The sequence below is a fragment of the Canis lupus genome, chromosome 3 (genome assembly GCF_011100685.1).
Source record: "Canis lupus familiaris isolate Mischka breed German Shepherd chromosome 3, alternate assembly UU_Cfam_GSD_1.0, whole genome shotgun sequence".
Lineage (NCBI taxonomy): Eukaryota > Metazoa > Chordata > Mammalia > Carnivora > Canidae > Canis > Canis lupus.
Genome location: NC_049224.1, coordinates 10,978,992 through 11,051,080, shown reverse-complemented (window position 1 = coordinate 11,051,080; position 72,089 = coordinate 10,978,992). Strand labels below are relative to the sequence as shown.

At 35.1% G+C, this 72,089-nt stretch overlaps 1 long non-coding RNA gene across 1 annotated transcript; it reads left to right on the top strand.

Moving 5' to 3' along the window:
• Positions 1–19,358: 19,358 nt before the first annotated feature.
• Positions 19,359–53,965, top strand: LOC119871165. The gene is made up of 4 exons (XR_005356617.1): positions 19,359–19,447; positions 20,764–20,992; positions 39,937–40,056; positions 53,729–53,965. It is a non-coding gene; the product is annotated as an uncharacterized LOC119871165 (long non-coding RNA).
• Positions 53,966–72,089: the final 18,124 nt, after the last annotated feature.

Here is a 72,089-nt window from a genome sequence, read left to right as displayed (position 1 = left end):
TTCATCTCAAAGTTGTAGAACAAATATAATGAAATAAAAATCAGATAATTTCATGTCTATGATAAAAAAAATAACAGACATCATCCTCAAAATATATCTTGTCTGAGATGTTATTCAAGTGGTATTTGGAAAAGGATCTTTTACCACTTACCAAATGTTACTGCTAAGAAAAAAATTAGAAAGTGGATAAGCAATAGAAAGAAAATAAAAATCACTGACAATACCATCATTTGGATATTAAAACATATGTAAGAATGTATGAGAGGGTTTTTTTTCCCCTCAGGAATATATTTTGATTTTTCCTTTAAACCATGAATTACAAATGTCTTTTCTTGTGATGGTATATCCTTCCATAATCCTATTTAATAGTTGCATAATATTTCACTGAATATATATACTATGATTTGTTACTAAATTTTCATTACAGTGTTTGCTGTTTTTTTTTTTTTCTACAATGATTATCAATGCTGTGATGGACATTATTAGAGTTAAACTGTGAACATTTTAAATTATTTTTTATGGTAAAAGTTGAGAAATTAAGTTGCTAGGGAAAAGCATGCATATATGAGTAAAGCTTTTGGTAAACAAAATCAAATTTCCTTCCAGAACAGATATACATGTAGTAAGATAATAGTTATATATTAACTGAAGATTTCCCTTAACTTTTTGTTCATTTTTTTTGCCCCTTATCTCATTTTTCAATAGAATATCTTTCCTCATTAAGAAGGTGCTAAGAAGACAGAAAAATAATTTCTTGTACTGGAGCCTAGGAGTATTAAAAACCTAAGCTCAGGTATTGTCAAAAATCGTTGAAGAATGCATGATTTGTAAATGATTACTATAAACTCCTAGTATAGACTCCAGGTACAGATTCCTTTTTGATGAGATGGTAATTGGTAGGAAAACCACTGTTAAATGTTCATGAGTGTCCCTGAGAGAAGAGCCTTCTTTCTTGCCCTCCATGTATCAATGCTGAATGACCCTTGCTTGGGTAAAGGGATGACAGAAACTTCAGATAGATTGGGGAATCAGGTGCAGAGGCCTGTGTCTCATTCCCATATGGAATCTGAAGTCATGGCTGATCCTCAGATTTTCTTGTAGTGCAGTGTGTCATGGGGCAAGCAGACTAGAAGTGGCTGCAAGATGTGTCTAGGTGAATGGGTCTGCAACAGGTGCCTAGAGCCTCCTTTTTTTACCCCCATGAGTTATAGACGTAAATGCAAATTCTCTGTGGGTCCAAATGGTTGCCTGCTAGCTAAAAAACAGTCTTGGAGTTATCTTGAGTTAGAAAACAGGTGAAAACAGAGTATGATCCTCTGTGGATTAACAGAATGACATTTATGTCAGTATGAATAGGCATGAGTAGCTGCACTTTTGCCCAGAAGTTTTGGTAACAGATACTTTGACACAGCTCTTAGGAAGGAAACAGTCCTGTGTGTTGGAGCTATTTTGGTTTGGACTGTGGCAACTCTTTGCATCTCTTCGTGAAATGAATGTCAAGTTAGACGCTTGTAAGTGGCAGGGTAAGAGTCTTTATGCCATAAAAACTGGGGACTGCTACAAATCAGAGCTTGCTTTGTACTTCCCCCTCCTCCAGAGACAGCTGGTAAAAAATTTACTAGCATGCTAGTGAAAAAAGAGACAACTGTATTTTTACTAATAGAGAGTTTGATTCAGTGCAAATGGGGCTTAAATGATGAAAATTGATCTATGTTACATTTCTCAACACTTGCATTTTTTGGCCTGAAAATTCATATTTGCATCATTCAGTTGATGTATGATGAATACCTATTTGTATCTCAGATGATAGTCATACATCAAGAAGTCGTAGGCCGTATCTGTTGACTAATGTAATCAATTGCTGTTTCTGAAAACTCCATAATAGAGGAGTAGCAAAATGGACAGATAAAAATTAGCAAAGGGAATATATACATTTGTATGCAATTATTAGATAGATACAACCACTAGTATTTTAAAAATTACTGACAAAACATGCTCCTTACTGAGGATTTTTTTCCCCATGGATTAGATTAGTTGGGGCTCTTGAAAAATGTGTTGACCAAAGCTCAAGACTGGAGAAAAAAAATTAACCTAGAAAATTACCCTGTAATAATAATGGACAATCTTCTTTTGTTATTGGCCCTTTGAACTGCACTGAGCTTAATATTGTATGTGTCAAAGTAGTCTGGTTATGACTTACTGCGCATGAAGCCTCGGAATGACCAATGGTGACATGGAGCATTTTTCACAGTGAATTTGTCAGTGATTCTTGGCTTCTTGCTTCATCAAGAGAAGCCATTTCTCTCCTAAAATTCTCTTTTTCTGAAAATTCTTTGATGTTTCTTTAACCTTAATTTGTTCAAATTTCAATATTAGGTTAAAGAGTTTTTTTCTCTTTTTTTTTAATATCTGTAAAAATTTCTCCATTTCTCTTGGTAAAAACATCTGAATGTGTGCTTAGTTGTTATGCAAAGGAACAATAGGTATCTGAAATCATCTCTTGGTTCAAAGATGTATTTACATTTGACCTCGTATTCAGACAATTGAATACTTTTTTGATTTATGATCACCTTAACATTATTTTCTTTAAAAAAAATTTGTTTCTAATTTTAGATAGACTTAAAAGTTACACATATAATAGAAAGAGTTCCCAGGAATCCCTCAGTAAGTTTACCCAAATGTTAGTTCTTGGTGTATTTCTTTCTCTGTATTTGTCTATGTCTTCATTAAATGATCAGAAATAAAATACAGAAATAAAGGAATTAAATAATGTGATTATGTATTTTTATTAGATTTATTTTAAGTGTTTACCCTCAAAATAGTTTCTATACTGTCTATAACATATTTATAAAAATTGGTTATATGCTGAAGTACATGAGAATAATAAAAATAGCCACAAAATTAAAATCTCATTGAAAATATATGGAACTAGAAATTACTAGTAAAGAAATAATAAAACAATGGTTCTTTATTAGTTTGTCAAAGAGAGAAGCAAAACTACAATTACAAAAAACTTACAATGATTGGGAAACTCATTATATTAAAACAAAAAAAGCCTAATAGGAATCGGGGATTAAAACAGAGAAAACAGAAATTAATGAAGTAGAAACTATAACTCTAGAATCTATAAATAAATAGAAAAACAGTTTCAGAGAAAAAGAAAACTGAAACTGATAAATCACTGTCTGGCAGTCCAATTAAAAAAGAAGGCATAGCTGCTCAATATTAACAGATTCAATATCCCAAATTAGATAAAAAAATCACAAGGACATAAGCAAATAGGCCAACTGTTGCCAGGTAATTCTTTTGAAACCTCTAAAGATGAACTCAATTTTCAGAGAAAGTGACTATTAAAATGGAAAAATAATAGAAATTAAGTAATAGACAATAAAGAATGAATAAACCCGACTAGTGTGATTGATATTTGCTATTTTAAGATCCTGATAATGGGGGTGTTTTGGACCATTTAGAAATAAATATCAAAACCCTTACATACCTGTGTGTATTAAACCTAAAAATTTCACTTTAAGAATTTATTCTAAGAAAGCAAATGAATTTGTCAAGAAAACGGCACATGATAGTTTCATGTAGCTATTTTGTCACTTTTGTGGCTCTCCCCTCATCCCGCCCCATTCCCACCATAAGAACCGTTTATCCAATGATAAAGGATTAAGGAATTCACCATATATCCATCCCTGAGTTGTATGGAATCATTGTAAATGTGGGCCTGAATTCATAGACGTGGGAAATGAGTATGTGGTGAATTCATGTGCCTCAATAGCTAGCCAGCCTCCCACTCCCTCTCATCTTCTAAGTCTTCCATTTCTTCTGGCAAATTCTCTTTCATACTTGATGTTTCTCTAAATAGACAGCTCACAAAATCCTTGTTCTACCAGACGCTTGGCTTCACATCTCTTCTGCTTTCTCTGGTGCAGGTGCTCTTGCCACAAACTCACATCATCAGTGGTTTGTGTTCACTCAGCTGGAGGTTTGAAAAATATTTCTTTGAACTAGTTTTACTGTAGCTGTTTTCTATGTTAATGTGCTTTGCTTTTCCATCCTAATTGCTTTCCTATTTTTGTGTAGTGATTTGGAGGAATTTGAAGACTTTTTAGTCTATTACTGCAGCTCTGTGCTAACAACTAGAAATTTCAGATCACAAAAGCCAGAGGGACACTCAATATCACACTAACCTATTTCTCTAGTAGTCTTGCCCACAATCTTAGATTCAGCATTTCCCATGCTCTTGCCTCAAATGTGTCTTGGCCCCTCAGTATATTTGAGATCATTATTTTGATTTATCCTTAACAAAGGTTATCACATGTAAAATCTCTAATTTTTTTCTACTAATAACCTACATTTCCATGCGTGTTTACTTCCTATTAGAGTGGGGGTGTGTCCTTTCTTTCTATCAAAGGTTAATTTCTCCAAGTCTGTTCTGTGCTCTGAAGCATCAGTGCTTTATTTCTTATGTCTTCTTGCTACTGTGTTATTCCGACTTTAGAATGTCCTATTATATTTACCATTATGTATACATTAAAAAGAAAAATCTCCCTTTTCATGCCAACCCCCCACACACACCACCCACTGCCCCTGCCCCTGCCTCTGCTCTCCTTACAACCAATCCACAAAAACATGGCTGATATTTTGTGCTCACTTTGTAATGTCCTTTTCACATACAATTTGGGTTCTGCTCTTAAGACCCACTGTTTCACTCTTGGAAAGGTCATCATTGTTCTTTTGGCTGCTGTGTTTTGCCTTGCACGTGGATGGTTTACTATCTTTATTGCATTTAAATTTTCAATAACATTTGATACAACTGGCTTTCTTTTTTCTTGAAATATTCTCATTTTGCCCACACAGTATTTCAATCTCCTGGTTTCCTTTCCATCACTAGCAACTCCTCCTACGTACATTTTTTGAGTCTTCTCTCTCTTCTTGATCTCAAAGTTATGGAGCACCTCATGGTTCAAACATTGCCTCATTTTCCTCTCCTTTCTGGGCTTGCTTTTTCAGTGATCTCTTCACTTACACAGATTTAGATATGATCTTATGGCCATGAATTCCAAATTCCAAATATGAATCTCCAATCCAAATCTCTGAACTCCAGACTTGGATATCTCGACTTGGATACCTGAGAGACCTCTCAAATTTAGTATATCAAAAACTGAACATATTTCCTATCTCAGAAAACAGTACTACAATCTGGCTAGCTAGTACTTTAAACAAGTTATGTAGGGACGATCTTCAAGGCTGTCTTTCCCTTGCCCACTATATCTAAGTTCCATCAACTTTACCTCAGGAATAAATCCATCTCCAATTCTTTGCATATCCACTGTTGCCAACCTAGGTGCCGTGATCTTTCTCCCAGACTGGTGCAACAAACAGCCTTCTAACTGGTCTCCCTCTTAGTATGCTTGTCCCTTGCTACTGTATTCTCTCCTTCACATCCTTAAGCTTACATTGGATAATGTCCCTCACCTTTGAAAGTAAGGCAGTGCTTTTGTTTACTCATCTAATAGCATTCAATCATTTTTCTATGGCATACTAGATCTTGCATGATTTGGATTCTGGCTACCTTTTAATTCATCTTGTGCCACTCTCCCTCTTGCTCATTGGAATTGCGCCGTACTTCTTCAGCCCTGTGCCCATACCTCCAATGGCTAGATTTGAACCATAGCTCCAATACCAAACAAGAACGAAATGTGTGAAGCAAGTAGTCAGAAAGGCAGGCACGCTCAGGCAGCTGGAGCTGCAGCCTAGAGGTAGAATTTTTTCTTTTAGAAAACTTCACTTCTGTTCTTAAGAACTTTGAATGATTCAATCAAGTCTGTCAAGATTATATAGGGTAATATCCTTTACTTCAAGTCGACTGATTATGAATGTTAACCATGTCAATAAAATACCTTCATAACAACATCTAGATTAGTGTTTGATTGAATAACTGGATACTTTAGCCACGTTGACAAATCACAAGAGCTTTGCAATTGCCAGTCTCTCTGTCTGGGAATGCTCCATATATCAGTCTTCTTCTCATTCTTGAGTCTCAGTTAAAATACTCTTTCATGAGGATTACCAAACTATATAGAGTAGCACCCCTGCATGTAATTCTCTACCTCGGTCCTTTGATACTTTGTTTATAACATTTAAAAAAATTCATTGTTAGTTTTTCTATTTTGATGTTATTTGGTTGCATCCTCCACTAGAAAGGGATATCAAGGCCAACCATATCATTCTTATTTATTTCAAGAGCCCAGCATGGGGCTTAAAAGATGATAGTTACTAAAGGCACATTTACTGAATGGATGTAAGAAGTAATATGCAGTGGAACAATTAAGATGTGAAGAAAGGTGTATATTTGTGCATATGTGTGTGTGTGTGTGTATGCACCTACACATAAAAAGATACTATGTACAAAAAGATAATGGTTATTTTTCATGTATAGTAAGAATATGTATGGTCAGTAATTTTTATTTACTTTTATTATTGCTTATTTGCATTTTCATATTTTTCTATATAGACACAAATTACTTACATTCTTATTTTTAAAATATATTCGTGAAAATATCTATACTAAAGGAAAAGGGCCAATGGACCTTTAACTCCTATTTAGAAAAGACCATTTCTTTCTACCCATGCCATAAGCATTAAATGAGTCTGAAGGAAGGAGCTTCACCAGCTAAAAGTCTTTATGGGTGAAGCAACTCTGAGGAGAGAGATGACAAGTTTAAGAAATTTGAAAGCTGTTAATAGATAATAATATTTGGTAAATAGAGACAAGTGATGGAATGATGGTCTATGTCTCACTTTTGCACTTATTTTTTCTCAGTAAAATTTACAATTGAGAAAGTGCCTATTGTAGAAGTGTCCGTCTACAAAAATAATAGTGAAAACCTCATAAGGAAGGTAACTGTGTTTAAATCTTAGTCATTTTTTAGTTGACTTCTACCCTTTTTTTTTTTTGTAGAGAAATAGACCTGAATGTGTTAAACTGAGAGAAATACACTTGAGTGCCGGGAGACATAATAGTAAAGTGATTAAAAAAAGAGGAGTAGGAAACAGAACGGGCACATGTCTAGGATATATGTGAATGTAAGAATTCCATTCTTTCCTGTGGAATAAGGGTTCTTAATCCTTTTGTCCTTCAGTAGCATTCTAGCCCCACATTTTCTATTTTGGGGGGCTTAGAGAAGACCCTTCCTAAAGTGCATACACACACGTATTATATACATATTTAATGTGGGACTGAAACCCATGATCCTGAAATCAAGACCTGAGGTGAGATCAAGAATCAGATGCTTAACAGACTGAGGCACCCAGGCACCCCTTGAAGCACACATATATTAAATACCTAGAAAACAATAAAAGAAAAATAATTTTGTAGATATATGATTGTAAAAGACCTTGGTAGAGTCTGGGGTACTGAGGTAAGTTTGAATGGGCCCTCAGGGAATATAATAGAACATGTGAGAAGAAGAGAAAGAAGTGGGAAGCTCCAAATAGAGAACTGATGGTGCTGTAGTAAAATTTGGATGGATCAATTTTTTTAAAACAGCTTTATTGAGATATAATCCTCTTACCATAAAGCTAACTAATTTAAAGCATATAGTTCAATGGTTTTTACAACCATCACCTTAGTCTGATTTTAAAAAAAGATGTTTCCATAACTAAATGCACTGAACTCCATTTTTGTTAAGTTTTTAAAAGGTTGAGATAGTCTCCTTTAGGACTTAATAAAAATGAGACTACAGGCCTATACTTTGTCCTGTGAGATGTGTGAAATTAGGTAAAAAGCAATTCAGATGATAGTTGGCTCTGTTAGTAAGTTTACATGATGACAAATGATGACAAACCATCACACATAACTCTCTGAGAAATATGACAGTGGAATTTAATATGACGTATATAAAATAAATAACCCACAAATAATCATATCAGTGAGAGACCTACATGAAACCTGATGATCTACAGCATAGAGCCATGAGCCAAGGAAACATTTATTACCCCCTTGAATCTGTTCATTTAATAAGGCCACCTAGAGTCCTAGCACTTGACCTTTAAAGTGCTCAAGTAGCAAGCTCCATATTTTATTTGTTCCTTTATTTTTCTGTACAAATTCACCCCATATGTGTCTGTACACTCTGTATTCCCAAGGGGAATGTTCAATCATTATAGGTCAATGGCAGCACTTGTACTTCAAACAAGCCCACAGATGGCAGAGTTCTACTCTAATTCCCTAGCACTGCCAATGCCTCGAGTGAAGACCAAACAAGGTTTTCCACTATATTCTTTCTGGTTTAATATTTGATGAGTCTCAGAGCACTGTGCTAACAACTTCCCATGGTCTCTTTAAGGAAACCAGTATTGTAGATTATACTTGTTTCTCGTGTTACTATGCACACAGCTGGCAGCCACAAGAAGGCACAGCTTAGTGAATATTCCTTCTTTATTTAATTCTTTCTGCAGGTGTCATTTCTGTGTTGTGGCCATCTGGTGTTCTGCAGAATAGAATCTCACTAGTGAAAACTTACTTAGATATATAACCTGAGTAAAAATCTCCTCAAAATAAAACTGTTAAAAATGGCTAGCATAACAAATACTATTTTATTTGTTTTGGGGCATTGGAAGAGATCTAGAGCAAAAGTAGTATACTTCTGAGCAGAATTTGGCTGTAAAAGATACATGGGAACTAACGTTTATGGTGGGTTATTTTCCTTATTATGTAATCTCTATGAAAAGTGGTCCATTCCAAAAGAATATCCGATCTGAGTGTCAGGGATAATGCCATTCTTCTGTATTCCTCTGAAAAAGGATTTTGAGTGGGAACAAGAGCTAAAAATTCTTTTCAACCTTTTGAAACAATAGGGTATAATGACATATTGGTTGAAGTAAGTGAGCAGTTTATTTTTTTTTTCCTTTTCTGAAAAAAAATTCATCAAATTGGTTTGTATGGAAGCATGGTAAAGGGAGTAGCAAAGAAATCAGCCAGATGATCAAAGTATGTGAGAAATAAACTGTGTTTTCTGTTTTAAGCCACTTAGTTTTAATATTTTGTTATGCAGCAAAAACTAGAGAATTATTTCTTGATAAGCTTCAATTTCCTGAGTGATAATGATCTTATATCCTATTGTGATTTGGTTAGAATCCCTCAAATTTGTATCTATCCAGAAACTCCCAGTGTGACGTTATTTAGAGATAGTGTTTCCAGGAATAAATAAGGAAAGAATTGAAGTGAAATTTTACTGGCTTAGGATGGGTCCTAAATCCAATGAGAGTTTCTTCTATGAGGGGGAAAAAAGAGAGAGAGACATAGAGACAGGAGGAGAGACAGTGAAAGTGGACAGACTCTGGAGTGATGTACCAACAAGCCAAGGAATGTTGATCAGTGCAAATAGGAAGCAAATAGGAAGACATAAAACTGAATCTTCCTTACAGCCTTCAAGAGGAACCATTCCTGCTAATACTTGGATTTCTGACTTCCGGCCTCTAGAACTGTAGGAGAATACATTTCTGTTGTTGTAGGTCACCAAGTTTGTGGTAATTTGTAAATCCTCAATAAATTTTGTTACTCTTATTATAATGAACATTCTTTTATGAACTCCTTTTTAAAACTCCTAATCCTCTTTGTAAGTTCAAGACCCAGCATTGTGCCTGAAATAAAGATAATTAGTAAAGAGATTTAAAATGAAATGACTTAGAAGTAAGTTTGGGGTACAGCTGAATGTATCAAAGATTTCTGGAAGAGGAAGTCATGGCAGTCTTCTGAGAATGCCATGATCCATGGTAGCTCTATCTAGAAGCAGCTCTTTTGACATTGAGAGCCTCTCCCAGAATTCACTTCTGCTTTACTGTGGATCTGTGGCTGTGCTACATCTCCATATCCCTGATCTCCACCAGGGAGAGTCAGGGAGGAGGCAGCAAGGGAGAACAATGTAGAATGGAGAAACATATGGCAAGAAAAACATCTAGGGAGGTTGCTTTTTAAGACAGTTCATCACCCATTAACCCTTGAGGACAGAGTTATTCAGGTCTGTGCACATGAAATATTCTCGAGATGGATTGACTTCCTATCTTCCCAGAAACAACCTGATTTCTACCTTTCGGAGCATCTGCAAAGATGAGATGAGCCTGGTTCTCATACACGGTGAGAGCCAGAGTATCCAAGGCAGGACTGCCATTTTCTTTAGGATGGGGGCTGATGATTTCACAATCCAATCATGTTAGCTCATAGAAATTCATAGGAGTTATTTTGCCATAGGTCAAAAGTACCAAGTAACATATAGATGATGTATTGGAATGTGGTGTGTGTGTATTTTATCCCCCTCCTTTTTTTTTCCTTTGGCTATGCAACCAATTGGGAGGGGGGTAGCATTTTGTGTCCATCACCTCTTCCTTTTCTAAGCTATTACCAGCAACAGTGAGAAAATGGGAATATATTTGGATTAGCATTTATATAAGATTTTGTATTTGCTAAGCACTTTAGTAAAGTTTGTATTAGTTTTCCTTCTCTTAGCATGGTGTGTAAGCTTATATGACAGTATTTGCATTCTGCAGCTGGGGACACTAAAACAGAGGAAGGTTAAATAAGCGGCCTAAGGTCATGTTGAAAATTAATGGCAGAGCTGAGGTAAATTCTAATTGTACTCTAGGATTGGTTACGGAGCACATAATCAACAAATCAGCTAGACCAATCCTTGCACCACTGAGAGGAAGGGGAGCTTATCAAATTCCTGGAAAATTGAACAGCTTATTTTTTAAACAAGCAGTCAGTGGGCCTAAGATTACAAAAAAAAAAAAAAACCTCAAAACAAAACAAAACCATAGCCACACTTTTCAACAGATAAGTGCAGTCTGGACAAGTATTTAGAGTACTAGATCTTTCTTCTGAGGTTTCGACTCACATTCCTGCTGCCTTCTAGACATCACCATTGGATGTCTGATGGAATTCCTGAGATCACTCTATCCTAAACTATAACTTTTCCCTTTACACCTGACTGTTTTCTTATGTTTCCTATATACATAAAATACTGCTAAAGTATCCCAGTCTAAACTAAAAGCCTGGAGTCATCCTCATGCTACCTTTTGCCCCCATCCTAAAATGTGCTTGGTGACTAGCGCTGACAATTGCACCTCATCGCTGCCTCCTGTCCATCCTCTTCACGTTAACTCCCCTGGTAGGGGCTTAAATTGGGCTCTCTTCACTTGCGCCTTGACCACTGAAATATTTTGCTAACTGATTTTTCTGCCTTTAAGAATCCACATATCCATTCTTCACATTGCCACAAAATGATCATCTAAAACTCAAATCTTACCGAGCTACTCCTTTGCTTATGACACTTCAAAGACGACTATAGGGAGGCCCAATTACTGAACAGGGTGACAAGCACCTTTCAGGGCCTCATCTCCACTTATCTTTTGAAACCACCCACAGCCCATATACAAAATCTACAAAGTTACTGCAGTTTCCTAATGTACCGTGTTCCATAATTCTCTCATGTCCTTGATCTTGCCATTTCTTTCATTTTCTCTATCAACTCATATTTTTGAGACTCAGACAAATATTTCCTCTCTCAAGTCAGACCTCATAGTAAGAATTGATGTTTATTCCCTCTTTGACTAGCCCCTTCCCTGCCAATAATTACATCTTAGCTCTGTAACTTTTTACACACACAGATAGGCATGCATGCACACCACTCCTCTCTTTGTGCTAGATTCCATGCTCTGCAAAGCAAAACTATGCATTATTGATTTTTTTTCTAGAGCCCAGTATAGAAATTGATTTCAGGTTCATTCAATAAATTGTTATCTGAAAAGAAGAATAAATAATCAACAGAAATATTCCAGAAACCTATACTGGAAGTTCTTTTAGAAATTAATCCGTATGGGAATCTAAAGATGTAACTAAGTCTATAAATAAAAATACAAGTGGAACATGGGAATTTGGCTCTACTACTTAATAGCTAAAAAAGTGAAGACAAAGTGTACATACTTGGTGAGCTTTAGTTAAGGCATGTAAACTGAGGAGAGTAGTGACTGCCCTGTAGGATGGCTGTAGCATTTCAATAAGGCCTATTAAACCCTAGCACAAAATAGGCAGTCAAAAGTGAATATGTTTGAGATTTTCTTTTAGGAGGGAAGGCAAAACTTAAACATAGCTGCTCCTTCTGCAACTATCCCATCTTAAAGAGATAACAGGTGCTTGTTACTGCTTTCACTACTATGACTAGGATGTATGATAACATAATAATGTACTGAGGGCAAGGCCTTTGGTCTGCTTTGTTGACTGTTGGGCCTTTAGCAACCAACAACACCAAAAACCACAGAGCTACACAGATTAATTATATAGTTAAGAATGATAGAGAACTTGTGGTATTACTTGTGGTAATACACTATTTTATTAACTAGGTCACATGTGGTTTGCAGTATTTTTTTTTTTTTTTTTTTTGCAAATACTTATCGTCTGGTCTAGGTACTCCTCGTTTCATGTTATCACAAATCCAAAATTAGCAGGATACCAATGATACAACTTTCTTTTCATTTAGGAAAAAAAAATACTTTAACAGGTGATACTGTTTATAAAAGTTCCTGGCCATGGTCACAAATAGATACTGGATATTAAGCTCTAGAAATAAGAGAATATTTTAAAAATTGTAAGCCTTTATTAAAGGAAGAATATTGTTTTTCAATACAACAAATCATTTTAACTGTTAGAACTCAGTAAGGTTCTATGATAAGAAGAGATTTTCATAGCATCTCCAAAATTACTTAATTTCTGTAAAAATAGTATTGAGATTTTATTTCCGGTCTCATGTTGTGACACGGTATAAAAAAAGTTGGTAGAGTGTAATGAAAATAGTTTAGTAGGCAGAATTAGTGTCTATTCTAGTTCAAAGAAATAGTTAAACATGTTACTGAAATTTTGTGTAAATGATTATTGTAAAGGCATTTGTACCATTGCAAATTCTTCCAGAAAAGAAAAAAAAAAGACCAAACAATAAAGAAAACTCAAGCACTTGGTGGTTACTCATCAAAAATTACTATTTATACTTCATACATCCAACATACCATGTCTTACGTGTTAACTTACCTCCTGTGCTAGGTTTTTATTTTAGATACATATGTTAAGTAAGTATTTAGGAACATAAGCCTAAGTTTTATAAGCCGATAAAACTAGGGCACAGATACATCATTAGTAGGATCCAATGTTGAGAAATTTTTAGCCTCAATCAAATATTTGTCCTTCATCTAAATAAAAATCTACAGCTAATTTGTAAAAGTGTGAGGTTCTGGTTATTTCTTGTAAGATATTAGAGAAGGATGAAAATACTTAGTTTACTATTTAGAAACTTTCATATTAGAAAATCTGTTAGAAAACTACATGCTTGATTTTTGACATGGTTTTGGGAGCAGAGAATATATGGTTTGGGAGACAGCCTTTTGTTCACATAAGATATTTTACAGTTAGTAACTGCTGGTTGGGGGGCATTTTCTTATGTTAAGTAAATTGATAAAAATAAGGAAAATGGAGAATATTGAATATTTTCATAAACAATACACAATATTTCTATTGTATACAAGCTAAAAAGTCTTGGACACAGGAGGAAATCCTATCCTTTATTGCACATCGAAAATGTTACACAGAAGAGACAAAATTTCAGAAGACAAGACAAAATATTAAGTAGGGAAAAGAGAAGGGGTTCTTGGCATGTGTTAGCCCTGAAAGGTAATATTCTTTGGTCCATTTTCTGCACATGTATTTATTAACATCTTTGTGTTGGGAATCCTTTAAGGTACTTGAGGTAAAGCAGTAAAGGAGCAGATCACATATCTTAAAAGATCAAGTTATTAAAATATAATGATCACTGGTGAATCAATTCTAACTATCCAAGAATTAGGATAATAATCAAATTAGGATAATAAATTATCAAATTATTTGATAATATATCAAATGATATATAGAACTCCATACATCTAAGATCATAGACCTCAGAAAAGAATATCTGAGTAATTATTTAAATTTATATTAAAGTAGATTAGAGAACTACTACTTGCACTGGCTTAAAACAAAGCATATTTATTAAACATAAGTAAATTCTTCCCAGAACTTATTTGTGGATTTATGGTCAGTTTGAAATGGTATAAATGGAGTCCTGGCAGTGATCTTTGTGGGTGAAATATGTCTTTGATAAAAGCTCTTGTGGGAAAGCTGAGAAGTCTGCACCTCTTAGCTCACAAAACTGTGTTCATATGAGGATGACTGCTTCGAACCCAGTACCGTGATATGCGTGTTCTCACTGGGAGATTCTGTTCACTTCATCAAGAGACATTCTATATCTTGACAGTTTTTCTGATACTTTTATAGTTTAACCTTGACCTATGACTTGTAAATAACCAGTTGTAGAAGTGGGAGTCTATGTCTTCTTGAAAAACTGTTTTGGTCTGATTTTCTCCCTCTTTTTTCTAAAATTTTATTTAGCTCTTACAGTGTGCCCCGAATCTGGGATAGGTGTTTTCACAAATAAGCCATTTACACAATGCGTAATACTGTGTGCATGTGTTCCGTATTTAACTTACACATGAAAAGAGTGAATGTTTCAGTAATTTATACAAGTTAATGAAGGTAGTAAGAACTGATCATTTATTTGCAAGCCTCAGATGCTAATATCCATGGCTCATCCTGGATACTCCGGTAACACGTTCTCTAACATTTATTAACGACTTTATTAGCAACTCCAATATTGTTCCGGTGAATGGTTTAATACAAAATTATTTGTTTTATTCTTTGTATATCTCATTTTCTCCTGTCAGACTGGGAGCTCCTGAAAGATAAGAATTGTGTTACATATTAATGTGTTCAAAGTCTAAATCTATGTCTATAGATGTCAATAGGATATATTGCTTTGATTGATCAAATACCAGTTATATCCTACATCATAAGTCTAATGAACAAATTTATTTTCATAATTATCCGGAAAAGAGGTCTTTGATGATTTAACTTGCCCAATTCCTTCTTTGGCAATAAGACAGTAGGAAACCTCCATCTGAAACTGCGATCAGCTTATTGGCTCACTTAAGCTGAGAAAGAGAAATAAGTGGCCAACATTTCCACATATGTGTAGAGAAAGACACTGAGAAAATTCTTAGGGTTCATCCAGTAAGGCAAATAAAAGATAAAACATAACTAGATAATAGTATCTCTAACTCAACTATCAATAAATATAGATCACCCTAGGTCACTATACTTTTCTCTGGTAGGACTAATTCAATAGTTTTATTTACATATTTCAATTCATTTATTTTTGAAATATATTTAATATATAACACAGTTAAATGGGTGTGTGTTGATTTGATACATAAATATATTGCAATGTGATTACCACCATAGTGTTAGGTAACACATCCCTCATATCACATAAGCTCATATGTCAATGAGCTCACTCATTGTTAAGGAGCTAATACCCAAATTATACAAAAAATTCATACAACAAATAATATTAAAAATGGGAAGAGGAACTGAGTGGACATTTTTCAAAGAAGACATGGAAATGGCCAAGAGGTACATAAAGGTGCTGAACACCAGTAATCATCAGGGAAATGCAAATCAAAACCACAAAAATGTATCAACTTGGATCTTTTAACACAGTTACTACCAAAAAGATAAGAAATGAGAGTTGACAAGGATGTGGAGGAAAGGGAAACCTTTGTACACTGTTGGTAGGATCGTAAATTGGTACAGACACCATGGAAAGCAGTATGGAGTTTGCTTTAAAAAATAAAAAAACAGAACCACAGTACTACTTAGTAATCCTGCTTCTGGATAGACATACAAAGGAAATGAAAACAGTATTGAAAAAAATGTGAGCACTCATATATTTATTGCAGCATTATTCATAATAGCCAGGATAGTTTGTTTCTCTAATGTCTGTCAAGGGAGATGAATAGATAAAAGATGTGATAAATACATATATATGATTGTGTGTGTGTGTGTGTATATCAAGTATGTGAATATATATATATATATATATAATGATGGAATAATCCTTGGCCATGGGGAAGAAGGAATTCCTGCCTTTTGCAACACCATGGATGGACCTTGAGAGAATTATGTTAAGTGAAATAAGTTAGAGAATGAAAATGCTGTATGATATCATTGACATGTGGAATCTAAAAAAGCAAAAACTAGGAGAAATAGAGAGTGGTGGTTAAGGAGCTGGAAGGATGGGGAGGGGCTGGGGATATGGTGGTTAAAAGGGCATCAACTTACAGATAGAGGATGAGTAAGTTCTTGAGATCTAATGCGCAGGATTGGAATTGCAGCCAACATTATTGTGTTATGTACTTCAAAGTTGGTGATGGACTAGATCTTAAACATTCTCATCACAAAAGGAAATGATAATTAGGTGATGAAATCACTATTTTTTTTTTTTTTTAATAGTGCTGCATGTTGCATGCAGGGGTCATATTTGCACTCATTTTTCTTCCAGGGCTTTTTTGGGGCCACTTGTAAATATTGCTTTTGGTTACTATTTTAAGAGGAAAAACTTAGTTTTGGAAATAGGTAATTATGTGTACGTAAATTACATAGTAACCGTTCATCTTCCCTATGAAGCTTTAATTACTTGATGTAAACTCTTTAGTTCTAGCCCTAGAGATTATACTTTGGAAAGAATTATTTACCTGGAGATTATTATTTCCCTTTGAATTAGATGTACACAAATTTGGTGTATATTTAGCAGTCTGAAGTCAGTTACTTTGCTCTGCATTTGTAAATACACATCATACCTTAAACTTTTTTGCCAGTCTCTTTCTCTCTCTGGGGTTCCTTTTGCTATTTTTGAGCAAGTCTAATAGAAAATAGGAATAATGAGTATTTTTTGACAAGAAAGAAATGGCAGCTAAATAAATGAAATTTCTGGTTTTCGGGTAGATGAGAAAAAAAGATCAAGTCTGGGACAGATAACATAAAATTTCTATTTCAGCATTACTTTAAGATCAGAGGATCATGATGTGTTTGGCATGAGTTCCTTCCACATAATAGTCAGCTGAACATGAAAATAAGCTGTTCCCTTAAAATAGGGCCTGTGGTCTACATTTTGGCACAGGTCCTTACAGTCATCTTCCCGACTGTGAATGGTGGTGGAAATTAGAAGCATTAGTGCTCAGTTTTTTCTCAAAAGGTGGAACAATTGTTATTTTTTTCTTTATGCTAAAGTAGGTGCTTTCTGTGATGGCAAAGTTTGCATCAGGTTCACATCTCTATTAAAGCTAGGTAAACAAACTGAGAAGGCAAAGGGCTCCAAAAAAAAAAAAAAAAAAAAAAGACGGGGGCGGGGGCTGGATTACATAATTGTTTCCTTGCACCTGACTCAGTTTGACCGCTTGAATTATTTAGCAGGTCACTGTTAGCTTTTGGTCATCCAGCTTTGATGATGAAATTGCCTTTAGTTCCTTTTAACCCCGAGATCAATTAGTTTCCATGTCTGTAGGTGCTTTTCCTGTTACTCACCATGTGTCTGTTTTCTGATTTCACTGTCACCACTTGTTATTTTTTGAAAGATACTTAAAGTGGTTGACAAGTTTCTCTGCCTCTGATCTTTGCCCACAGAATTCATCCTACATAGTTATATCCGATTAACCTTAAAGATTGCCACTTTGATCTAGTGACTCCCTTAAACAGTATTTGAAAGCATTGACACTTGGGCGCTGCTCTGCTCGTCCAGGCTCATCACACCTACTGACTAGGTGATCACATGACTGTATTTTGCTGATCATCCAGGTTTTTGGCTCTCATCACCTGATATGAAGCCTTTTCCTGTATTCTGACCCAAGTGTGAACTATTCTCTCAGAGTCAGATAAAGCAACACTTTTTAAAACCATCTTTAAATAGTCTAATTATTAATTTTCTTTTTAATTTTTTTGGTCCTAAATTAGTCTCTAAAAATCAATTGCTCCTGGATCATTTAATTCATGTCATTATTGGTTAACTTTTGTGAGTCTTTGTTCACAAAAGATACCATAAATATATTGAAGCCATAAATCATGTCAAATATTTATTTTCCTTAGTGCTACCATAGGAGAATTGAAGATATTGATGACTTGTAGATGTTCATTACTTGTGTGAGATGATTGATTGAGGTATAGATATTATGGGAAAATTTCACGAAACTTGCTTATGGCAATTTAAACCTCCTGTAGGTTATCCGTGTAACAAGTTTTTATTCTTAAAGGACCTATGGACATTAGTAGCTGAATGATCAGTTGTTAAGGTAACCAAAGGTCATTCTGCCCTTGTATTATAGTCGTCTGTCTGCACTGAGGGAGCGTTGATTACATTGGCAAATTCCTTGCCCTTTTGTAGAGATCCTAGTGGTTTTTGGAATATGTTCATCTATTATGTGGTCATCTGTGTTTTTAAGATCTAAAATAATTAACTTCTGTAAGGGACTACTTAAGGTCTAAAGAACTAGGGTGGGCACTTAAATTACTGTCTAAATTGAGACCCTTTAGGAATGAAAGGTGGCCTTAACTAGATGGAATACTGAGGTAATAGATATAAACTGTGGACAGTTAGATAAATATGGATAATATGGATATGTGGCTACTGTCAGTAAAGTTGACAAAATGAAAAGGATTTAATATTTAGCTATAAGCCCACTACCATTCTGCAGGAAAAATTAAAGGAATGCCTTCTTTCTCTATATATGTATAGCTAGTTGCTTCTAAAATGACCCTCAGTGGTTTCTGCTTCCTAATATTCATGACTTTCTGAAATCCTTTCCCACTTGTTGAGGGCTGAACTTAGGGGTTTCTTCTAAAAAATGGGTTATAAGAGAAGGGATTGGATGTCACATAGAAGATTAGGTTATAAAAGACTGTGACACAAGAGAAAAAAGATGCTGGGTGTTGTTTCTGAAGATTATTTCATCATGTCAATTACATTTCTTTATCTCCTAATTTATTAGGAAGACTTTAAAAATAAAGAATAAGTGTTGATTTTCCTTTTAGAATCTGACATTTGTTTTGTTTTTGCTTGCCCTCTCTGGTTCTCTAGCATCATCATTCTGATGAAGCCCATGTGGCAAGAAACCAAGAGAGACCTCTAACCAACAGTCAGCCAGCATCTGATTTTGAAACTATCATCTTACTTACATAAGAGTGCCTTTGAGTTTTAATAATTTGTAAATTCCCTTAAGTTTTATTTTTCTTTTTTTAGAGAGAGTGAGAGAGTGTGTGGGCTGGGAGCCAGTGGGGGAGGGAAAGAGAATCTTAAGCAGGCCCCACAGCCAGTGCTGAGCCCAACGTGGGGCTTGATTTCACAATGCTGAGATTATGACATTAGCTGGAATCAAGAGTTGCATGGGTGACCAACTGAGCCATCCAGGCACCTTGTGTAAATTCCCTTAAGTTTTCTATCAGGACTTAATATTAAGCATAACTACAAAAAAGGTAAATCTTTTTTCTTTTTTAATTCTAATACATTGCATTATTTCTTTGAAATTTGATAGGATATCTACAGTGTTGAAAGAAATAATATTTAATAATCCTGTCTTAACCGTGACTTAAAAGAAAATGCTGCTAAGTTTTATATTTAAGGGTGGATTCTTGCAAATTTATATTGGATATAAATGTTTAATACACTGAGGAAGTAGATTTCTATTTCCTGTGTTCTGGGAATCATTTTTATAATATTGAAGTTGACCAAATGTCTCTCCTAAAACTAAGATGACTATTTCTTTTAATAATGAATTTTATTTATTAAGTTTAAAACTGTAAAATATTTGCATATTTTCTCTTATTTTAAATCATATAATTCAGAGCATATATTAAATCATGTGCACAGATCTATCAATGATTATCCTTAAAGAGAAAGAAATACATAATGTTTGATTTGTGTAAAGCCCTGGATTATAGAAACTCATCCTTAAGAAGCTTGAATCAGTACCATTTGGCTTCTTTACTCTGATAGTTGAGGTTCCAAAAATTCTCAAGACTGAGTTAGTTAGTATTATTAGACTCACTGGGAATTCTATAGAAAAGCATTTGCTTCTCAGCCCTGCTACATAATGAGTAACTATCTTTCATTTAGTATTTAATTTTTTTTTTTTTTTTCCTGGAGATGAAAGTTAACCCAGACAGAGTCATGTTTTCATTTGTTAAAACTGACTTGGTTCAAATATGGGAGATTAATGTAGCTAAAGAACATTAATGCAGTTAATCCACTTATTAAAAGATGGTTCTTCAAGTTTATACAGTAGCTTAGTTTCAACTTCTTAATTTCACTAGCAGAAAACAAAGCTATTTTCTTCTACTGGTAGCAATTATTACTTAGTCACTCAGCATTGCTCTAAGTAGATGGCTTAACACCTTCCTGGGGAATAGCACTCTCACATTTGCTGGGCCACACGCTATCTAGTTGCTTTTTAGAACTGGTGACTTCCTAATAATTTTGTGTAACTATGATTTTTCTCCTGATAGGAGAGTGATTGTATCTAGGTAGATATGGCAATAACCATAAAGTTTCATACTCTATGCTAATTATGCAACCTAAAAAAATGTTCCTGAGAGTTTGTACAAAAAAAATCTATAAACATAGAGAAGCAACTAGAGAATACAATTATTTGTAAATTTCCTTGGTTTTACAAACTCTTTATAGTACTCAAAATATTGCAATAAACAAGTATATTTGATAACTGATTTTAATACTAATATTCATTAAATAAAACTCTAAGAAGGCTAGACATGGTTATTCTTCTTATGATTAGGTTCCATAGTTTGAAGGAGTGAAAAGTGAATCTGACTTGTCATTAAGGAAGAAGTGAGTATTCTTAGAAGGTGTGTGGCTGCTTCTCAAGCTGAGTGTGGACCTGCAAGGGCTGACTGAGCCTGAGGCACCCTCACCCACTTCTGCATCTTATCCAACCAACTTTTGTTTGATTGCTTGCCTTGCCATGGAAGACAGGATTCTTTGCAGGACAGCTAAGGGGCACATAGGTAAAGATAGTGTATAGTTTTGGGTCTTGACATTTACCTGGGTTCCATTTTTCCCCCTTGCTTTTGACGTTGAGAACTGACAGTTTTGTTCTCTGGTTCTGCTAACATTTGTTACAAGGGTGATCTTATTTCAAGTGGGGAAAAAAGGTAGAATTATAGGATATAAAGAATAATATGACAGAAATATAAAGAACACATTCACTAATACTTTTTAATATTACCTGGCTACACTGAGGTCATTGAGAATAATGGTTAAGCTTGTGAGCTTAGAGATAAAAGTATTGGCTTGAAGCCTTAATGCTTGATTACCATGTGACTCTGAGCCAACAGCTTAGCCTCACCAACCTTTTATTTTTATCTATAAGATGTAAGTTATACCTATATTACAGAATTGTGAAAAAGGGGTATATCACATTAAAGCACTTGGTACACAAAGAGGTTGTTCATGCCTTGGCATAGCAGTGAGTCTACCAAGTTAACCCATTATAATTTAATAAGGCCCTCTTGATTCAGTTTTTTTTTTCCATTATTATTAATTACATTCTAATTTGCCCTATTGTCTTGAACCTCTGAGGTCAATGTTATTTTAACAACTTAATTCTTTGTCTTCATTGTTAATACACTGTAGAGATCCACTTTATGATATATTCTATCATAAATGGTAGAACAGTGGTATTAGTTGGCAATGCAGTTGCCAACCTACACCCTAGTATCTAATACTAACATAGTCTTATAGGCGATGACTTGTGTGCCACAATTCCGTCTTGGCTAAAACTACATAGTATTTTTGCATTAATAGAATTTTGATAACCCAGGGTGACAAAGATTTCAAAATTCTGAAACCCTTGAAAGAGATAAACTAGTACAAGTAAAAAAATAGCCATACTCTCAACCCAGCAACCTAGTTTTTGAGGAGTTCCATCAAAATCATCGGGCTAAAAGATCAAAACCAACTCAAAAGTATGAATAGTGCAAAGCTTTACAAACTTGTACAGTCACATTGAGGGTCAAATTGTTTATCATTAAAAATTTAGTCAATCTGTCATGCTCAGCATTGGGGAAGATAGCTTTTTGTTAAGGGTTATGTTCATTCTAGCTGCTGTGGCACCAAAAAAAAAAAAAGGGGGTGGGTACGGGGTCAAATGTGAGGATTTATTTTTCATGCAGGTGAAGAACAAATCAGATGTTTCTGATGAGAGGGTGACTCTTGGCAAAAAGGTGATGTAGGCACTCAGATTCTCATCTCATAGGCCCATGTCTTCAACATGTGGATTCCACAGTTGCTCTGTCACAGGCCTCCTGAGCAAGGTCACTGTCAATAAAGCTGCTTGTGTCCCTGAAGAAAAGGAAGGCTGACAGCTGCAATTTCAAAGAAGGGTTTAAAATATTTTATATAATGATATATTCTCACTATATGTATGTATGTATGTTTTGCCTTTTTCTGGAGGTGTTTTACTAATTCTTCTGCTCTTTCACCCAAGCAAGATTCTTAGGTATTTTATACCTCCAATTCATCCTTGACAACTGGCTTGAAGCTATATTCTTACCAAATGACGCGGTGGAGTAATGCATATTTGAATTGCTTATTTTACTAAAAATATTTGCTAGGAGAATTTAAAATGACTAGCTGGTTCAAAGGTTTCCATTCTCGAAATTGTCCAAAGATTGTATTTAGAAAAACATATTCTCATCTGTTGGTACTAGATATTGAAGAAATATAAGATTACTTTTAAAATTGGTTAGGCTTAGACATCTTTAAGATGGAAGGAAAATACCCAGAAGCTAAGAAGCATTCTCTGTCACTAAATAAAACAAAGAGATTTGCTTGGGATGCTGTGGCTAAATAATTGGTCTCTGCTGTGACTATGGTTAAAATAAATCTTAGGAATAAGGTAATGTATTGATAGTGAAGAAGAATCTCTGACAAATATGGATGAAATAAGGATTATGGAAATCATTTTGAGGCACAGAACAGAAACTGTATGCGAGTAGTGAGATATGTTTCAATTCAGAATGTTAATTATATAATCACATTTATTTATTAGAAGTAAATTTCTAAGTAAAGCAAATCTCATGTTTATATATCCTATTGAATTAATTGCTTTGGGCCATAGCAATACTTACAAGTAAGTTTTGCTTATTTAATCTTAGTTATTTTGGTAGTAGTCTTTGTCATTCCTTCTTCCTTTTCTTGATCTTTGTCCTCAAAATGAGAGTTGTTAAACTGATGGCTTTATTGATACCCCAAGAGGAAAATGTTCATGACGATAGAGTTAGACTTAAGCAGTTTGATTGCCCCTGGGAGAGTCAGTTTGACTCCTGACAAATTAGGTAACAGATAATCTCCTGAATAGATAAGGAACGCCCTAAGGTTTTTTTTTTTTTTTTTTAATAAGAAAAAGTACATTATGGAACTCTTCCTGTCACCTTTCAAAAAAAAAAAAAAAACTTGTCAGGGGCGATACGTAATTCCAAATTTTATTTTTGAATAATTGTTTAAAGAATTTTTCCTATTTTGAATTTATAGCAAGATATGGGATTTTAGTGCTGTCCTGTGACATTTCAAACAAAGGCTGCCTTTTAAAAAAGCTTTTTTTCTGGAATGAGCAAAGATAATGATGGACATCTAGTGCTACAACACTTCCCAAGCTGTTAGAATAAGAATCACCAAGTCAGTGAATGTTCCAGGTACTTTTCTAGGTGTTGGGAATATAGTAGTGGAAAACTCCTTAGAAGTAAGGCAGAGAGAACTTTCTCCCTCCTGAACACCAAAAAGGAAATTCATTTTATAATTGGTGAATCCAACAGGGCCAGACTTCCAGCTGTAAACCTTAAACCAAAAAAAAAAAAAAAAAAAAACCTTAAACCAACAACTTAGAATGATTAACAATAAAGTCCTCATCAAGGTTGCTCACATCCAGCGTTCAATATTATTGCTCACCTTTGTTCTCCCAATTACAGTAGTGTCAACAAGCCCTCAAACAGCCATAGCCACATAGAGCAGACTTCATTCAAATTCTGGGTCTGACAATCTATGCTTTACGAAATTGTTTTCTATTATAATGGCCCCTGATACTCTTGGATACGATATTCTCTCTCTCTCTCTCTCTCTCTCTCTCTCTCTCATTTTGTTTTGGAAAAAAAAATACCCTCCTAAAGTGTAAAAATAGCTTGGAAAATGTCAAAAAATAAAAAGTTGGTTCCTCCGTGTTTAAAAAAAAAAAAAAAAGCCTCTTTGGGATACAGGGATGTTATGAAAAAATGCAAAGCTATAAATGTGAAATGTTTTGTCAACCAAAATCACATTTCTGTGTCTTCTGAACAGTAATGAGTTTCATAGTCTGGTTGGGAAGGTCTGGAGGTCAGTGTCATTATGACAGACTTTAGAATATAAGAAATAGGAAGCAAACAAAATCTAAGTGAGAGGCCCTAAAACTGCATGTGTGTCCCTGGGTGCCAGTAGCCATGAATGGTGATTTCGTAAGCTGTATACCGCAGGACACCGAAGGAGAATTGGAGAGGAAGCAACTGAGGAAATCAAGGGCATGGTAACAGATACAGTAAGACAGAATTAAGGAATGAAGAGAGGTGAGGGAGAAATAAGAAATGTGATGGGCTTAGCAGGAGAATATTTATGATTCTGAAAGTGAGGGTAAGAAACTGACATAAAGCATTCACACCCTTATGGAGGGAGGCCCTATTGTGCTTTCATTTAAATGCTCAAAAATAGGTCATCACTTTTACATGCAATCAGATAGGATGCTGAACTCTGTAGTCAGCATTTTGTCTTCTGCTTTGAATTTATTTTAATTCTTTCTGAAGTTGAGAACTTCTATGCTTCAGTTCCCGTAGAGTGGTTTTTTTGTTTTTGTTTTTGTTTTTTTTTAATTTCCATGTTCCAACAGAAGGATAAATAAACTACCCACAGAGATTTAGGTGAGAGAAAGGAAGACTTTATTGAGGGAAGTGGAGATTGAACATTCAAAGTATGAGTCACCTAAGAAAGGTTTGAAATCAGGAAATCACCCTCTGGCAGCCCCAGGCCAGATGATAGTGTATATAGTAGGTCCAGGCTGGAAGGGGAGCAAGGCAGCCTCTGAAATGCCCTCTCTTGATCTGTGAGTAGTCCCTAATAGTTTGTTAAATGGACGTTTTCAAGGAAATTCAGGATTTTTTTTTTAAGATGTATGTATTTATTTATTCATGAGAGACATAAAGAGGCAGAGACATAGGCAGAGGGAGACATAGGCTCCCCATGGAGAACCTGATGTGGGACTCAGTCCTGCACCCCAGCATCTCGCCTTGAGCTGAAGGCTGATGTTCAACCCCTGAGCCACCGAGGCATCCCAAAATTCAGGATTTTTAAAATAGGTTATAACCGAAACTGATATTTTTTAATGTGACTTGATCGGTATCAGCACTTTTCAAAAACCATCTGTATAAAATTCATTTCTGCAAGTTGAGAGTGCAAGGTGTTAGGAACATGTGAATCACTGGTCTGTTTGTTAGATACAACATTAACAAGGCTACACACTGAACATTTTTATTTATTTATTTTAAAGATTGCTTTTTTGAGTAATCTCTACATTACAACTCCAAGATCAAGAGTTGGATGCTCTATCAACTGAGCCAGCCAGCCATCCCCACACTCAACATTTTTAACAGAAAAAATAAAACCACAAAAAGACATTTTAGGTAATCAGGGTAAGCAGGACATATACATATATATTATACATATATTTTTTTTGTTACTGGTTTCATGTGATTTTCTACTCCTATGTATTGTACACATTATACAATGGATCATTATTAATAAAAATATCAAAATGGAAAATGAGATCTTAAGGAAAATTAAAATTAGAGGTTGCAACTGAGTTTACTCATTTTATGTAGTGGTCATCTTTTTCATATCAGCGAATACCACCTATGTATACCTTTGTATTTACTGGTAGCATAGTTGTAGGTAAAGTTTAAGATTTCTTCATTAATGGGTAATTGTTTCCACATTAACAGCAGTGACTCCGTTTTACACCTGTCCTGGAAATCTTCTAGTACAGCTATAGGCTGTATTCAATGAGGTTTTAAAAATGTATATGTGAAGGCAAAGTATAGATAAGACTTTATTACCTGTGGACACTGAGCTTACAGTAAACACTGAATGAAAAATAAATAGGAAAAAAATGAAACAGTAATTGCTGTGAAATTACAGTAATTGTTTGGAAAAAAGACAAACTCCGTATGTTTTATTTTTTATTAGACTTCACCAAATGTTCTTCCTAGAAAGATCACACCAGTTTACCCTCCCCAAAGAGTGGTAGGGAATTTCCTTTTTCTCCATATGCTATCAGTCACTATCAACGGTTTTACTCATCTAATAATTTTGACTGTATGTTCATGTTTTAAGTCATTTGTGTTTCTCTGTGAATTGTTTCTTCATATATTTTTTGTCCATATCTCTATGGCTTCAGTTGTTCTGAAATGAGAGGTGCTTATTTATAACAGATATTAATCCTTTTCGTTTTATATATGACAAATCTTTTTTGTTACATAAAAAAAAGTTTTCCTCTCCATATGACCTCTGTGAGCTATCTTCTGTATTTTTAGCCTACTCAATTAACCCTATGCTAACCATGTGTTTACACTGAATTTAACACTTGAATACTGGACATTTAAAAAAGAAAGATGGACTTCAGTGGATATCTGGACAAAGTGGAAAAGTAACACATGTTCTCCATGACTCAGTCTTTCATTGTCTATCCTAGGGTCTTGTGAAAGATCCATGTGCAGATGTTTGCCCCCTCTCAGGGTGTAGGTGTATTATGGGAAACCTCAACCTGGTGATTTTTGTAAGACTTTGATCCCCATTCTCCACATATCAAGAGAGCTATAGAAATAAGAGTCCTCATTCTAAAGGGATGTATGTATGTCTAGTTTTCCAAGACAAAGGCTCCGATGTCTTTGTGCTTGTTTCTGCTTTCCCTATAACCTATTTTTGTCTATCACAGTACAACTGTTAGCAGTCTTTATCTTCCAGACATTGTTGCATTAGAGGGGTCTTAGTTTTAATTGGCTTTTACTTTTGAGATTCAGTGAGAGAGGGTACTCTGATACTGACATAAATATTAGCTATTGTTGAGATACTGTGCTTATATTGCCTCAAAGTATAAACCCAAAGAATTGAGCACCTGGGTGGCTCAGTGGTTGAGCATCTGCCTTTGGCTCATGTTGTGATCCTGGGGTCCTGGGATCGAGTCCTACATTGGGACTGCTTATCCCTCTGCCTATGTCTCTGCTTCTCTCTCTCTGTCTCTCATGAATAAATAAATAAAATCTTTAAAAAAATAAATCAGGAGAATTTTGTATAGATTACCAAAACTCGGCTAGAAGAATGTTCTTAGGTATTAAACCTCTCTTTCTATATAAGGTAAGAAATTGAGTCTATAATAGGCTCCTGCTTTATGATAGAAATCTACTAAAATTACATTAGATTTAGTTGGTTGGTTCATTCATGGCATAGATGAGGACAAAGAATAAAGCTTTTCCTGTAACTGAGAAAGATGAGGAGTTTTGGGGCTTCATTGTTGTACCCTGTCATTTTCTTTTCTTTTTTTTTTTTTTTTGCTATTCTCTGATGCCTTTCATTGGTCAACTGCAGACAAAGAATATTTAGGTTGCCTATACATTACTACATTATATTATTGTAGCACATTTAAGAATAAAATTTTCTCTTGCAATATTTATTGAACTCTTCTGCAGATAATACTCACATCATCTAAAAAGTATTACACAGAAAACCCTGTGTATCAGAGACAGGCAGGGGATACTTTTGATATTTTCTTAACAAAATTGTTCTAACTATTGTATAACTATTTATTTTCTGTGTAAATATTTTACATTTCAAAGTGTTCAATGTCTTCTATTTCATCTTCCAAATACTGGATTAGATATATTTTGCCCTTCTACAGAAGATAATAATCTGTTACAATCACAAAGCCTTGAGAGAGATTTTTAGAATGCTCTTTCATTCAGGACATAAGGTAAGTCTGGAAATTTTATAAAAATTAAGTTAACAATCTCTAGCACCAATACAAAAGGTAGTAAGAAGCCAAAGTTAATGTGGTGTACACTAGGAACAATACAATAAAAAGAATTGTTGAGAGCCACTCAAAATTGGATGAGTTAGCTGTAGATCACGAAGAAGGTACCAAGTTCAAAAGGTGAAATGTTATTATGGAAACTGATAGGCATTGACGTAGGCGAGCCAGTTCCAATTTTGTTTGATGCTTATTACTGTACTTCATACTTTCTTTGCATTCAAAGTCAGCTCATGAAACTGTCGACCTTTTTTGGTAGTGCTATTTTCACTGAGCTTCTGAGAATTAGATTCTCAACATTTTCTGATCACGTACAATGTCATTTAGTAATATGTAAATAAAGTTCCTGTTTGAGGAGGACATCTCTAATACATTTTGAGTCTTGGCAAAAGGCATCTTTGGTGATTTAGCAAAAAGAAGCCTAATTTTTTGGTTCACATTCTCATATTCTCTTCAGAAATGGTCATTTTATCAGTATCAACTAATCTCTCAGAGAATATTTATAGAACTAAAACACTTAGAGAATGGTTATATTGTAATCTTTCATAGTTTTATTTCCAGGAAGACAAAAGGATGAGTATCCATTGGTTAAATAAGCAAACAAGTGAATGAGAGGCCTTGTGTTAGCACCCACTCTAGAACGAGTCAATGTCATTTTATCACACATTTAGGAAATGATGGTTAGGTGATTAGGTATTGTATGTGCAAGCACGGTAGTGGGGACATTTGCTTTTCTAAATACATATTAAGTCAGGGTTTACTTAACAGAAGTGATGATGCCTCAAATCACAGAAAAGAGCAAATACAGCAAAAAGGAAAAGATAAGTTTGGACAACTGGGAGTTGACTTACAGAATGAAAAGTGCGTCTCGTGACCTTATCTTGGTCAGCCACATTACAATTCTAAAGATCCAGCTGTACCAATTAAGACAGACTTCATTTTGTTCTTCGTATCTGCAGAAGAGTTGACTTAGCTTCCCTTACTACTGCAGAGCTTGGAGAGTTCTAGTTACCCATCATGTTCTGTTCAGGACCTCAGTGCTCCTGTGGTCCTGTTCCCTGAATGAGTAGAAATGCTACTTACAATTTGTTCTGAAGTTCCTGAAACTAAAGTGAAACCAGCTAACATGACCCAGGTTTATTAGATAATAATGCAATAATTAGTTGGAAAAATTATTTCACAGTTGTTTTTAAAATTTTTTAAGCATTAAAAAGATGATGTGAAAAAAATAAAAAAACAAAACAAAACAAGAAGATGGTGTGAGATGAGGTACCCCTTGCTTTAATTATTTCACTTATCTTAACAGCAGTTCTGTGAGGTAGGTAGATTATTACCTCCACTTTATTGGCGAAACTGAAACTTAGAAGATGAAATACTTTGCCCAAGATTACCTGTCAAGTAAATATTCGAGTGGTAGTTCAATCCAAGATCTCCCTTACACTGAAGCCTGTGATCATAACCTCTATAATTTCTGATCTATTTTTCTATTTAGCAGACAGAAGTCCATTTTCTATGAAAGGCAATTTATTGTTCATAAGCCTGATGCTATTTTCTTTTTTTGGTGCTGGAGCATTTTTGCTGTTGAAGGTGAATTAAGGATTGACAGGAATCTCAGCTGCTCTGTTGGCAGTTCCTCAGGGTAGAGAGGAGGGAGCAGCTGCAGTTTGTAGTGCGGAATCCCCCAGTTCGTTCCCAAGATGGAGCCCAGCGGGGAGGGGACGAAGGAAACCATACATTGGTCACATATTGGGGAGGCCGGGAGACAGGAACTCAACAAATGTCCTTTCCTCAATCTGTGTGTCCTAAGCCACTTTCTTTTGCTACACTGATTCTTATCTTCATTTTAAGTGTATTTTAATCAGGACAGTGATGATAATTACACAGTATTGTGATTGTGGACCATTTGGACAAATTTTAATTGAAAAATACTGATCAGAAGGCAATCTGTGATTCAGGGAGGAAGACAACCCATTAAAGAGCTAGGTTTCTAAAATGAGGAAGGTGCAGGTCAGAAACTGGAGGTCAGCAAGGATGTGAAGAGCTACAGGAGGACCTTACTGAAGAGTCATAGTGAAAGAGAGACCATCATGGTAGAGGGGAAGGGAGGGAAGGATATGGTGGGGTGGGAGAGAATTAGGCAACAGAAATCAGGAAGAGGAGTACCATAGCTTACACTCTTTCAAGAAAAGACTGAAGATACAGGAGAACCTGAAGTAATATGTTTGAACACAATTAGAGCCAGAGTTGCCCTCCCCATAGTTTACTAGCCACTCATCTTGTCAAAGGGAACCTTACTTTATTGTAATAGTATTATCATTAATAAAAACCATGTTCAAATGAAAGAAAATGTAGTAAAAAGTCATCAGTCATCTCACTAATGTAGGGTAGAATTTATTCAGTCTTGTGTCACAGAAAAAAGATGGTGGAAAGTAGAGGAATATGAATAAAAGTGGGAATGTGAACTTGGACTCTTGAGGACTTAAAGCTTACCTGGCCGCTTGTTCTCCTGACTTGAGTCAAGCCAGTGTCACCAACCTGGTCACGTTGAGCAAATACATGTAGTTCGATAACTGCCTTTGCATTGTCTTGTTGGGTCTACGGGTCCCCATCACTGCTTGGAAAAGAAAACCAGAATTCCCTGGACTGGAACAGGCTCATTCTTCTCGTATGTGTGTAAAGGTTGCAAACAGGGTGTGCAGGCTGCTCCTACCCAACCATGAGAGGTGGGCCTGTAAGATGCGTCTCCTTTGTGATTTCTGCCTTTCTGCCGAATGTGCCACGTGCCCTCTGTATTCTCTTTGTAGTTTAATTTATGTTATCAAAAGACATTTGGGATATTCCGGGGGAATAAAAGTGTAACCAAATATGTGACAAAATTAAAAAGTGAATTAAATTCTCATTAAGAGACTTGAATTATAAACAAGTGCCGTTGTACCCAGGGATCATGACTGCTTTGTCTTGGTTAATGAGTCTTTCTTGACATGCTTGTTTTTCCCTTTCTCTACTTCCTTGCATCAGATAGGAGATGCTTTCAGTTTGAAATCACTTGTGGTTGCGGGCTCCGTCCTTGTCTGTATGGCCACAATGCACACCATTTTTCAGGCGGGATTAATTCCCTTGGTGTAGAACAGGACTGTCTAAAAGTAATGCTACTTCATATACAAAATAACTGTGGCATTTGTTGGTACTTGGGAGTAAGAAGCACCCCCTGGCAAGATTGTTGAACGCTGTGGCTGATGAAGGCTTCTGAATGCTTCACCTTGAATCTCTGGGAGACACCCATATACCTACCAAGAGCTGAACAAATGAATGTGCTTAATTTGATTTCTTCTCTAAGAAATTGTGATGCCTGTTGACAGGGAGTGGGCCTCCTGTTGCTCTTTCAACTGGTAGAAGACTAGAAGGCTCCTTATTTCTGTCTGCTTCTGCAACAGTCTGGTCCCTTGTGCTGTCAGCAATTGTTAGGTGTGGAGGTTCTGTTGAGGACAGGGTGAAAACCCTGTCAGCCATGGATGGGGGGAGAGCAAGGGAGGAGGAGAGGAGAAAGAGAGAGAATGTTTTAACCAGATGGAAAAGGAATGCTTAGTGGGACAGAAGGTTGAAATGTAAGTGAATAAATACAGGAGGAAGAAGCAAAACATGACTTTCTCCATGGTAGGCTGCAAAGATAAAGGTAAATGTCCGCCAGAAAGTTCTGGTCCTTTGGATTAAGGATGCAGAATGGCCTTCGGGGAATATATCAAATTCTTCAAAGGCTGTTCTGTTCCGAATACCAGACAGGCACGCCAGATAGGGGCCTTCAGAAGTGCTCAGAAAAGATGAAGTCGGGAGCTGCCAACAGAGATGTCTGTGAAGGCCATGCTGATGAGTGACTCATCTTAACCAATTCTGCCCACAGTATTTGTCTTCTTTCAGTTCAGTTGGTGAAAGGTGAAGATACCAAAATTCACATACACAAATTTCAAAAACTTAATTTTTGCCTTCCTATGGTCTTGGCCTGTGTTTTGGCCTGGTGGATGATCCATCCTGACCTGCACCCTGGTGGTGTGACCTCCCCGCCTAAGATGTCTCACTAACAGCCCAGAGTTTTAGGATCACTGTGTATGGATTGAATTCTCTCGGGCATAAACTCTTTTAAATGAAGTCACTTGGGGTGAAAAATAAATTACTTGTTATTAGAACTCATTCTCCCTTACTGTTTGCCTTTCTCGGGCTGTCACATTTTACTTTATACTTACTGGTTTTACTCGTAGCAATTACACAGTGTGCCTTTTGCCGGAGGACAAGCTAATTCACCACTTAAACACATTCCTCGGTCAATTTATATATATATATATATATATAATATATAAATTTTAATCCCTAAGCCACAGAACACCCAGCCCAACTCTTTAGGTGGTTTAAGGGAGTCCTAGGAAACAGTGACGAGGAAGGTGTTACTGTTGTCTGCTTCATCAGTTGTTACAGCTATTACTTCAATTATTGGAAATACTAAGCAATAGCACCTGCCACTATTTGACTAATGCTGTGGAAATTGGTGATACTCTTGGGTGCTTTTGTCTTTATAAGGAAAACTATTTGATAAAAACATCATGAAAGTAAGAATTAGTTGAGAAGACACAGTATTATTATTTCTTAGTATATATACCGTGTATTATTAAGCCTGTGGTTTAATGCTCGAAATCAACAAAACTTTGTAGGTGCCAGGTCATTTTGTTTTAGAAGTAAGACTCTTAAATTGCTGAGAAACCTGACTCCTCTCTTTTTGCACATGTATTAATTTAGTGGAACCTCAGAGGTACTTAAGTCTGGAAAGTGGATGGTGAGTCTGATTATAGAGTAATAACGCCAGTTTATAGAAAGGAATCATGCTAGAATTGGTAAACCCAGAATAATTTTACCTTTGGAGGCAATATACCTACCTGCTAGCAGTGTTGAGAAACTATAATCTATCTTATCATGTATTAACTGTGGTTTAAAAATTATCTTTTGTGGGATGCCTGATGGCTTGGTCAGTTAAGTGCCCCCCCCCACTTGATTTCGGGTCAGGTCATGATCTCAGGGTCCTGGGATGGAGCCCTGTGTTAGGCTCCACGCTCAGTGGGGAATCTTCTCGAGGATTCTTTCCATCTCCCTCTGTCCATTCCCCATTCTCTCTCCTTCTCTCTTTCTCTCAAATAAGTAAATCTTTAAAAAATAATAAAAATAATAAATAAAAATTGTCTTTTGAGCCAGAACATGTGTCACACAAGAAAACCATTTTTATTTTATTTTTATTTATTTATTTTTTTAAGAAAACTGTTTTTAGTGCATCATAGGCATATCTGGGATTTTACCCCAGATAATTAATGCTGTGCTTATTGTCAAGCTTTGTTTCTAAATGGTCTGGCTATTTTTAAATACTACATTTTCTTTCAGAGTGAGTGAAGGCACTAGAAAATTAAAAGAGGGATTTCAAATGTATTTTGTTAATGGTCTTTCAGATAGTATATAAGTTACTATTAGGAAGGATGATGTACTTCCTAATATATGAGGGTATGAGGTTTTGTGTAAGTCTCATTACTAATGATTCATAAAGATTACATATGCATTTTGCTGGCCTTAAAGAGAGGCTGAATTCCAGGGCTTTTCTGTTGACTATTAAAATGCAAAAGTTGAGTGAAGGTAAGGTCTCTACAAAAGCAAAAGCAAACCAAACCAAAACCATACAAACAGCCTCATAAGAAAAAATAGAGTAAAATATCTTATTATCTCCTATTTTATTTCCTTTGTATCTTCCCTGTAGAGTCTCATGAGAGAATGTCTGGGAGAAATGATGCTGAGGAGAGTATAGGGCTGGGTAGAGTACTTTATGAAAAAGTGCTCTATGAAAAGTACTTTATGAAGAAAGGATAGTGTCTCACATCTAATTTCTTGCCAAGCAGTATTAAACTCTAAAATATGTGTAGAAAAGTCTGAGTTAAGATTTACTCAAGATAATATATTAAAGTGTCAAATAAAAAAAAAATAAAGTGTCAAATTACTCTAAGTCTTCTGTTATATTTTCACTACCTTTGGTTTGCTGCTGTAGGTTTCTTTTTTGGTTGTTTTTTTGTTTTTGTTTTTTTGTGGTTGTTTTCTGCTTCCTTGATTAACCAGCTCTTGAGGAAAGGGGTTTGGGCAAAAGTAGTCACATGTCCCTCAATATGAATGCTCAAAGGGTCTTCACCATCCAGAAACAAAGTAAATATATGTGAACATGGCAGAAAACTTTTTTTTTTTTTTTTTTTTTAGAATTGAAAAAGGACAGAGTGTCTTAGTATGTATTTTTTGAGGGACCTTTTGAGGTTTTGAAGTATTACTGAATGATTGACTATATATATTGACTATATACATATATATAATATATATAATATAACTATATAATATATGTAACATATATATAATATATATAATATATATAATATATATAATATATATCCAAAAAGAGAGAGGGAAACAAACTGTAAGTCACTCTAAGGATAAGAGAACAAATTGAGGGTTGATGGAGGGATGGGGTTGGGATATGGGCTAAATGGGAAGGGAAGAGGGCACCTGTGATGGACACTGGGGTGTTGCATGTTGGCAATGAATCACTGAATTCTACTCCAGAAACCAATATTACAGTGTATGTCAATTAACAACATTTAAATTAAAAAAAAAATCATCAAACAATTTAATGTGGTGTTCAAATACTAAAATATTCCTTGGGTGATGGCTTTAGAAGAACTTGGATTTTAGTTTAATATTTTACATTTAGAATATAAAATAACTAGAATGTGTTCCAGACACTTGGAGTAGCCTAACTAGTAACCTCAGAATCACCAATACAATACTTCTACAATACTTATATTGTCAAAAGATGATTACTGCACAGAGTAAATTGTTTGATGTTCATAAAACATCACAATAAATGATATGTCCTGATAGGGAATTCAATGCATATATTTTTTAAAAACCTGTGAACTAAACAAAGATGAGTTTCTCATTTCCCATTTTATACTGGAACAAATATGACCATCCAAAGAATCAGTTTCAGCATGATAACTTGCTAAGGGAATTGGAAGCAAATGCTAGATTTGTGTTTCTTAAAGTGTTCTGGACTATTACTGTCCCTGGAAATATTTAAGAAGTCTGTGTCAATATTCTAGTTACAGAAGAAAAGATAATTAAACATTTTAAACATGCATTTCAAATTTGATTGATTTTCACAGAAATTATTGAACATTTTAAATTACTTCTGTAGAGTGACTATGCATTAATCTTCTATACGAGATAATACATTCACAAGGTTGTAACTGGTTAATATAATTTTATATCATTTGTATATTAATGTTGTGGTTGGCTAAATTTTATTTTTTATTTTTATAAGACTGTCCTTTCGTCTTTCTTATGCTATCTCATAACTAAAATGTGACTTTAGGTGCAGTGAAACCCCTTATAAATTTTACACATAATTTTCAACAGATGACTTGATATTCGAGAATACACAGATTTTCATAAACACGTGGCATATTGGGGGTTCTTCCACTTTGTAGGCTTCAAGCTTTATGTAATACAACTTGTTCTATATATATTTTTATTTTTTTTTTATTATAGGAAGAACATTTACCATGAGACACAACCTCTTAAAACATTTAAAAAGATATTTGAGGGAGAGAGAGCCTGCTCATGGGCAAGGGGAGGGACAGAGGGACAAGTAGACTCCCCACTGAGCAGGGAGCTAGGAGGGCTCAGAGAGGCTAGGCTGGATCTCAGGACCTTGAGATCATGACTTGAGATGAAGTCAGGTGCTTAACCAACTGAGCCACCTAGGTGACCTCTCTGAACACATTTTTAAGTACACAGTATAGTCCCAGCATTCTATAGCAGACCACTAGAGCTCATGCCATGTAGCTGAAACTTCATAGACTTAAAACTAAAATTTACATACTTGAAACAGCAACTCCCTGTTTTCCCCACCCCCCAGTGTCTGGCAACCACCATTCTGTAAGTTTGACTATTTAAGTTACCTCAGGAGAGTGGAATCATCTTATTTGTCTCTCCATCTTATTTCATTTAGCGTAAAGTGTTCCAATTTCCCCACATCCTGGCCAACACTTTTATCTTTTTTTTGTAATAGCCATTTTAACAGATAATGAGGTAATATCTCACTGTGATTTTGATTTGCATTTCCTGGATTAGTAGTGATGGAGAGTATCTTTTCATATAGGCGTTGGCAAGTTGTATGTCTTTCGTAGAGAGCCTGGGCCTATTCAAATCCTTGGCCCAGTATTTAAAGGGTCTATTTGATGTTTGCTGTTGAGTTGTAAGAGTTCCTGAAATATTTTGGATCTAGTAATTTCTCCTAAGATGTATGATTTTGAAAGTTTTCTTTAATAGCTTATTTATTTTTAGAGATTTTATTTATTTGAGTGAGAGTGAGAGAGTGAGCTGGAGAGAGAGCACAAGCAGGGGGGAGCAGCAGGCAGAGGAGATAGAGAAGCAGATTCCTCACTGAGCAGGGAGCCCAATGAGGCACTCAATCCCAAGACCCTGAGATCATGACCTGAGCAGAAGGCAGATGTTTATCTGACTGAGCCACCCAGGCTCCCCTAGCTTGTCCTTTTACTCTGTTGATGGTTTCCCTTGCTTTGAGAAGGTTTTTAGTTTGATAAAACCCCACTTGTCTATTTTTTTTTTTTTGCTTTTGTGGCCAGTGCTTTTGGTGTCTTGCCTAAAAAGTTCATTACCAAGCCCAATGTCTTGAAGCTTTTCCTCTGTTTTGTTCTAAGATATTTTACAGTATCAGGTTGTACATTGAAATCTTTAATTCATTTTGACTTGATTGTTGTGTACAGTACAAGGATCAATTTCACTCTTTTGCCTGTGGATATCTACTCTTCCTAGCACCACTTGTTGAAAAGCCTGTCCTTTCCTCATGAAGTATTTTTCGCACCCCTGTCAAAGATTAGTTAACAGTATACGTGAGTTGGTTTCTGGGCTCTCTCTTTTGTCCCGTTGGTCTATGTGCCTGCCTGTATGCCACTACCATAACTGTTTTCATTACTGAAGCTTATTGTTTTGTTGTACTGTGGTACACAAAAATGTCAAAACTGCTCAGAAGGAATCCTTGAACCACAAAAGAACTGATGACAATGGTACATTTTGCAACTAAAACTTAGAATAACATTTATAGTGAAATTAAGGAAGAGTCCATTACAAATACAATACAAATACAATACAAATACATACAAATCTCTTTGTTAGGGGAATCGGTATAAAATTTCTGGTATGGTATTTTGGCAAAAAATAGTCAAAAAGATAAATAGTAAGTGGTTAAGAAAATAGTACATTCTTGTTGTGTTATACAAGTTTGTTAGCTTGTAGTATCTTTGTCCCAAGTCCTGAGAGCACAGGCTGTATAACATGTTGTTAAAAGAATAAAGTCTTATGAGCCACTAAAACTTTGCATCATAGAAAGCACAGTGAGTTTTGGTAAACCCATTAACTTGTCTTTTAGAACAAGTGCAAAGGAAAGAAATTTCCTGTTTTAGCTGTATATTGTCCTTCAAAGTTTCGCTTTTAATAAACACAGCTACAAGTTACAATATTTTCAGGAAGATTAAAAAATAGAGAAAATGATGTGATAAAAATAGGACATTTCATGAACATTCTTTAAAGGCCAATTTGGATTCACTCAAAGATAAAAGGATACTATGAGTCTCTGCTTTCATCTTACCTTCTAGAGTCTGCATCAAAAGTAGAGGTCAGGGAGTGGGCTAGAAGATAGTGGTTAAGGTATACATTGCTGGGTACAAAATGGGACTGCGTGGCTTTTAAAAGCCATACAGGACAGAATAGGTGTCATTCACAGATGCATCTCTTGCTGATGATTCATTCTGGAAACAAAGAATGAAGTTTGAGTGTATGATTATACTGTAGTCCCTGATAGGATAGCTGTTCAATATGTTTGTGGAGGAATGAGTAGCGAGAACATGGCTACTTTTCCATCCAAAGGATCATAGCCAAGGGGCAAGTTGATCACATGAGTTGATGAATTGGCAGATGATGGCTGATTTGTCTGACTCCAGTGCCATTAGCCTTAACCACTGTGTTTGGAGTGACAGCAGTAAAACATACAAAAAGGAGCAACAGAATAATTAGGCTATTATCTTGCCAAGGACACCAGAATTTAATTTTGGAGGAAAATAAAGTTTCATGTTTTTAAAAATTGGAAAAGTTGTAGAATAAAGCCTGCATCCAGCCTGCAGTTGTGATAAAATATAAATATCAAGCCAAAGAAGCTCCTGCTTTCAAATCTTACTACAAGAAGAAACACTGATTATATCAAGACTTCCTTTCCTCTCTCTCATTTACATTCTTTGAAAGACTTTGTATAACAATGAAGATCTAACATATCACCATGACATTTTTTTGAGGTATTTGTTTTTTCAAACGATTAGGAAAATAATTACGATGCAGCGTTATGATTTAATGGGATAACATTTAAATTCTATGCTTTCAGACAATGAAGAAAATATATTTTCTCCTTTTATTACCAAATATTTTTTGTAAAACTTAGGAGTTAGAATGTGCTGTCTTAGGTAAAAGAAGTAAAATGAGGAAACTTTACTTCATCTGAGATACTTAATCAAAAATGCATATCTCAACCCTTTCTGAGTCCTACCCTGAGAATCCTGATTTGGTAGGTTTAGAGGAGGGCCGGGTCTGCTGTACACAGAAAAAAAATTCACTAAGATCTGTTTTTAGTTATGAACCACTAGAGGAGATGATTCCAAAATGTCATTATAGCTATAATACTGCAATACTGTCACCTTCAGATACAATTGTAAAGCTTAACATCTTTTTATATGAGTAATATATCTTTAAACCTATATTTACTCCCCATATCTATCCTTCAATTTTTTCACCTCTTCTGCCTCTACTTCTAATTAAATTATGTATTATTTACAGCCATGTGATTATATTAATAGAATTTTGGTAACAAGTATGTGTGTATATACATATCCATATACATACAATACATACATATACAAACATATGCATTCACTTAACACAAGAAATTCTGTATCATTCACATTATATTATTTATCCTTTGGTCTAATGACAAAATGAAAAAGGAAAATGCTCATTTATTATGCCTGGTGCTGAAGGTGCTGAAAGATATGTCAAGGTATTTCAAGGGATATATGGGGAAAACACAACCTTCCGATCACATGTTCAAAATTGAAAATGTTATCTGTGTCGAGGCTTAGGTAGTATGAACCCGAATTGAAATATTGCCATCTTTATTAAAATACTTCTCACCTACCAGGCATAATATAATAATCTTTTAATATAATCATTTCTTACCTTAGGAATATGTTGTAAGTCCTTCTTTCATCACTACTTCTTAATACTTGCTCTATTCTGATGTGTTCTTTGAGTAAGCCACCAACCATGTAATCGAGAATTCTAATAATATTCTGCAGGCATATTACTTTACTTCTATAATTTACTGTCAATAGCTTGGTTCTTTATGCATAAATATAATACATAAATTACTCATTTTAGTGCTATACTAAAACAGCTTAATAATGGCATAACTAGATATTTTCCATACAAAGCACTTAAGGATCCTGGAGATTAGTTTACACTTTTCACCTTCTTCCTGTGTATGTTCATATGCCTACAGTGATGTTCAGTCTTTTCAGATAACCTTTTCTTAAATAATTTCTGTCTAATCTTTTAAATGCAGGTCTTGTAGAATAGCAGGCTATAGTGCAATTTTACCAGACATCTTAATGATACCACAGTTATTAATAACTTTGTGTCTCCTATTCCTCTTAGAATCCTAAACAACAGGGAGAGGACTTTGAATAATCCAATTCATACCATTTTCCTTTCTGTAAACAACTACAATCTCCATGAAATCTTGGAGGATAATATGAGGATGAAAGAAAAAGACAAGTATGTGCTGTTTATAGGATATAAAAAGAACTTACATCTTTATGATGAGTTGCAGATTTTCTATATAAAGATCTATCTGAGAGTTTTGAAGGATGAATAAAATGTTAAATCTTAAAATAATATTAAAAATCTTAATTCATTTTGCTGAAATAATCTTATACAAATAATATTTCAGGTTGATAGACTTTTTATTTAATTATGAGTGAAACCAGTTTTTATTTCATCTTAACCTCATCTCCCTCAAAATTCTGTTCAAGGATGATCAAATATCATTAGGCATGTCCAGCTCTTTTATGTTCCCTACCTTGTTTAAATGATCAATTTTAGAAATATCGTCAGTAAGAGATTGCTTCAAGCCTGCTGACTCACTTTGTGATTGATGATACTAGAAATGCTGATATTTTTATTCACTATTTCACCTCTTCATGCACCACTGAGGTTGTTTGAATTATATAAATCCTCATCACTGGTAGTGGAAACACTTTGAAATCAATGAAGTGTTTCTACGATCTCTTTTCCATTCTCTTACTATTAATAATAGCTTTGTTTTCTAATGGGCTCAAAATGGTGTGTGTTGGACCATGTCATAGAAGTCTTTATCACTGTCAAGTGTTTCTACCTTAGCAAATGGTTGGTTTCCTGGATTTGGAACCTGGCTCTATCTGTTCCTTACCATGTGATGCTGGAGAAGCATTTCTACCTTTTGTTTCTTAATCTGGAAAAATGGGAACTGTAGCGATACTAATGTCAAAAGGAGATTGTGAAGATTAAATAAATTATAGGTACAGAGGTCTTAGAATATACCTGATACAGTTCTCAATGATGTATGCCTTAAAGATGGTTCACAAAAGAAAAAGAAAAATCTACCAAACAATAACAACAGCAAAACCTTTTTTATTTTTTTGAAGACTTTATTTATTTATCTATTTGTTTTAGAGAGAGAGTGCATGTATACATACAACCTAGGGAAGGCGCAGAGGGAGAGAGATAAGCAGACTACACTGAGTGCAGTTGCCCCACGGGGCTCCACCCCATGATTCCGAGATCATGACCTGAGCCCAAATCAAGTAGGATGCCATCCAAGCATCCCCCCAAAATCTTTCATTTTTCCTTCTTCAACAATATCAATAAAATAACTAGTATGTTATAAGCAAATGCTGAATAGTATTGGGAATGCAGCTGGAATGTAACATTCATGGCCTTGGTAGTATGAATGACCCTAAATAAGGGTCAATTGAAAGGGCACAAACAATACCATAATCACCTAATACTGTGGTCAGTCTTTTGATAGGTAAAAGTATAAGATCCTAATAGATAGTAATTATCTCCAACTTGAGCATTAAGGGAGGGTTTTCTGGAGGAAATGGGGCAGGTTAGAAACTCCCCCATATTTATGTTCCAAATGACCTAGTGATAATATTTTTGAATAATCGTCAACATATTCAGTAAAATTCTTCAACCTTTTTGGGATAGTGAGTATCATAGATTCATGAAAAATGCAGTTTTTACTCTTAATGCTATGAGATCAGATCACCCCCAACCTATTACTGTTTGAGTGATCTACTAGCACTGAGGCACTCTAGTTTCCTGAAGATTCTAATTCTTGACTTATTGTTTCTATATCTAACTCTTTCTGTTGTCTCTACTGATTTTAATATTATCCTCTTCTGTCTTGGTCTCTCAGTCTCTCAGTATCCTTTCCTTAGATGATCTTGTCCTTCTCCATACTCCAGCCACTAACTTCCATCATCATAATATAGGCTTTTCTATCACCAACGCAACCTCTAAATGATCTCATTCTCAACTAACTTAAAGCAATAAACCTAATTAGTAACACAAGCTCTGATGGTCAGAATTTAGGTGACTTTTACATGAATACCTCTGACTACAAGTGTCTCATAAAGCTGCAAACAAGATGTTGGATGGGGTTGCAGCCTTCTGAGGTTTCACTGGGGGAAGGATCTGATTCTAAATTCAGTCACATGATCGTTAGCTGTCTTCAGGTCCTTAGTGGCTGTTGATGAGGGACATCAGTGCCTTGCCATGTGGACCCTTCCAAGGACAGCCCATAACATGGCAGCTTTTTCTTCTAGAGTAAGGGCTGAAAGAGTTCAAAATCAGTCTTTTTATAACCTAAATTCACAAGCAACACTCCCTCACTTTTGCCCTGTCCTAGTTATTAGAAGTGACTCACTAAGTCCCGCTTCCATTTACAGGAAGGGAATCATAGCCCAAGAATAGCAGGAAACAGAGATCTTTGGTGGATACCTTAGAGATTATCCCTTACATTATCCCTTGCCTTTTTAAATCAAATTTCTAGAACTTCTTTTTTTTCCATTCTCATTAGCATCTGAAGACCTTCATTTCTATTTTTTGAAAAATTAAGGACAGCCATAAAAGACTTTCATAGATTAGCACCATATTATCTATCTATCTTTATGTCATTCTAATATTTCCTTTTTTCTTCCTATTACTAAGCATAGTTCATCTTTCCACACCTAACCTAAGGTCACCCTCCTGGTTTGGGCTTCAGAGCCCAAGCATTCTTGCATAATTAAAGATACTGCTCCAAAGAAAATTTTTTTTCTGCATCAAATTTCTTAACTCTCTTGATTTTACATCCCTTTATAGCCACTGCCCCATTTCTGTATTTGCCTTCCTGAACATAACTTGAAAATATGGGTTTTTACTTTTTATCGTAATTCCTCTTTTCCCATACCTTCTATGATAATTGTATTGCAGTAGGAAGTTTTCTTTGTTTTAGTGGTATTCTTAGTAGAGAAACTATGTTTCAGTTCTTCATATAGCACAGAGAAAGCAGAGTAAGAATAAAGGTCAGAGTAAAGAATTTAAAAAAATAACCAAGAGACCAGAGGTATATAATCTTTCTTAAGTGTGTATGGCTTCTATACAATAAAAAGTTCAGTTCCTAAAGATTTTCAGTTGACCAATAACAATATTCTTTGCATAGTAATCAACCCTGCCCACTGGTAAATTCAGTCTTTGTATTTCATGATGTTATAGCAAATTCCTTTTTGACATTCTTAAAAAATTTTATGAAAAAGTTATAAAATTACCAGCTGGAATTATTTGTGAAAAAGTCAGACCCTTTTCCACCCTGGAGTGATGAATGCGTTCATTCTTAAATAACACTGTCTTATCCACAGTGCTACTGAGTAATACATTCGTGGTACATCCACAGCCTTTTCTTTTGTATGTTGTGTTGTCCAAGAATTGCCTTGGAAGTTCTTAAAGGCTGAGAATTGGTCTGGTGTTTTAAAGATGTTCAGATGGCTTCAATTCTCACAAGACCAAAGCAGTCTGTCTGTAGTTCAGACTGATGTTCTTTAGTCAATATGCATGACCTCCTGGAATTTGTATGTCCCAAATGACCTTATAAATTTTCATTTAAAGAGTGTTCCAAGGCAACAAAGGCAATTCCCCTTCCTCTCCTCAGTGTTAAATGTGGATATTAACAATATAAGTTTCAATTGTTTACCACTGTAAAATCGCAGATTTCTTATTGTTTAGCTTGCCAAAACATCCTTTATTTCTAAAAGGAACAGCCCATACCTGAGAGGGTGAAATGGACAATTGAGAACTCATCAGTTACAATGATCTTCACTTTATAGCGTTCCTCCATGCCCAATAGTATCTCTCTAGAATTTTGATTTCTCACTGCAGTGCTTTCAGTCTTGACCCATATGCTATGGTTTGTGTTGCAGAACTGCTCAAGACTGCTGAGCTTTTGGTATTAAGAATTAAATCATTTTTAAAGGCCCAGGAGGATCTGTTTTCCACTGAGAGAAATAAACACTTGAAGGAAAATCAAAATGCACGAAAACATGGCAAATGGGTGTAAAAAAAACAAGCAGTAAAAAAAATATGGAATTTACCACCTTTGCAATGCCCCTTCAACCACCCTCTGAGGACTAGTAATGTTTTATGCATCTTGAAGGAATAGTCTTTTTCAGTGGAATTCCCCAAAACGTAAGGAGGATTTAGTTTGCTTTGCCATGACTCCAGATAAGTGCATCCGTCTCCCTATTTTTTTGTGAATACTGATTTGCCCAGACATGCCTTCTAAAGTCAACTTGCTGTATTAATGGCTTAATAAATATTTATTAAAAATTATTTTTTGGCAAAGCACCATGCGGCGTATACAAATACTTTAATTATAATTAATTTTTCCTCAAAATGTGACAAACTTGAAAGGGAGACAAGAAATGTAGCTTCATTTTTTTTTTTTTTATTATTATGAAAGGCAGGAAGTCATCTGTCATACAGAGAAAAGAAGAGAATTTTCTCCAAAGTGGTGTTCAGTTCAAGTTCTATGAGAATGGCAGGGCCTTCAATGATAGATTTGTTTGACTAGATGGCTAAGAGGGTGGGGGGTGTGGGAAGACTTTCTAGACATGGAAAAAATGCCAGAAAACACTGAGACACTAAGACTTGAGGCCTGTCCCAAAATTTATTTGATCAGCTCCCATAAGGTGGGAAAATTGATTTTCATAAGGTGATTTTATAAAGTTGAGTTGAAGCCACATTTTAGTCAGACCCTGAATGCTAAACAGAAGTGCTTGGACTTGAATCTGTAAGCATTTCAACTCCTGAACCCTTGTCTGTTGGAATTTCTTTCTCAGCTTCCCAAGGCAGTATCCTGCGTGGGTCTAACCAGGGTCCAGGCTCCATCCTGCCTGGGGCAGGAGGTATATAGCAGCACTGTCTGCCCCACTGTTTCATAGGACTGAGGCTCACTCTGTGCCACTGACCAGACCTGGTGTCTGAGAGGGTCTGTGTGTCCTTGAGCTTGCGTCACCCCCCAGTTACAGCAGAACTTCTCTTTCCATGTATGTTCTGTCGAGCTAAAAATTTAGAGGTGGTACAAAGCCTCAAAACTCCTATGAAGTATTTTCAGTTGTCTAGATATTTACCTTACTTTCCAATCAACATGGGTAGTTTTTTTGCTGGATTGCATGGTAGTTTTGTGATAACCTTAAACTCGCCTGAATGCTAGCAAGTTTTTCTTTGGAGGGGCTGGTTACTACGTCCCGAACCTCTGGTGACAGGCTGATGATCTGCTATAAAAAGGCCAAGATCACTGGATATGTTAACATAATTCTGTTCCTTTTGGTAGATTATATTCCCAGCCTCCCCAGCCTCTTAAAACATTTATCTAAAATGTGCTTGAGATTTCCACACTCTGGCATTCTCTCTGGGGCTTCCCGGGTACCTACCCTATTTGTGGAGGTGACTTTTGCAGGTCAAGCTTGTGTTCCTTCCTAGGATTCTGGGCCCCAGCATGCATCATACAAAAGGGAGTGGGCACGGCACTCTGCATATCTGATTGTGTTATGGTTATCTAAAGGATTTTAAGTTAGAATTTTTAAATCATTACTATTTAGTTCTAGGTATCTAAGCAGCAAAGATAAACATATATAAATAGGCAAGGGAAACGTTTACAAATCTGAGAAAAGGGGATAGTTCTGGGCAAGAGGTAGTACCTGAGAAATGTCAACTATGGCAAGTCACACATAGCTACTAGAATCCCTCAAATTACTTTTTATAGTCTCTGCAAGTGTAGAGAATTAGGCAAAAGATAGTTCAGTTTTTACACCAAGCATAATTTACTTTGCAGGCATATTTCCTGACTTAGATGAGGCTATTGTTTGTATCTCTGAGTTTTAATTATTTGGAGTTTTTGGTAGTGAATTCCCATAATACTATTTTATTTTTTATCAAGAAGGAATGTTTCAGTTCATGGCAATCATCATTCTTCATATGTTTGTTGAGCAATTTCTGTAGAGATGATGGATAAGTCTGGGTAAAAATTTCATATGAAAAAAATTAACTTTAAGACTCCTTCATAAGATGTTAAAATTCCCTTACATACCTTTTATTTTTTTTAACCTAAGAATCTTAATGGGCATCTTCAAATTATCAGATAATCTTCTTTCAATAGCATTCCTCCAAATTTAATTCATTCCTTCTCATGAGGTCTCTTGAATAAATGACAACACACAGAATTCATCTTCCTTTCCTGGAAATTGGTTAAGCTCTAGGTAAAAAATAGTTGATGCTTTGTCATAGAGCCTTTTTATTTTTATTTTTTGTCATGCAGCCTTTATTACCACCTCCAGTAAAATAAGCTATTACAGTGTCACATCACTAGATGAGAAGAGTGTCTGCTCTATTGAATTCCAAATCACTGAGATTCCTCATTATTAATCAGCTTGTACAGCCCTGGGAAAATAATGCGTTTTGTCAAGACAGGTTTAGAGCATTTGTTTTCTGTGTCCATGTACATTACAGTGTAGAGTGAACCACTGTCATTTTAGGGGATTTGCTTTCTCAGCACCACGATAGCTACATACCAGAGTAAGATTTAATAATTGCTGTATGAATCAAGTTTGATGGTGAAACCCTACCACACAGGAGACGAATAAAACTTGGAGCATATGAGAGTCAGAGCAGCTCCTGATAGGAGTCATGAGTGAGTCACAATCTCTAAAGAAAATAATAATGTGACAGATGGATAAACAAATGCTATATAAAGTTATTTTCCATACACATAACCATGTTAGGTATCAATGTCCTGTAACTGTTCTCTATATTGTATAACTAAACGGTCCTACAATGGTTGTATAAATTAAAGATGGTACTGTTGTGTCTTATAGACTGCAAATTTGTGTTCTCCTCTCTCCCAAATTCCTTTGTGAAATCCTAAAGCCTAGTATGATCGTATTTAGAGGACAGACCTTCAGGAGACAAATAGGTCATGAGAGTGGACCCCTCATGAATGACATTAGTATCCATTTAAGAGATACCCCCCCAAAAAACTCCCTTTCCCTTTCTGCCATGTCAGGCACAGCAAGAAAATGATGATTTGTAAACAATAAAGCAGGCCTTCACCAGACACTGAATCTGCTGAAGCCTTGATATTGAACTTCCCAGCCTTCAGGACTGGCCGAAATAAATGTATGTTGTTTGTGTGCCACCCAGTCTATGATAGTTTGTTAGAGCAGCCAAGAAGACCAAGGCAGTTTGTGATGTAGTCTGTCATCGTCTTTTTTTTTTTAATCACAGTTTGAGATAGCAATTTGCTAATTATGCTTTTAATGTGATTGCTATAGTCATCCAGCCAATATAATTTAGAACCCGTAGAGGATTTGTTGGCATAATTTATTTGTACCAGCCATTCTCATAGGACAAATTGAATATTTATTTTGATCACTAATCTAATGCAATATTGTCATGAGGCCATTTTAAGTTTCTTGTACAAAATGAACAATATTTGCCTCACTGTTTAATTTTTTTTATTTCTAAGAAAATAACAAGGCACGTAGTGAAAATATTCAGCAGAACAAAGAAAAATGTGTCTATCTCTTTCTTACAACATGCCCAGAATTAACTCTGTGCAGCCTTTCAGAATTTTTTCAGGCGTATACACAAACACATAGATACATCTTGTTTTGTACCAGAAGGATGATACATACAAACTCTTCCGTCATTTGCTTTATATTTTAAAAGCACTTTCCAGATTATCATAGCAAATGCTCTTGATTCTTTTTAATAGATGCATATAGGAGTACTTTCTATGGATGTTCATATTTTATTTATCTAATTGTCTACTGAAAAACAGCAAACTTCCTTACAGGTCTTCTACACAAACAATGCTGTAAAAATAAACTTGTATACATATAAATGAATTATGCCCAAATATATTTGTTGGCTAAATCCTTCAAATGAAATTTGTTGAGTCAGAGGTTTTGTACATGTTATGTGGTTAAATTCCTCTTTAAAAAGATTGTACCAATGAATAATCTCACTGGTAATACATGGAAATATGTTTTTCTTCATACCTTTGATAATACTGCATACTACCAATCTCCTCCTTCCCTCCCTCCCTCCCTCCCTTCCTTCCTCTGTTCCTTCCTTCCTTCTTTTAAATTTATTTGAGAGAGAGGGTGCAGACAGGGGCAGGGACTGAGGGAAAGGGAAAAATCCTCAGGCACACTCCCTGCCTAGTGCAAAGCCTGAGATGGGGCTCATCCCAAACCTAGGATCCTGAGATCATGACCTGAACTGAAATCAAGAGTTGGGTGCCCAATCAACTGAACCACTCAGGTGTACGTCTTTCTTTTATTCAAAAGTTTTTGTTAGTACCATTTTTTTCCTGCTTAATTTTCTGTGATAGCATTTATTACCATCTGACATGATGTATCCACTTACCTATTTCTACTCCTTGAGAAACAATGTGGGCAGAAATTCTGGTTGATCTGTTCATTGCCATGTTTTGTATGTTTAGAAATGTACACAGAACACATCTTATGACCCATACAAATGTATTCAATGGCTAACTGAAAGAAAGGTAAGCTGTCTTTAGGGCATAAACCCCAAATGAGATGGATTTTTGCTGAAGTATCAGAGCTTTCTTTTGTGGCTTTGAGATTTGTGCCTTCTGCAAGGTAATTGTTGACTCTGGAATTATTTTTAACAATTACAGTTTTTTATTATAGTTCTTTCACATGATTTCACAGTTATGCTTACTTAAAAATATTTTAAAATAAGAATTGAGGCTTTATTTTCCCTCAGAATTCTGTATAATAGTTTTTTAAAACTAGTTTTTTTTTTTTCCTAATTTAATCGCCATCTTTACATACCACAAATTCTAGGCGTCCTGTGTCTGTTAGAGCATTATATTTGGTTGCATTATATTTGGGTTCTTTCTATCAGTTCTAGCTGTTATGCCACATTATTCTCCTTACTTTAACTTAGTGATCTATTTTACTAATTCCTTCTAAATGGTATGCTTTCTTTAGGCCTTAGTTGACTAGTTTGCTGATATTTTTCAGATTAAATATCACATTGCTTAGTTATATTTTGATAAAAATGTTTAGACCAGGCTTATAATTTGTGGGATAATTTTGGGGAAATTCAATTATGGTATCATATGTTTTCTAATAGTTAATTTTTGTGTGTAGTCCTCTCTCCAAACTCTCCCAGTTTCTTAGTTGATTCTTTTACATTTGCTTTGTATAAAATAATTTCTCTAGAAATAGTGATAATTTAATCCTCTCTGCAGTTTTCCTATTTTTAAAAATATTTCATTATACTGTATAGAAGTACTTTAGAAAATTGAACAAGAAATTGTATGAAAATCAAATTAGCAGTTTGATCTGAGCAGACTCCATCTTATCAATATTTATAAAAATCAGGCTTGATATATTTTTAAACTAAATCCATTCAAATATTTTCTAAGATAATATTATTGTTTTTTTCAGATACTGTGGGTCTTTTTTTTGAATTTTAAGTGATCAAGGAAATGCAAAATAATAATTAAAACTATTTGAAAGAAAATGCTGGGAATTCTTGGAAAAGAATATTAGAAATCATCTCTGTTAGAGATATGATTTCTGGTAGGAACAGAATTTTAAGTCAGGCAACCAAAATTAAAAATGAAAGAATCACCACGAACGAGGCTTAATACATAATTATAAAAAAAAAACACACACACAACAAAAAAACCACATGCTAGTTTTTGTGTGTTTTTCACACGTCTTTCTCCACATGGTTTCTTTGCTATGAAAGTCAGATCAATGGCGATCAGTGGTGACTGCAAACCACATGCAAATTTTATAAGTTTAATTTGGAATTAGGAAAAAAAACCCTCTTTAAACCTTAATAATTTATTCTGTAATCAATTCATCTTTTACAAAATATTGTCGTTATAGAAGAAAGTAAAATATATTTCTGCATGCAGCATTATGTTGTAGCCGTCTGTCAGATATTGAGATCATTACAGTAGTTTCACACATGTCACTGAATAGTTCTGCATCTGTCTTTAGGCATTTTCAAGGCTAGAATATGGTCAAGTAATGCTTTGTTAAAACACTTGAAAGCTGTGATATAGATAATAAGTATAGATAAAAAATTATAAGCTGTACAAGCTAATATAATGTATTGTTAATTTTTAAAGATTTTGTTTATTTATTCATGAGAGACACAGAGAGGCAGAGAAATAGGCAGAGGGAGAAGCAGGCTCCCCATGAGGAGCCCGATGTGAAACTGGATCCCAGGACCACAACCCGAGCCAAAGGCAAACACTCAACCACTGAGCCATGTAGGTGCCCCAAGCTAATATAATTGAAAGTTCTTAAACTCCAGCAACAAAACTGCAAGGGATAATGCAAGCACATGAGGAGTTAAAATTACTGAACTTGAGGCCACTTTACCAATGGAGTGAGAGTGCTGCTATGTACATTTTATATATTATTTTAATGATAAATGTAAAAGAAGACATGATATTGCAAATACATAGACATATATAGTAGATATAATCCAAAAAGCTTTCATTTCCTGATTCAGTATCAGATACTTAGGAAATTGCTCACTTAAGTATAACGTGTAGAACATTTACTTCACTCAACTGTCTGGAAACCTCATTTTCTCTCCCTGGGCTCAGAGAGAAGAAAATTTCATTTGAAATTGTTGAGATTTATTTGCAATATTTTAGATATACTATGGTGTGTGTGTGTGCGTGTGTGTTTGTGCGAGTTTTCTGAAGAGACAGTAAATCCTATAGCTAATATCTTTACATTTAGAGCTAGAAGTGGTTCTCCACATGGATTACAAAAAATTACTCAGCTTCTTGAAGCTTCAATTTCATCCTATATAAATTAGATAATGAAGTTAGCTTCCCCTTCTAAGGTTGTTATCAAAGTTAAAAGAAATAATACAAACAAAATTTTGGTGACTGTGCATCAAATCCAATATATTCTTCCTAATAATAGCAGTAATTATAAATTTTACTTTGCATATAGTCATTAAAAATTTTACTGTGCATAAATTTTACTTTGTATGTACAACCCAGCACCCTCTTGTGTGAAATGGCAAAGTACATGGACACTCACTTGTTCTCTCTCACATAGAGACAGAGACAGAACACACCCACTTTAAATCTATACCAGGGTTGTTGGCAGCAGAGTGGGGCTTCCTGAGAAGCAAAAATAACATTTTCTTGTAAATGGTAGTTGTCATTACTGCTCATGTTAATATAGTAGGAAGAAAAACTACTATTTATTTTTTAAAGGTTTTATTTACTTATTTGAGAAAGAGAGATAGCCTGAGAGAGAGAGTACGAATGGGGGCAGAGAGTAGCAGGCTCTAGGCAAGCAGAGACCCAATGCAGGGCTGCATCCCAGGACCCCAGACTCATGACTTGAGCCGAAGGCAGATGCTTAACTGACTGAGCCACCCAGGTACCCTGAAGGAAAACTATTTGTAATCTCAATTTTCTGATAGGGCTAAGTAATTTCTCCATATTTATCTAGAAAGTCGTAGCCTTGACTGAGCTGCAGGTCTTTTAGTTTCTCAGATCCCTTTAATTCTTGCTTCAACGGTAATGTTCAATTTCATATATTGGAAACTGAACAAATAGGACTCATTAGCCAATGAGGGTCAGGCAAAGAAATGGACAGAAACCTGAAGTTGAATTGGGGAATCAATGTAAAATATTGCTCATAGGAAAAAAGGAAAAAAAAAAAAAGAGGTGGAAAGGGCTCTAAAAGTGGAAGAAATCTAGGTGCGGAAACTAAAAGGTAGAAATTAGGTATCTTGCAAAAGGAAAAATAGTGGTTTAAAAAGTTTCAAGAAAAAAAAAAGGAAAGGGTAAAAGTAAAAGGCAGTCATATAAAGTGAGCCAAGAGAGCAGACATCAGAACAAAGTAAAGGAACAGATTCCTGGTAGAAGAACTTAATATTATAACCTCTCACTTCATTGGTTATGTGATAGGTTCTGAGCTTTTTAAAAATAATTTTCATACCATACACCATTCTTTGATTTCATTTCTTGAAATCTCAGTTGGGGCCGGATGTATCCAGCAGTGACGACAGAGATGGTACAATGCAATCAAGGCCTTGTTAAAAACCACTCTGGGAGTCGCCAATGCTTTGGATTAGGTTAGATAGAAAGGGAAGTTATTTTGCAGTAGTCAGATGCCTTTAGAGGATTTTTTCCCCTATTCTCATGCAAACTAAGACTACTCTGCTTGGATATAGAATTCCAAATGGATTTTAGTTAAGGAAAATCCATGTGTAGTGCAGACATAGGATGTACTAAAAGGATGTTTCATGCTAGAAACAAAAAAGCTTAGCATTCAACCAGTTAACCTCAGCAAATGGAATTGCAGATAAGAGATACCTTAAATGCTCAGCACCAAGGGACCGGCATCATGTTCACTCTGTACTCCAAGCATTGGCTTTGGATATAAATTGAATGTGTTTGACTCTAAAGTCACCTAATTTTTCTATTGCAAAATGGTTAATAAAATGAAATAAAGAATAAGTAAAGCTTCAATAATTAAAATTTTCCTAAGTTTAAGAATACAGAATATTATTAATAATATATATTTTTTAATCATTTTACCTACTCACATAAACTCTTTTTTTGGTTTTTTCCTAGTTGTTGAGTAATCTAGGGGTATTTTTTTCTAGTAGGCTTGTAATGGTTATGTAGTATTTCACAATGCCCAGTGAAATGTACTTAAATATAAATACGAGTTTATAGTAGAAAGAGACGTCTAGTTCCTTATACATACATATATAGATATTTGAAGTTTATTCTGTGTAAGTGATTTTAAAGGCTTTAAATTTTCTTAATGACTTAGTATGTAGTAGAAAAAAAGATCATGTTTTTCCTTATGGATCAATGTGAGTTTTTGATAAATGGGAAAAAATAGAAACAAGTCACAATAATCTTTGTCTTACCATTTAATCAAATTTACTCAGTGTGAGTTTAATCAGAACATCTGTTTCAAATGACCATATTCTTCTATGATAATGATGAGACAAAGGATAGCAAAGAATGAACATTAGATAATGAGTTATTAAATGATCTCTTAGGACTAGTTCTTGTCTCTATTTCTCTGAATATCTTGGTAGTGTGTGCAGCAAGAGCTGCTCTGGTGACTGTTGTTAGTCAATTGTCTGCAACCTGTCTTTCAAAGACTGTGGACCTACAGGGACTAGTGAATCTCTTAACTGCGTAAGTCACAAAGGTGACTTGCCCAGTCTTCTGGTAGAATTTTTGTGGTATTAACAGGCTTTTATATACAACTTTCCCAAGGATTTCAGTGTAATTTTTAAGACAGATGATTATACAAAGTGTGAATTTCTCAGAGAGAGGAACTAGAAAAAAATTCCCAACAAAACCCATCAGAAGTTATGTTTGAAGTTGAGGATGGGAAGGTGAGAGGAGCTGCAGGCAAGACCAAGAATCTCCCTGCCTTCTTGTCCTGGATTTCATCACATACTTCAGAACATTCTTACAGGGCTGTTTGAATAACATACCCCTGGAAATTCAGTCTAATTCCAACCACTCATATTCTCAAAATCTGCTGATACCATGTCAAATTGATGAATACTTACCGTATGCCAGACCCTGAACTGTTTTTATTCAATCTTTATAAAAATCCAAACCTACTGACCCCGTATTGTACCTTAGAAAACTAGCATCAGGTGAGTATTTTGGTCAAGATCATCCAACTGATAAAGGCACAGAAATTTTAACCTAGGCATATCTAATGTCACTCATATATAATTGTAGTAAATTTACTGTGCAGTCAGAAGTTGCATTAAATCTAACCTGTTTCTATTTTATTTTGTCCTGCAGCTGTGACTGTTTTGTTGTTCATCTGATAGCTCTATATGCCTTCTGAAAAATTAAATGTTGATAATCGTGGAAAATATAGCTTCCAAATAAGTAATTCAAATCACTCACTGAGAATCTCACATAATTCTTTGTTTTGTAAGTCATTCATATAGAATGTGCCACATACTGGAACCCAGAGACGTCCTCCAACAATGTAAAATGACAATCTGCTATGCAACCCCCATTTTTAAAAAAAATAAAGGCATAGCTTCCTTCCACTGAACTTTAGCCAATGAGTAATTGTGTAATTTTATGCCGTCAAAAGCCTCCATGCTTCCTTTTCTAATGTGTCAAGGTCACTTTCTCAATTATTTTCCTTTCTCCGTGGGTCAGGATTTAGCAAGTACTACTCATATCCTATGCAACTAAAGTAATAGAAGGCCTGAATCCCCATATGATCTAATTATATAAAAATTTGGCTAGCTATTATGCTAAAAGTGCCCTCTGACCCAAAGAAAACACTTCGAAGATGTTTTGTTCACTGAGAACGATAAATGAGATGCATCAAAAGTTCCTTAACTAATTGAGAAATGCTTGAATGATCTTGTCTATTTGACTGCTACCTACTGGGACACATTTTACTGAGAATGTGAAAGAAACTTTGGAATCTAATCAGTAAGGTGGAGCATTTTTAAGCAAAAGATTTTAAGATTAAAGGGTAGTGTCATTGAGATGAGCTTCAAAAAAGGAAGAACACAAAAATACATGATCAAAGATTTAAGCAAAAAGATAATTTTTAAAGCAGATAAAGTTCATTTAATTAGACCATGTTATTGAAGGAGATAAAAATCTCTAGTCTAAAGCTAGGGGAAGATAGGCTATTATATTACTTTATCTTTGTTTAAGCATTAAAGCATACATATTACAGATAATGGATGTGCTTCTGACTCATGGTTGGGAGGCAGGGAACTCTGACTTCATGAGGTATACATGGTACAAGTTTGCAAACCAATTGATTTCAGATACTTTCACAAAAGCAACTCTAGTAAAGATTCATGTGATCATTTCCTTCTGGGGCTCAGGGAGATGCAGAAGACCTAGCTAGATTTTTATAGGATGGATAGTTAGCTTAAATGGTTGCATTAGGTTGTAAATGATGGCCGGGGCCATTTAGCTTCGAATAGAGAACCCTATTCCATGAAAAAAATGTGCCCCTGACCTTTGCTAGCCAGCTTGTAATGTCTGGTCATGACTACAACTGGGCCCTTGAGTAATACCATTCAGGTAGCTAGCAGTTCTCATTAGCATTAATAAATGAGGTAGAACTATGTTGCTTTATATTTGTATGCAAAGGAAACAAAAGATTTGAGGCAGAGAGGCCTGGTAGTTCTTGAAGAAGGGTGTATTAGGGTCCTCCAGAGAAACATAAGGAAGAGGATAGATACATATGGATACTTATGCATACATATATGAAAGCAACAGAATGTATTCTCTGTACACAATAGTTATATATTAATATGTAAGTATATGTTGTGATATATTTATGCAATATATTGAATATTATGTTACATGTACATATTTACATAATTATATGTCACATGTATATGTAATATAGATATAATATATGTATATATGATACATATGTAATATGTATATTATACATAATATAGATTATGTATTATACATATTGTACCTAATCCATATATTATGCATTTTATGTATACATATATAATAATATATTCTCTATGTATGTATACACACACACACACACACATAGAATGTGCATGTGAGAGATTAATTGATTGATTAAAGAAATGTCTTAGGGACGCCTGGGTGGCTCAGTGGTTGAGCATCTCCTTTGGCTCAGGGCATGATTCTGGAGTCTTGGGATCAAGTTCCACGTTGGGCTTCCTGCATGGAGCATGCTTCTATCTCTCTCTCTGTGTCTCTCACAAATAAGTAAATAAAATCTTTAAAAATAAATAAATAAATGATTTAGAAGTTATTGAGGATACGTGAACCCAACATCTGATGGAATAGTCCATTGAGCTGAAGAGTCAGAAAGAATTTCAATTCAAGTCCAAAGACAGTCTGTGGGTAGAATTCCTGTTGCTTCATGGAGGTTACTCTTTGTGGTAGTAAAGCCTTCAACTGATACGGTGACACCCACCCACATCATGAGGATCATCTCTTTTATTCAAAACAGATTTGTTAATAACACCCCAGAGAGGCTGTAACAGAAAGATACAGAATAATGATTGACAAAATATCTGGTCACTGTTGCCCAGCCAAGTTGACATAAAATTAACCAACACAAAGGATGTCTAAGTGAATTGTGATACGCTTAGTCTAGTAATGAGGAATCCAAGTAAGACCAATGAAATTGCCAATGCCAACTTTATCAGCAGATTCAGATGATGATAGCAGATAGGCTGATCATCTGCAAGTCTTTGACTGTCCATTCCAGTACTGATGTAGAAAAATACCTGGGTCCACTGGAAGGGCAGGCATATATGGTTATGCCAGTGCTAGAATGCCTAAGAAGGTTACCTGGATATAAAAGAATTTTGCTGCTTTGAAGACATATATTGTACTTTAATCTATTAAGTGTGCAATAGCATTATGTCTATTAAAAAGTAGGTATTTTAATTAAAAATACTGGCTGGCTAAATGATGCTAACTATAATTGGAGTTTTCAACAAGTTGTAATCACTAATCACAGATTATCATAACACATATAATAATAATGAAAAAGTTTAAAATATTCTAGAAATCATCAAAATGTGATAAAGAGGCACAAAGGAAGAGAGTGCCATGGAGAAACATGGCACCAAAAGACTTTCTCAATGCAGGGTGGCCACAAACCTTCAATCTGTAAAAAGAAACAAAATAAAACCATCACGCAATATCTGTGAAGCCCAAAGGAACGAAGCACAGTGAAAGGAAGTAAGCCTATAACGTGAATCCAAGACTGATTTTTACCTGTAGCACAGTTTGTACCTGAAGGTGAAGGAGGCAGTACGTTCAAAAACAAGCAGATTGTCTTGAACACACTCACAAACTGAAGGCCGAAAAGCCCCCCAAGAAACTCCTGGCTGATCAGGCTGAGTTTTATAGACCACAAACCAAGAAAACATGCAAATACGGAAGAGTGGCTCCAGCCCAAGAAAAAGGAAATCAGCCAAACTCTGTCCAAGGAAGAAGAGACCAAGAAATAAATCACCCTTCTCTTATCTGCACAGACTGGCCTTGACAATGACATAGATTAGTCATTTAATAAAACAAGTCTTACTAGGTGTGCCTTCACCACCCCCTCCATGTCCCCACAAAAAGAAAAAATGCAGGACAAAGGCACTAATGCTTTATTTAACCTTTACATAGGGGATATCTGTGATGGTCCATTAGTTACATTTAAATACTCACGCTTTCTCTCCCTAACAGATGCCTAGGCCCTCACTGTGGATGGATTATAGTACGAGAGCTCCCAAAAGAACAGGGTCCAGGCCTTTACCCAGAGATTCATAGACATTATTAGCACACCTACTCTTTCTGCATCTATACTCTTTTGGCTAAGGTTTCATATACATGCCAATTGCACACCTCTAATATGTCAACACTGATTGAATGCAGTGCCCTCATTAGGAACTTGGCAGGTCTCGTGCGTAGATGCTGATAGAGTGCCCTTGTCAGAAGTGGGATTTAGAATCCTAATTTACACACATATGCACAAGCACATAATACTACATGTATTTTCTTTGTAGGAAAAGATGGGTTAGATGGGAATCAGTTTTGAGCTATATTGAGCATCACTCAAGAATGCTATTGTCTAAGAAGGGTATTGTATGAAAAGGCAAAAGCTGTGAAAGGCATGAGAAGAGATCTTTTGGAAGTTTCTCCCTCTTGAGAAAAATAGACCTCCTTCAGGACCGGGCACATGTTTCATAAGAAAAGATCTAATTTCCTAAATAATATTGAAAATATGTGAAATATTCTAGGGCATAGACATATAATAGCTAGATTCAAGTTGAAACTAAAATTAGAGTGAAGAATGAAGGATATTTCCAGGAGGAAAGAATATTCTAGATAATAGATGGTATGATTAAGAGGATAAATAATCTTGGCATTCTAGTGAAATTATCAGCCAGAAAAAAAAAAATCAAAAAATCAAAATCTTGATCAAAACAGGAAATAAAACTATAGTATATTACATAATTATTAAAATAAAAAGTTTCCGAAAGGCCCTTGATTTATTTTCTTTTGAAGTGCCAGGCTTCCATCTCCCTCTCTCTATGTGTTCAGTTACACTAAATAGGCAAAGAAAAATAGTTCTACAAGTAAAACTACTATTGGTGAGTTTTTCCATTCTCTGAGTAAAACTACAAATAAAGCACAGAAGCTTTGATGAGTTTTATGCAAAGATGTCATTAATCGTTTTCAGTGGCAGAGATAGACAGTTTATGACATAATTTTATGATACCAAGGAGAATTGAAGTATATGGGGATTATTTTAAATTGCATTTGGGGAAAGGCAACATACACAAATTTTGTAAAATGAAGTATAGGATTGGGTAATAGATTAAATCATCGTCGTTCTGCAAAGATACACCAGCAACAGTAAGAACACAGAATCCTAGAGTATCTGCGTGGAGGTGACGTAATACTCTCTAGGTAGGTGTATGAGACATGCTGTTCTTTTGCTTGTCCTTCCACAGTTTTCTGTACCTGCTCTGTGGCCATTCTGATGAGGATTGTGGCTTTCTTATTTCTTCAATTCCCTTTCCAGCCATTTGTCTGCATCACTACATGTGAAATCCCATCACCTAGTATTTACAAATAAGGATATTAAACTAATCGTGAATTACATATTCTCTAGAAAACCCGTCCACATACCCCTCAGTACTAATATTTTTAACATGTTTGGTCAGGAAAGTAACTTGTCAGAGACACTTAGGGCATCCTTTTGTTTCCTGATAGAAAGAGTGAGATACAGGTGTTTGAGAGCTCATATTTTAATTTGCTACTGATGGAAGCCAAGAGAACTATCCATAGTGTTTCCTTACTTTTGGTCACATAGTTGAAATTGTAACATGTTGAATCTTCCACCTTCAAATATTTGTAAATTGGAATATGTTTTGTAAAGGTATCTTTTAGAGATGGATTCCTTCTTGATTGAGATGACAAAGGCCAGAGGCCTCAATTGCTTAATGACTGACTTTCTAGGAGATTCTAGAGTATTATCCAGGTCCCAGGTTTTGAATAGAAAGATAATTAGCATTATGCTCTTTAGGTCAAGGAATTTTGCATGGAGATTTTAGGTTTTGGTTGAAGGAGCCTATTAGAATAATGTAAGTAAATAGGCGCTCAGGAGATTTATTTTGGGACTCAATCTTTTGAAAAACTTACTGCACAGTGGCTGCAAACATTTCCAACATGATTAAGCATTAGCATAAGGATTTTGTTTACTTTGGATAATGCTAATCATGTTTTCTTTGTGGCTGAATACTAGCCAGTGAAGTTGATTCTTTTCCAAATTGCAGACTATGTAAACCTTGCCACCCTCTTCACAGTAAAACAAAGGCAAAAGTTACAAGGTCTTCATTTTTCAATCAAATAATGTGCTATTGATAACTTGAATCACCATTGAAATCAAAGTATAAAGAGTCCAAGACCCCTCAGACACCATTGAAAGCAAGGAAATTTATGGGTAACATTCTAAATCACTACCAGGGCGGATTGCCAGTCTTTGTTACAGAAGTAAATTAACAGGGATTTTTTGGCTGAAACAGTGAGGAGGCATGTTGAATTTTGTTGTATAGTGCAACAATATCCTATTTAGTTCCAGTTGGATGTATTTGGCAACTTCTCCCTTGTGTGTCGGTTTAATACACTATACCTCATATAGCCATCTGGTCTCTACCATGAGGAGGGTGGAAATTACCTACATTTGAAAATAGGTTTATTCTTTGTTGTCAGGCAGAGATCTTTCTGGACTCTGATGAGATAAAATTCCTTTGTTCTTTTTATCCTGAATCTCACCTGTCCTTTTGTAGTCTAAGCTGAGTAAATGTTTCTCAGTTGTGTGTGTGTGCATGTGCATGCACATATGCAAGTACACAATCGTATTTGCATGTCTACAAAGGAAACTTGGGTTGATCTTTTTTTAAGAAATGGAAATGTTATTTTGCAAGTCTGGAGATTTTTCCATTATAATGACACAAAATGTATGTGTAAAATATTGAAGTGAATTTTGCTTTTCATTGAATGGATTTGCGACGTTTTTCAATTTCTTCTTAAAATCCATCCTGATTCCGAAAGAGGAACTTTTCTGTTAGGCTTTTAAACTTTCCAGTAGGTTTCTCATGACATGCGTGAAGTCACAAATACGAGGTTAAATATCAAAAATCCGCAGGAAAGACAATTTTTTGAGGGCGTAACATATGTTTATATATTTTTGGTTTCACATATTCAAAATGAGTTCTTTGATTTTTAAAGATTTTATTTATGAGAGAGAGAGAACACTAGAGAGAGCAAGTATAAGGGGCAGAGGGAGAGGGAGAAGCAAATTCCCCACTGAGCAGGGAACCCAATGTGGTGCTAGACCCCCAGACTCGGGATCATGACTCCAGCCAAAGGCAGATGTTAACTGACTGAGTCACCCAGGCACCCCAAGTTCTTTGATTTAAAGGAAATTAAAAAAGAGAAGAAAAGTATTTCCTATTAACCACATATTTACCTTTCCTGGCATTCTTCCTTCCTTTGTGTAGTTCTAAGTTTTTATTGCACGTTTTCCTTCCATCTGAAGAACTTCCTCTAACATTTCCTTCAGCACAGGTCTGCTGATAGCGAGTCCTCTCTGTTTATCTGAATGCATCACTATTTAGCCTTACTTTTTAATGACCTGGAAATAGGTTTTTTGTTTAAAAAAATTCATAGGTGGTATATGTTTCCATTTTTATTAATTCTATAAATGTGCAGAAAAAAGATTCTACATCAAAATTTCAAAGTAGTCTTCCATGAGGGGATTATAAATGATTTTTTTAAACTTCTCTTTTTCATCTAAATAGTTCTATTTTAATATACCCTTATGTTATTCTGGTAAAATATACATAATACCATTTTTACTACTCATAAGTACAGAATGATGTGAGAAACAGAGGTAGAAGAAAAATTATGTAATATTCTTACTACTTAAAGCCCATTGGTAAGTCCTTGAAACAGGCAGAGTGACCTTCTTCAAGAGACTTAGCTGCCTCCATGTTAATGCTTTGCTCAGGGCAAAAGCAATCTTAGCCTGGCCCCAGGACCCTGTAAGTCTGTCTTAATATCCAAAAATTCCTTTGGAAACTTCATTTATCTCTATCCCCCAAGATATGTGTTGGCAATCATCCCACAAAGCATATGACCCACTGATAAGACATATGACATTTGAAGGATCTCATGACTCAGGTTTTATCAGACAGTAATAAATGACCCTTTCCCACCAATAGTTAGTCCCCTCACGGTTCTGGAAACCTAGCTTCCAAAATTCTTTAGAGACTTACTATCCCTATCTTGGAAGCAATATAATAGGCCACTCCTCATGACCCCAGGGCAGGCCTTTCTGCCCACAAGTCCTGTCCCTGTGCCTTAATAAAACCACCTTTTTGCACCAAAGACATTTTAAGAATTCCTTCTTGGCCATCGGCTTCGAACTCTAACATCGTTTCCTACATTGTAGAATTCATTGGCATTAAATACATTCACAGTGTTGTGTAACCTATTTGTTTCCAAACTATTTTCATACCCCAACAAAAAACTGTCCTTATTAAACAAAAGCTCTTTCCTCTCATTTTGCTGTAGACCATGCCTGATAAACCTCTCTTCTACTTTCTTTCTCTGTGAATTTGCCTTTTCTAGGTTCTTTGAATAAGTGAAATAGTATATTATTTCATCTGCTGTATCATGCTTATTTATAAGACTAAAGATAATGTTTTCAAGGTCCATCCATGTTTTGGCATATATCAAAAAAAATTTCATCCCTTTTTATGGCTGAGAAAGATATTCCTATATTTTAATTTTTGAAACTTAAATAAATATTTTAAATAAATGTTAAATAAATAAAAGTAAAGTCTTCACCTCTGACCCTATCTGTCATTATTCAACTGAAGGTAAGGACATATGTGTGCCCTTATGGTTTAGTAAATAGTGTTCCACTTAGGTGGCTGTATACAAAACTCACTCTGTCCTTATATTCTCCTCTGACTCTAATGCATGCAATCTGAAACACCCAGACATTAGGAAATAACTTTTTAAAATGCTGTCGTTTTCTTACTAAATTGAGTAAATAGGGATTTTTTTTTTAAGCAAAAGGTTATTATGTAGTTACTATTACTAGGCACTGACAGGTAAAAAGTATAATGAGCCACAAGCCATGCTCTTCAAATACTCATTGTTCAGTAGAAGAGAGAAATAAATGAGCAGTTCTAATATGATGGAAAATCAGTGCTACAGTCAAGTCAGAAAGTGCTGTGCAAGTAGACAGTAGGGAGTGACCAGCTACCTCAGAACAGGAAAGACTTCCTACTGAGGTAGCCCATAAGCTGCATCAATAAGTACATCAAAAGTATAAATAATAGTTCTGCAGTTGAAGAAGACAGACTCTTCTAGGCAGAGACTCACACATGCAGTGCTCTTAGCATAGCATGAAGAAAAAATGGATAGAAATTTGGCATAGTAGGAGGTGGACGGTGTACAGGAAAGGAATAATTACAGAGGAGACACCAGTTTTCAAATTGAAATCTTAAAGGTACTACGTCTTGTTTAAACTATAAACAATGACAAAATTTCTCTCTTTAAAAAATCAGACTGTATTAAGTGCTTTGAATTTAAACAGTGGTGCTTTATATTAACTATGTTTTATTCTTTTTTTAACTATGTTTTATTCTAATAAAAATAGATAACTTTTTGTTTTCTTTAAAGGCAATAGCGTCTAATTGAAAGATCTTAAATTTTAGAGTTTTTACCTTTAATTGTCTTACTAATGAGCTTGATGTTTTGAGTTACGTAGATGCCAATCTAACAAGATGAAAATAGATGTCTCTGAAAATCACCCAGTTACAAAGGCTTCAGTGTTTTCTAATAAAAGTTTTATTTTTAGCTGCTATATATAGGTCTAGAAACCATTTTGATTTAATTATATATGGTGTGACATACATAGGCATCCAGCTTGATTTTTTTTTTTTTTCTAACATGTGAATATCCCTTTGTCCCAACACCGTTTTTTGAAAAGACTTCTTTATTCTATTTAGTTGACTTGTTCAGAATCATTTGAGCATTGTAAGGGGTTCTGGACTTTGAATTCTGTCCCATTTGTCTGTATGTCTATCCATATACCAATACTACAGTATGTTGATTACTATAACTTTTAGTAAATTTTGACATCATATGTGATAACTTTTGATGTAATTTATTACCTCCATTGGTTTTCCTGTTTTTTATTTCAGTTATTTTTGCTCTAATGTTAATTTTTCCTACTTTTTACCCACTTTGAGTTTTTCCTCTTTTTTTTTTTTTTTTAACATAGAAGGTTACGTCAGTAATTTGGATTTTTTTTTTTTTTTTAAGATTTCATTTATGTATTTGACAGAGCTAGAGCACAAACAGGGGGAGTGGCAGGCAGAGGGAGAGGGAGAAACAGCCTCCCCACCAAGCAGGGAGCCTGACATGGGGATTGATCCCAGGACCCCAGGATCCTGACCTAAGCTGAAGGCAGATGTTTAACGGACAGAGCTACCCAGGTGCCCCTGATTTGGCTTTTTAAAAATTGATATAATTAACATATAATGTTACATTAGTTTCATGTGTTTGACATAGTAATTGGACAATTATGTAACTTAGACTATGCTCATCTCAAGTGTAGCTCCCAACAGACAACACTATTACAATACCATGGACTATATTCCCTACGTTGTACACTTTATCCCTGTGACTGTGTAACTGGAGGCCTGTATCTTCCACTCCCCATCACCTATTTCACTCATCGCTTCATCCTGACATCTTCTTTAATGTAAACATTTACATTTATAAATGTAAGCATTGATTTAGCTACAACCACTAGGTGCTGGTATGTTATATTTTCATTTTAATTCATCTCAGAGTATTTTCTAACTTTTCTAACATTATGCTTTAACCAATTGGTTATTTAGGAATGCATTGTTTAATTTATATACATTCCTGAAATTTCCCCAATTGCTTCTATTATTGATTTTATTTTGGTTACTGCGTGGTTTGGAGAATATACTGTTCATGACTTAAGTCTTTTCAATGTAGGTTTGTTTTTTGACCTATCCCGGAGGACATTCCACGTGTACCAGAGAAGAATGTGTGTTGTGTTTTTGTTTTTGTTTTTCTTTGAGGTGGAGGGTTACATAGCTGTGTGTGAGGTCTAATTCGTTCTTAATGTTGTTAAAGCTTCTATTGCCAAGTTTATCTTCTGCCTAATTCCTTTTATTGTGGAAAGTAGAATTTCAAAGACTCCAACTATCACTTTTTAATTTTCTGTTCCTCCCTTCAAATTTGTCAGCTTTTATTTCATGTATTTTGAGTTTCTATTATTGAAAGAGTGCTATATTTTGTAAAAATATAAAAGCATATATTTTTATAACTGTTATGTTCCTGATGGATTGTAGCTTCTACCATTATAAAATGTTCTTTTTATTGCTAGAAAAACTTTCTGTCTTCAAGTGTATTTTGTATGCTACTAGGACCTAGCTCTCTTTTGGTTACTATGAACAGGGATTATCTTTCTTTATCCTTAAACCTTCAACCTATTTGTGTCTTTGAACAGATGCTAATCTTATTGAGTATCCCCTTTTATGAGTGGAGTCATACTTTGCTGCTTTCAGAATTCCTTTTCTCTCCTTGTTTTAAGATATTTTAACTACCATGTGTTTAGGTTTGGCTCCAAGTTTATATTAATTGGAGCTCATAGAACTTCTTGAACGGGTAGGTTATTTTATACCAATTTGGGAAGGTTTTAGCCACTATTTCTTCAATAATTCTTTTTGGCCCCAAGCATATGTTGGTATGCTTGATAGTATATCACCGATCTTTTGGGCTCTGATAATTTTTCTTCATTCTTTTTCTTTTTGGTTCTTTAGACTGGATAATCTCAACTGACCTATTTTTATTTCATATTTTTTTTTCTTCTCAAGTTTCTCTTCTAAACTTTTTATTATATTTATAGTAGTTTTTGTCTCTAGAATTTCTATTTTTTCTTTTACATAATTCTACCTCTTTATTGATACTCTTCATGAGATATTTTTCTCATAGTTTTCTCTAATTTTCTATACATTTTTACTTGGTTTTTAAATATATTTATTTATATTTAAAGTTTTAAATGTATTTGGAATATATTTAGGTTCGAATCTATTTATAATACCTTAATTAAAGTCTTTCTCTTTCAAATACACATCCTGGCTTTCTCAGGGACAGTTCCTGTTGATTGCTTTATTTCCCTATATATGGGCTATACTTTCTTGTTTCTTTGCATGTCTCATAATTATGTTGTATTTGAACACTGGACATTTTAAAACATAGAGACAACATGAACTCTAAAATTTTCTCATTGCTGCTGATGTTGCTCTTTGTTTGGTGAGTTTCTAATTAGTGAGTGGAATAATTTCTTAAAGTTTGTGTTCCTGATTATGTGTGGATGCCCTAGTGTCAAAGTTAACTTCATATTCCCTAATTATTAAATAGAAGTTTTCTTAAATGGATTGGATGGATTAAGGCTTTTCAGGTCTTTCTCAGGCATGTGCCCTACCCAGCACATACACCTGGTCTTTTATATTTCCACAAAAATGTTGCAACTTTTTGAAGGTTAGACATTTCATTTTTCAGTTACTCCTTTGAAGTTGTTGGTTTTTAGTCAGCCTCTTGCTTGCCTCAATTGATATTACTGCCTCGGCAGCTGTGATGGGAAGCAATTGTCATGGATTGTTTTCCACAGTTCCACGAGGGCTAAATTTCCTCACTGAGTCAAGTCAAACAAAGATAAGCCCTATGAATGGGGCTTTTCCAAAGAGTTTTCCAGACAAGTTAAATAATGGTAATTCTCTTTGAATGGAATTTTCAGAGAAGAGTCTTCAGTCCATTCTCCTGTCCATTTGTTGCTAGAATGCCGTTTTTCCACACCTACTGTGATTCTAAGGCTGCTGCTTTCTGAGGTCCTGTGAAGCTGGGGAGAGAGAAATGAGAACAGTAAAATTTAAAACTGTACAGAATAGAATGTGTTCTTAGATGGAGGCATTTCTAGCATAAGCACTCCTGGGACTGTTGTAAGCCTTTGCCTAATTTCCATAGTTCAGAAAAAGTCAATTTTCCCCATTTTTTTCTGTCAGTTTTATCACTGCTTTTATAAAGGAACTGATTTTTGGAAGTCCTTATTCTATCATTCTGAAAATGCTCCTTTTAACATAGACTTTTGAACAGCTGCTGTGTACTAAGTTCTTAGCTATGCAAAGGGGATATAGTGACAAACAAAATAAAGTCCTAGTCCTTACCTTCAAATTAAATCAGATTTCTTTGTGTTATGGAAACTCATACTAAAACTCATATATTTCTCTTGGTCCTGCAAGAGAATAAGACACAATCTGTAGTAAATAACAAATAGAGCATGGTTTGGTTACCTCTTACCCCTTCTAGATTTATTCCTTTCCAACAACACATGTTTTCTTTTTCCCCTCATGGGCAAATGACAAATCCTGACATTAAATTCACTTAATGCCTATTTAATGTCAGGACTATATCTATTTTGCTTATGACGTATCCCTGATGGAGTCTAGCACAGTGCCTGGCACCTAGAAGGAAATAAATTCATTGGATGATGTAAAAACTATGTTCAAGTAAAACAGAGAGGGGGAGAGAAAAGCTGTGGAACTGACAATCTGATTTCTAGTAAATGATTACAAAGATGATGAGACAGCAGTGTACTTAATTGTAGTTTATCTCCATGTAATAAGTCTTGAAGTCCATGTTATCCTTAGGCAAAGGCCAACCTTTTTCCTTTGAGAACTCATGAGTGGTAGCAGATGGAGCACAACTGAAAGGATACCATGCTGTCTGTTCCTGGTCATAGCTTGACTGAGAAGTTAATTCTAGGTTGCAAATTAATTAGAAAATTTCCTTCTGCCATGAATACGAAACCCCTGAGCATCACCAAAAATAGTTATGTTTCCTTTTCTGTCACACAGATGAGAAATTCACTCTGTCATGTCATTTTCCTAAATATGTTAAATGAGTCATCTAACTCTTGTCTAACTTTATTTAGCTCAATGAGAAGTCACACATCCCTTTTCATTTATGTGTGCTTTTCAGAGGAATGAAAGGACACTTTTAAAATGCCAGGTTTAATAACATTCTGTCCCAGTTATGCATATAATTATCATTTTTGTAGCTATTCCTTGGCTGTTTAGGACTGAGTGAGCAAAGTGCACAGACTAATACCGTATTATACTATCATTACCAAGTTTTTTTTCTTTTACCTCTGAGAGATCATAAACATATCAATTTCTTTTCCTCCTTTGTACTTTGTCTTTTAAAGGTAGAATTATCATTACAACTGCTATCCTGAAAAAGTCATTTGCCTCATGGGACTCTGGTATCTATCGTCCATAAAGGCAGTGCTAAGTGATGAATATACTCATGACATCCAAGGAGGAAGCATATATTTAGGTCATGCATTCCCACAGAGACGAATCCAAGTGCATCCTTGACTTAAGTGCTATTTCCCTTTGATTTTCTTTGAATAAACGATGAAGATTAAGATGTTTTACCAGCTAAAATTAATCATATTTAAATGAAACAAAATTCCAAAGATTTGGAACTATATGATTTTCACTTTGCTGTGTGTAAAGCATGATAGCTGTGTAGTAGGTCAAAGAAAAGGGCAGGAAAAGTTGTAGAAGACAGTTTTAGCCTGAGGTGATTGCAGCAGAGGCAAGTTGATGATTGGAAAGAACTGTGACTGGGAAATTCTAGTCTTGGATTATACAACTACGTTAGTATATGGTTTATAAAACATACCTAGTCATTTGATTGCTTTGGGTTTCAATGACTTATTTGTAAAATTTCAGGATTTGACTAATTGATTACTAAAGACCATTTTGTTCTGTTGTTTGTAAGTCTTTTATTTTATTCGGAGCTTTGGTTTAGAGATTTTAGACGTATTTATAAATTATATAATAAGTCTAGTAAAACTTTTTGTTAGTATTTTGGAGACCATAATATAAGAGGTCTGTAACCATATATTTTATTTGTAAATGAATTACAGTTATCTACATGAATATTGATAAAACTCAAAATGAAAATGATGAACAAAAATCATGAGGTTGAATGATAACAAAACAAGCTATAGAAGTATGATTTCATGTATGTAAAACTGAAAAGTATATGGGATATATGGAAAACATCATATTTAGATATGTCTTTATCTGTAACATGAAAAGAAATGTTGGATAGAAAAATCGAGATAGTGGTTACCTCTGGAGGAAAGAGAGGGGAGTGAGGAAGAAGGGTAGCACAGGAAAGGGATAATGGGCTTTCAAGATAACATGATGCTGTATATCTTAAGCCAGTTAGAGAACATGTGATGTTCATTTCTTACTGTTACTTACGCTGCACATTTGTAATACACCCATTATTTTGAATGTTAGACACATTTCAAAATAGAAATCTGGAAATGGAACATGTGTTTGCAAAGGAAATTGCTACAACTATTTTGTAGAGCAATTTGGCAATATTCAGCAAAGTTGAAGACATGTATAGCCTAAAAACAGCAATTAGACTTAAATGTGTATATTTCAGAGTAGTGCTTTACATCAGGGCCAACTCTTGTCTCCCAGAGGACATTTGCAATACATTTTCGTTCATCATAATATTGGGGCTACCATTGGTTTCTAGTGGACAGAGATCATGAATATTACTAAACATCCCATGATGCTCAGGACAAGTTCTCTCACTGCCAACTTCAACAACAAAGCATTATGCAACACAAAATAGCAGTAGTACCAAGTTTGAGAAGCCCTGCCCCAAGAGAATTTTAAATTCTGGTACACAAAGAGTCATACCTAAGAATGTTCATTACTGCATTTAATAGTGAATAAATTAAAATGATCTAAATGTCTACAAATTTGGGCATGCGTAAATCGATCTTGTTTCATTCAACCAGTGGAACAGGACAGTAATGAAAATGATTAAAGTAGACTTAATGTATCAATTTGGAAAACACTTATTTTGGTGATTAAAAATAAAGTGGAAGAATATAGATGATATATTTACTATAAAGTTTAAAAACATGGAAAACAAATATAGTTAGAATACAAAATATGCATGGGAATACTAAGTCCTGAATTAATGGTTAATTTTTGCAAGGGGAAATCAAGAGGGAGAGAAAAAAGAGGGAAAGCAGATTAGAAAGCATAATGTAGTTCAGTTAAATTTTATCTGTAATGTTATACTTCTAAAATGTTTATGCCAATATTACAAAATACTATGAAGTTGGGAGCTTAATTTTAGTGGGAGATTATTGTATCACCTTAAAAATTGTTATAATCTATGGGCATTCCTGAAAAGCTTCTCATGAAGGAAGTTTTGATATTTTTAAGAGCAACAAATTTTATTAACGTGATTTTATTTCAATGGAAGTCAAGACATCTGAAATTGGCTTCTTAGAAGACATACTTGAGTTCTTTAGACAAAAATAAAAATGTCAAAAAATGAGATTTATGGTTGTTTATTAATCTAAATTATTTTGATTCTTCTATTTGCCAAATTAAAAAGGATCATAAGTCTTTTTTTTTTAAAGATTTTATTTAAAAAAAAAAATTATTTATTTACTCATGAGAGAGACCGAGAGAGAGAGAGAGAGAGAGAGAGAGAGGCAGAAACACAGGGAGAGGGAAAAGCAGGCTCCATATGGGGACCCTATGTGGGACTTGATCCAGGGTCTCTAGGATCAGGCCCTGGACTGAAGGTGGCGCTAAACCCCTGGGCCACTGGGGCTGCCCTGATAAGTCTTTTTTTTTTTTTTTTTAAGTCACTATTTACTTCCTCTTAGATGATTTAAGTCATTTCATTGCTATTATAGGCTTTGGTTAAAGAAATAATTTCTCAGAAAAAGAATGTACAGTTCCTGAGTTATGCCATGTCACATCTTAGAGTTTTCAGATCTTTTCATTTTCTGTTACTTTAATGCAATTCTAAACAAAATGCCAAATGATTGTTTTTGGAACGTTATAAATTTCATCTCTTTGCATGATGACACGATATAAATGTCTTTAAATTTTGTGGTGGAATAGAGCATTGGATTATATAATTTATGCTATAGTCATGGGCAAGACTTTTTCTTCAAAACTATTCATTTGGTATGGTTCCAAATATATTTTGGTCATGTTTCATAGAAGGAACATTTATAAGAACAGGAAAATCTTCTCTGATCCTTTTCCAGATGATCTTGATCTGAGGAAGTCACATTCTTATCAAAGTCCTTGCCCATAGAAATGGCTTGCCTGGGACTCAATGTGGAGAGTTGGATCCCTGAAGTACTGTCCACTGACAAGGGAGAAGGTGCCCATAAGTACACTACTATTTTTCTCTGGGCTTTAGTGGACCTTTCCCAGACATGTCCATTCCTTCACCCACCATGGCTTTGACCTTAGGACTAGACCATCTCATATTGCGACTTTTGATGTGTCTAGCATATTTATTTTTCTTTTCTGGTCACCTATAAAATGTAGATCTGTGAACAGACATGTCTACCTAGTACAGTATTTTTTAGATCCCTTTTTCTATTTTGTGAATGGTAATAGTGTAGTACCTCATTGAATAGGGAATGAGTGCTTTGGGGTAATGTTGAGTTTGAAGTCAAAGAAATACCTGGTGTCAGAAATACTTGAATTAGTTTGAAGTTAAGTATTTTTCATTGCTTTTGATGCAATTTGACATGTTAAATATTATCTATATGCAGCATTGCAAGATTTTAAATATGAATGTAGCCTCTTATTTAAAGAACTATTAAGATTTCTGATTAAACATGATAAATAATAAAATTATAAGTAAGCAAAGCTCACAAAGTTAATAATAACTTACAGGAATAGTTTGCCTTCTTTTAGTATCATAAATGTGGAAACAGGATCCCTAAGTAGGAATCCTAGAGTAGCTAAATTATGTCCATTAAGCATCTGCTAGCACAATGGTTAAGAACATGGATTTTAGAGGCAATAGACTTAGATTTTAATCCTGGGTTTGCATTTGCTGCCTTTGAGACATTGGGCAATTTACTTAATTTTTTCTTAACATCAGTTTCCTCATCTGTACAGGGTAGAAAATGCCAATGTCTAGCCTATGGGAATGTTTGAGGTACAATATAATATTTGTGAAGTACTTAAAACAAGGCCGGCTCAAAGTAAGTGCTGTTCATTAAAAAAATAATAAGGGGCACATCAAAAATAATATGTTGGTTAAGCATCTGCCTCAGCTCAGGTCATGATCACAGGGTCCTGGGATCGAGCTCTGCATCAGGCTCCTTGCTCAGTGGGGAGCCTGCTTCTCCCTCTTCCTCTGTTCTCTCTCTCTCTCTCTCTCAGAAATAAATAAAAACCTTTAAAGAACAATAGATTAATCTAGGCATGCAATATCAACATTTGGACACTGGAAAGATTAAAATGACAACCAAATTAACAAAATTAAGATGGCTGAAGGTAGTTTGTATTTCAGAATACACAGTAGACTCAGAAATTTCAATGAACGCAAGAGTGGAGGGTGAAGACTGAACTGGCAGAAATTCTATATAAGAAAACTCATCAATTTTCACTGTAACCTCCTATAGTCAGGTAACTTCTTTTCCTCAATTCAAAAGAAGAAAAGAAGATTACTCTGGAGAGACTGAACCAGAATGACTCTGACTGCTGGACAACAAGCACAATGGAAGTCAGGGGTGCCATATTGAATATAGGAATTAACTCCTCATACAAAAAAAAAGAGAGAGGCACTTTTGCTTTGTTGTATTCTTCCCAATGCCATAGCAGCCAGTTTTATAGCACCTGGTCAGATTTCATCTCTGGGGAAGTGGATTATTTAAAGAGAAAGGATGAGTGAGGGCTGGTGATGTTCCAACAGAAAATGAAGGAAAAAATTCTAACTATGCGACATGGTAGATGTTAAATAAACGGATTATGCTAATCATTTTGCAGTCTATACATATATCAAACCATTATGTTGTACACCTAAATTGAAACAATGTTCTATGTCAGTTATAACTCAGTAAAACTGGAAGAAAAATGAGAAAACATGAAATTCGGAAAACACAAAATTCCCAGGATGTCAATAGATGTAATTTCTACAA